General features: G+C 43.9%; 2 protein-coding genes across 3 annotated transcripts; one reads left to right on the top strand and one right to left on the bottom strand.

The window, feature by feature from the left end:
* Positions 1 to 7,565: 7,565 nt before the first annotated feature.
* Positions 7,566 to 9,342, bottom strand: LOC146688407 (uncharacterized). Its single transcript, XM_085438989.1, has 5 exons — positions 8,845 to 9,342; positions 8,636 to 8,747; positions 8,233 to 8,321; positions 7,947 to 8,119; positions 7,566 to 7,783 (listed from the first exon to the last, which is right to left on the bottom strand). Exons 2-5 carry the CDS (start codon positions 8,689 to 8,691, stop codon positions 7,754 to 7,756), a joined length of 348 nt encoding a protein of 115 aa, XP_085295115.1. The 5' UTR covers positions 8,692 to 8,747; positions 8,845 to 9,342; the 3' UTR covers positions 7,566 to 7,753.
* A 9,405-nt stretch (positions 9,343 to 18,747) lies between these two features.
* paxip1 (PAX interacting (with transcription-activation domain) protein 1) lies at positions 18,748 to 50,657 on the top strand. Of its 2 annotated transcripts, none has more exons than XM_085437922.1 (23): positions 18,748 to 19,071; positions 21,104 to 21,238; positions 21,462 to 21,505; positions 21,780 to 21,843; positions 21,955 to 22,065; positions 22,262 to 22,337; positions 22,661 to 23,182; positions 28,361 to 28,470; positions 32,557 to 33,193; positions 44,142 to 44,236; positions 44,341 to 44,436; positions 45,649 to 45,786; positions 45,937 to 46,058; positions 46,472 to 46,656; positions 46,910 to 46,953; positions 47,296 to 47,363; positions 47,479 to 47,581; positions 47,720 to 47,888; positions 48,029 to 48,129; positions 49,065 to 49,199; positions 49,423 to 49,498; positions 49,616 to 49,675; positions 50,207 to 50,657. In XM_085437922.1, the coding sequence occupies exons 1-23, from the start codon at positions 18,991 to 18,993 to the stop codon at positions 50,221 to 50,223; spliced, it is 3,189 nt and encodes a 1,062-aa protein (XP_085294048.1). In that variant the 5' UTR covers positions 18,748 to 18,990; the 3' UTR covers positions 50,224 to 50,657. The 2 variants fall into 2 exon arrangements, with proteins under 2 accessions (XP_085294048.1, XP_085294047.1); XM_085437921.1 differs by having other exon boundaries at positions 32,458 to 33,193; positions 50,207 to 50,656.
* The last annotated feature ends 21,432 nt before the right edge of the window (positions 50,658 to 72,089 follow it).

The following is a 72,089-nucleotide window of genomic DNA, read 5'->3' on the forward strand; positions in this document are numbered from 1 at the left end:
GAATAACACGTAGAAGATGTGCAACTCCTTTGATTTTCCAAGATGTGAAGTCTTATGTTTTATTAATGATTGTGAAGTCTGAGTCGTTCCAAATTTGGGAGTGAAGACAGGGAAGCTGTCGAGTTGGTAATCTGTCATGTTTTCCAACATGCTGACAAGAGCTGACGTTACGGATATGCTGTGAAAAGGGCAGTGTTTCTTAATCATCTGACTGATAAATGGGAGGTCTGAAAAAAGTATGTCTTGGCATAGTACTTATTCAGTTTGCAACCGGAATGAGTCAGACTGAGTGTTACTCAACCATTTAATAAGGCTGTTAAGTTAGTCAGATAGTTGATTAGCTAGATGATCTTTGGTGTTTCTAGACTTCCTTGAGATTTGGGTTTTTGGAAATTTGAAGTTTTATGAGGAGAATTTTATTTTTTCAATAAAATTTTCCAAATGGTAAATTAATGGTTTGAAACCAGGAAGTGCTAGGAAATACTGAGAAAGGATACAAGATAATTGCCTGGCCTTCTACAGAGTGATATGGAGAGTTTGACCCAAAGGTTTTAATAATTTTCAGTTGGTTTAAGCAGCAGAGCTTTCCTTTTGAAAATGCACATGCTGAGCTAGGTGAATATTGGGGAATCTTAAATATTTCAGGTTTCCTGTGTGGAGGTGGTAGGTTGTTGAAATGGCTGCCACACCCCCCTCATTCATACAAACTGGTAAACTGGTCAATTTTGACCAGTTTATTGAATAGGTGAAGACTTCTGAAAACAAATCTATAACCTTCAATGTTAGGGTCAGGAAAGAAAGCACAGGAAAACAGTGCTTTTATTTTTTTAATTTTTTTTTTTTTAATTATTTCATTTTATTTTCACCTGCTAAATACGGGACGGATTTGACTGGGGAAAAGAAGGGGAGAAAGAAAGAGGGAAAGAAAAACAGTGGGGAAGAGGGACGGGGATAAAGGTCAAAAACAAAAAACCAACTAAATAAGCAGACAAAAAATCCATCTATCAATCACCTGGATCACCTGTTGAGAAAGAAAAAAGAAAACAAGCAGAAGAGAACAAGAGTAATAGAATAAACAACATCACAATGATATATGGGAATATGACAGTAAATACTAAATGTTAAACATTATTGTGCAGCACATAAGATCAACAGAACACAGTGTGCTTTGAGGTAGGAGCCAAAAAGGGTGTAGTTTGTGGGTGTGATCACCCGTGTGTACACCTGTGAGCATGGACGCGCTTGTTTTTAAAAGGTTCCTTCATGTAATGATCTGCTAAAGGGTGTGGGGGGGGCCACAGCCCCGTCCTCCAGGGCATGAAGCAGGTATGGAGGAGATCAAAACTCCAGACATCCAGAGGCCCCCAGAACACAAGAGACCAAGGAAGACCAACAGAGGGGCAGCCGCGCCACTGTCCCAGAAAGAGCTGAGGAGAGTCCCAGATGAGGGCTCACTCAGCAGCCGCGGAGCAGAAGCCAGGGGGAGTTGCAGTGACGCGCCCGTGAGCTCAGCCAGCTGTGCCTGAGTGACCGAGCCCCAGGCCGAGAGGCCGGGGGCACCCCACCTCCGAAGTGGCCCGAGCGAGCCCCAGGCTCCAGGCCCCGATAAGCAACCACCAAGGAGTGAGCCGGTGTGTACCTGGACACCCATCCCCGGACACAAAGAACCACCAACGCACCGATGTCTGAGGGGGTCCGCCACTGGCAGGGGAGTGGTGGGGGGAGATAGGCCAATTTATTTAACCATGATATTTGACGTAAAATTACACGGTTATTTGACGTTTGATTAAGAGTGCAAAATAGTTGTTCTAGAAAGATTGGTTTATCTAACATCCTAGCTTGTGTTATTGTAGGAAGAAATGTAGTACTGATCAATATCTTTGAATACCTCTTATCTTTTAAGAGGTGTTTAAGTTCATATAAAACTACATATCACTTCTACATATACAAAATACAATACTATATATATGTATATACATGTAGAATTAGGCCAAGGCTTCCCTGCTGAGTCCTTGATTATTGGGATGTAGTTTTTTCTTCGTTTTGCATGTTTGCCAGATATTTACAAGATGTACTATTGTATTCACATTTGTCATGTCTCAGGTGCTGTAGAAGAAATTGTGCCATTAGCTCATTTTCCTAAATCACTTAGAATAAGTTCAGGTTGCATAGATTATTTCTAGTGATTTTATTTTCTCTTGCAAAATATTTTTAAATTCTGTGTCTTTCTTCTTTGGTAGGATGAGCATAAAATGATCCTGCCCATTAAAACAGCTTTCCCAGAATAAGATTGGGGAGGCATTTGGAAAACAGCTTATATCTATGTCTACTCCCTCTTGAAAATGATTGAAGTCCTTTCGCAGAGATGTGTTAAAACGCCATCTGGTGGATTATTTTTGTTTAAGTTTGTCATTAAGCGTAAAAGAGACAGGAGCGTGGTCATTAACCGCTCTTGAGTGGATTTGTGTTTCTGATTTATTCTAGATGAAGACAGTTGTTGGTTAGGAAAAGAAATTCTCAGTGAGGAATGATGGAGTTGAGAGAAGTGTTCTTGATCATCTGATGCAACCTCCAGCCATCACAATGGCCATACTCTTCTATGTATTGTTTTAAAATGACAGTGAATTGCGCTGTACTATTCATGAATTCAATGGGGAGACAGTACAACTGGACCAGCAGCAGTGTGACATGAGAGCACTGAGAAGATTTAGTCCAAAGCCTTGCTGCAACATCCTGAAGAACCTGAATATGTTCCAGAGAACTTTTGCATTTCTATCGATTACTGAGAATATGAATAATTTTGGACATGACACTTTTTGCTCAAATGTAAATAAAAGCTAAAAGAAATTCACACAATGTTGCTTCTTGTCTTATTATCTTTTGGAAGATGCCTGTGTCATTTCCTGTATAAAAAAACAAACAAAACTTGCTGGTTGAATAAAAGTAACTTCAAGATAAAATTTGCCAGAGTAACTCTGAGCTTGACTGTATATGATCATCAGGTGATAAGCAATAACGCAGCTGTCAAATGGCTCATCCGGTCACTGTTCCTGCTGCTGTGTTTCAATTTGATCAGAACTGAAGGTGACATGTGGGAGTAAAACCTGAAACCAGCATCGTGTAATGACAGGCGGTGTGTCTGAAGTAATGTCTACATTTTGTAGCAGCAAGGTCAAAAGGCAACATTCTACATCATTAATGTAGCTGCCTCTAATTATTGCCCTGAATTGGTTGCCACTCAGTTTGTCAAGGTCTCTTAGCACTGATGCATCCATGATCCACCATGCAGCATGTGTGTCTGCAAACCAATTGAACTACTTGAGCGTTTGTACTTGACAGCTGCTCAGGCACCTACTAATGAATGAAGTAACTGATCACCAGAGGAGCAAACTGAAGACGGAATGACATCGTGGAAAATCAGAATTACACATCCTTCAGTAGGAAAGCACAAGGTTTCGAATGGTGGTTGTGACAGAGTACAGGCCCACTTCTCACCATGTCAGCTGCTGACTGACATGGTCCTCTGTGTACCCACTTTTAAATCATATGATCACCAGAATGGCATACAACAAAACATGCATACGTTGTTACGAATGCTTGAGTGAGAACATTTGCAAAGAGGAATGAAACATATATATCTCATATTCAGTTTTAGGTCATTAACTTCACAGCAATCGTTATGGCTTTTTATTATGATAAAGAGCCTGAAATATTGTCCTCATGATGAAGGACTTACAAATCACACTTCTTTCTAAGATTTGGCCAAGAATTTGTGATTTTATTATTAAAATTAGAAAATAAATAAATCTGGCGCTTAGGTTCCCATATCGTCATCAACAACCTCTACACTCTTTAAATAATTTTACACCTAGATTTAAACTGGGAACATATCAGATTAAATTCGATACTACAGAATTAGATGCTACAAAACCTTCTCTGCCTAAACTGCACTCTTAGACACAAATGACACAAACTTCTGGGTTTAAAGCACATTTAGGAAAACAGCCAGGGTCTGGTTAAAATCTAGCCAGAGCTGCAGCTGTTGGACTAAAGGTATTACAGTATGATGATCATTTATTTGCCCCCTCGCTGATTTCTTTTTTAAATTTTTCTTTCATATTATATTACACAAAAGCAAATAAGCTAGCTGGCCCTATTTGAAAAAGTAATTGTTCTCAAGCATGACTGCCTGTTAAAGGTTATGCAAGAGCATGTCAGTCTTTGACTAGGCCATTTCAGAACCTTCATTTTGGATTTTGGAGTCATTCAGAGGTGGACTTGCTGGTGTGTTTCGGAACATTGTCCTAGCTGGATGTTTCTTCCTGTTAAAATAGAGTTTTTCCATCCCACTGTCACTAAAACACTTGTTTATAGGAGGTCATGTCATGGCTGGATCTTCTTTGTATTATTTTATAGTCTTTACCTTGGAATGTAAAGCGCCTTGAGGCAACTGTTGTTGGGATTTGGCACTATGTTAGAATTGAACTGAATTGAGTTAAACCTTCCAAAAAGTTAAACTTTTATCCACAGTTCACAAGTCCACAGAATATTTTCCTAAAAGTCTCAGGAATCATCACAGATGCGAGACGAGCCTTGTTTTTTTTTTTTTTTTTTGACAGCAGTGGTTTTCATGTTTTCGCTGGAGGAAAACGTGTAATTGACTCCAAATTGTCCATGTAAATGAGTCCTATACACACACTAAGGTTAATTATGGAGTTCCACAGAATTCCACGTAAGGACCAATTCTGTTTACATTATACACTCTTCCTGTAGTCCAGTGGTTCCCAAACGTTTTTTGCTAGGGCCCCCTTTGTTTGACGAAAACAACACATCCTCCAACCGCACACGCCCATATTTTGCTCCACTGCGGTTTATTTCACACCTCAAACATTTAGTAAACAATTAAGCAAATACAAGTAAACAGCAATAAATTACAGGTAGTAAGAAAATAAACTACTAACTCTTTTACACTGCGTTAACACCCACACAGGTTTTTTTAAAAACGCAGCTGTTTCTGTGTGTTTGGACCTTTCGTCCACGTAAACGTGTTTCAAATCACAGAAAACTGAGATTTTTTAAAACTTATTTTTTGCCTTTACGTGTGGAGTTTGTAACACAACATCAAAGGTATGCGCCTTTTATCACGTCACGCTGTGGCCACATTATTGTTTACATGAGATGAATTGCAGAATGGCAGATAGAGACAAAATACTGTTAATCTGACTGTCTGCAGGTTTTACACGCAGTTACTGTCCCTCCATTTACAAAGGCAGAGACGTCACGGTGGGATTATTTTACTGTAGTTGTTTTTTCCTGTGTAATAATATTCAACATTGCTGTCAATACATTTTTCACTCCCTCTGCAAAATAGGTTCAAAAACATAAACAGCTGTGGGATACTGTTTGTCTGGGATTTGAACCGAGGGAACAAATCATGGCAGGATCAGCCTGATGTTATTTGTATCCCGCTGTAACTTTACTGTATAAAGAGCAAACATCTCCAAAATGTCAGGAGTAGTTAGTCATTACAACAAGTGTTTGTGAAATAAAAATCACGAATGTGGGATACTGTTTGTCCGTGATTTGAACAGCCCAGCGCTGCTCCCGACGAAGGGAAAACCAACCCTGCAGGGAGACCTACCTCGGCACCTGTGCAGGTGAAGCCAAAGGGAAGATTTGCTTCATTATATTTTCTAGTCTTTGGCTTAGAATGAAGTTGGTTTGGAAACATATTCAGCGACGCTTCATCTCCTGCTTTGCGTTTGTGTGGGCGACCCAAAAACCTGTCCGTTATGCTAGCAGTGTCCAAGCATTCTTTTTGTCTTTTCTTTTCATACCGCGCCCCCCCTGCAATGGCTCTGCGCCCCCCTAGGTGGCGGGCCCCACACTTTGGGAACTTCTGCTCTAGTCAGTATCATTTGAAAGCATAGCATATATTTTCACTGCTATGCAGATGATCCCTGGCTTTTTCTATCCATGAACCCAGATAATACACACCAAGTTGTTAAATCGGAAGAATGTCTTAAAGACCTAGATATGACCTCTACTTTCCTGCTTCTCAATTCAGATAAAACAGGTTATTTGTACTTAGCCTGGATGGCATTACCTTACACACTAGTGTCAGAGGTGGGTCGAGTATCCAAAAATTGTACTCAAGTAAGAGTAGCATTACTTTAAAATATTATTACTCAAGTAAAAGTGAAAAGTAGTCGTCAACAAAGTTACTCAAGTAAGAGTAAAAAAGTACTTGGTGAAAAGACTACTCAAGTAGCGAGTAACTGTTTGAAATGTCCGATTTATTTTTTCAATAAATGTTACCAGACAAACAAAAATAAATAAATATACAAATTTTACTATTTTCAACAGGAATATATGTAAAAACATCAACAAAATAAGGCACAACAATTCTAATTTCCAGATTTCAGTTTTTCACAACATAAAGCTTTTTTCACCAATACCTGCAGTAAATAATATAAATATATAAACAGTGCAAACAATTTCCAGTGACAAGATATGCTGCAAACTTTATATTCATCTTTGCTCCAAATGGCACAGCAGCCTCAGAGAAAACAGAACGAGGCATCTTCATCATATGTACATACAAGGCAGCTCAGTTTACCATAAATTGTATAAGTGTGCATCTATTTCTGCATATTTAGCAAAAATGTGCCCTTTCTTCACTCAGTGAGGTGATGGTTAAGCTTCAGCAGCAGTGAACAGGAGTCCAGCATGACTGAGAAGTCCTTCACAAGCTCCAGATGCATGAAGAGCTGTATTGACTTTGATCAACAGCTTCTTGATGTGAGGAACGCCATGCAATAGATCCACACCTCCAGTGAATGGACATGAAAGGTACCTCTCCAGCTCCCCTGCTTCTGGCTTTCCTGACACCATGGATCCATCATCTTCGTCGGTTAGGCCGCTGTCTGTGCTGGCCTCATCCAGCTCTGAGTCTAGGTGATGTCTGATGAAGTGGAGACCTGTGGAAAGATGTAAGGTTTTCAAAAGATTTAGGTCTGGTCAATACCCAGATAGCAAGGAAACATTGAAACAATGTTGAGTCAATATCAGGCTGTGTCATTGAATCAACGTTGAAGTGTGACGTTGACCTAACGTCACTCTTGCACCCTTTTTTAACGTTGAAACAACGTCAGGTTTTGATGTGGAATCAATGTTGAAACCTGACGTTGATTCAACGTTATATTTTCTAATACTGCTGACATTGAAACAATGTCAGATTCTGATATTGAAACACTGTTGAGCTATGGTGTTGATTTTCCACCTCTTTCGCACAGTTGCTTTTTATTAAAACAACAGTTAAATCATGACTGGAAATCTACCTTTCTTTATAGGTATTTTAACCAATACTAAACTACTGCATGTTTCCATCAATACTTAAACCACCTAAACACATAATTGTACTTATTCCTTAAATTGGACACCCTTTATAAAAAAAAACCAAATGTCTCACAATGTATCATGTCAATATTATTATCCTAAAATAAGAAAGCATTGCATGTGATGTAACAGAGAAAAAACATAAACAAAAAAAGGTCAATAGGCATGTTTCGTTTGCTAAATACTTTATTAAAAGACAGTTTCCTATTTACGTTTATATGATTCACAGAAGTTTGTAATTTTTTGCATGATGTGCGTCCTGCACCACCCAAACGATCTGGGGCGTATCGGAGCCATTTCTGCACTGCTTGTGCAAAGACAAACTCGGACATAGAGTTTGCCCCTAACTGCTGCGTCAGGCTCCAATCAAGGCAAAGCGTCTCACCTATAGACACATTTTAAGAGATGGAATTAGCGTGTCTCATGTCTTAAATGTGTATGCAAGTGCTTGTGTGTTTAATCAACAGGCCGTTGTTATGTATTTAAATCACATCTGACAGCTATTACACTTTATAGTTACAAAGTGTACATAACCTTTATATACTTACCATTGCCTTATTTGCCTCTTGTGATTGAAGAGCTGGCTCTGCATTGTTTAGCTCCTCAATGTTGTGCAAGGGCAAATCCAGAGGCAGTACCCCAGCATCTACCGATTCATTGCAGCCGGTATTGCGGATGGCTCTGACCTCCTCACGGAGTTCGTTAACAGCTCTCGTCAGGTCTGACAGAAAAAGATAAATTTTTTTTAAGTATTTAAGAATACAGACAACTTGTCAAACGTTTCCTTGTGTCACACACAGATATGTACAAAGACACTAGACAGTATTTTATTACCTGGTATTTTCACTCGAGGGGCCTGGGGAAACCATTTTTTTGTGGGCTGCTCATCCTCTGAGTCACTATATGTGTACAGGGGATTTGGTCTAAAGAAAAAAAGTTGAAAACGGTCATAAGTAATTACAAATGTGCTTTTGGAATATTTTTTCCTAAAGTTACAGTTTGATTTATAACAACACACACAGGAAACAGATGTGCAAGAAGGTACAGTATACACGGAATTTTTTGAAGTGCACAAGTGTACACGGCTTTGCATTTATAAAAAGTTTACAAGCTTCCACTTTTTGGACTATATTATGTGGTGATATTGCAGTATGCAAGCACCACAGATATGTATAAAAGACAAGATCATAAATTCTTAGCAATCAAAGATGTGTTTGTGAAATAAAAACAGTTTTACTTGTGCTTTCTCTTATGACTGGTCTGAGTTTCAGCTTCGGACTGAAGGTCAGACATATCACAGTGTTCACTTAGATATTTCTGAAGACTGCGTTCTGCTTCGTGAAATGTGTCTGGAAGTACAAACACAATGTATGGCCAGACATAAATTAGGACACGAAAAACTTGTTATTGTTACATTTATACAACACCAATCCAGATGATACCCACCATGGCTTATTAGAAGTCGGACTGGTGCATAGGTGAGCCATGTTGCACCAGGATGAACTCTCCTCTTTACTGCGTCGTGGATCCTGAATGTGTCTCACGGAGGATATGGAGGCCATGACAATTTCTCCCCATTTATCCATGATCTAGGGACTATTTCTGTACCACCAGTGCTAAACTGCACAATGCACCAGTCTTTCATTTTTATCTTTTTTTTAATTTGGAGTCCTTTTTTGCCCTGTCTAGGATAAACAGGAAACAGATAATTACAATATATTTCATAGTCACTACAAAACTTGATCTATTGATTGAACTAGTGCTGTATACACTACTAAGCTGCAGATGTTTGTTTGGAGCTAGCCTCCAAAAACTGGCCATACACTGTGTGATTTTTGGCCCATTTTGAGACGATTTTTCAGTCGCGCAACCGTTTTGGGGATCGGCCCGAGCTTTGCCTTAATCGTGTGTGCATCATGTAGTATACATGGGGTAACGAAAAGCAGTTACCACCTCACGACCAGCTCCCAATCATCAATCGTATGGTCACATGATAATCAAACCTGTTTGAAATCCTGTCGCCCCTCAACGCAGCCTCTCACACTGCACACGCACAAACACAGAACGTGAAAAGTGTTCGTGCAATATACCTTTCACGTTTGAAAAATATAATATCACGTTTGTACAATATAATATTAATATTGTAAGAACGTGATAATTATGTATTTTGTACTAACATGAAAAGTATATTGTTAGAACGAATAGTTATGTCTATAACTTCTGTTCCCTGAAGGAGAGGAACGAGGTGCATACATAAGTACGGGATATCACGCCCTCGCGTGTCCTGGCTGAAGAAACTGTTAAGATTCAAAATTGAGGAGGGAGAGTACAAACCACTCTTGGTCCAGTAGGTCTTTGGTCAAACAATGATTTTAATGACTACACACGTGTGGGAAGACAACTCTGTACGCAGACAGGAAGTAGTCTTCAACTTAATCAGAGCATGAACAGATATTTTATAGCATCAGGGTTTGTTTACTGACGCCCCTTCATGCGTCACCGGTACATTTTATACATAGATCAGATCAACACCAGAATGACTTTTCACCTAGAAAATCATCTTCTATTTTCATGGCTTGGTACTTTCCGTTCTCTCCTCTAAATCAATCTAACTAATGTGTGTGTATGTGTTGACCTCACATGCTCTTTGTGTCACCTCTTCACCTACTGTCTGTGTCTCGTCCTCAAATGCTCCTCAAAATAACCTACACTTAGACTCTGCTTTCGGTTTCAGTTCTGCAAAAGGCACACTCTGCAAACCTGCAACTTCCTGTCAGCCTGCAACTTAGTCTTTCTGAAAGACACACACTGTTTCAACATCTGAATGCAATATAAACTCCAGATTATATTATTAATGCAATGGTAATAATGACAATTATTTAACAATAGCAGTAAAATAATTTCCCTGCTCCACAAAACCTTTATTCACGCCTTTAAGGCAGATGACGTGTGATGACACGCGCACGGCCCCGCCTGCACATATAGCCGCTGTCATCACAGTCATCAGTTCGATAGCTGCTCTTCACCGAGCCAAACTGCTCAGTGGGCCCACCTTGTGTTGTACCTCGTTCCTCTCCTTCGGGGAACAGAAGTTATAGACATAACTATTCGTTCCCTTTCAGTCGATTCACTCGGTACAACACATAGGTATGGGACATATATACACGCCCCGCAGAGCAGCCACCGAACCGGAATCGGACCACCACATCCTTAGTGAGTGGTAGACCCAGCAGAAAGGACAGCATGAGCCACCGAAGGGACTGTAACGTCCAACCGATAAAACCGCACAAAAGTGTGCGATGATGCCCAACTAGCTGCCGCACAAATATCAGCCACAGGCACCCCTTTAAAAAGAGCCCATGAGGTTGCCATCCCCCTGGTGGAATGAGCTCTCACCATCATTCTCTCCATTATTTTGCAGACGTTGGATGTTAAAGCTGCTGGTCTGTAGTTTCCAGGCTTTGTCCTTCCCTGGTTTACGTATCGATATTATCACTGCCTCCTTCCAGCTTTGTGGCAACTTCCCTCCCTCCCAAACTCTATTAAACACTTCTTTTTATTTTATTTTATTTTATTTATTTATTTATTTATTTTAGAAAAAACACCTGTTGAGAAAGAAAAAAGAGAAAACAAGCAGAAGGAAACAAAGAGCAACAAAATAAACAACATCACGATGATCTATGCCAGGGGCGTCAAACTCAAGGCACACTTTAGGTCGGGGGCCAAACAAGATAAACATTTATTGAACACACTAAAACTGTTTTTTTTTTAACATAAATATGAATAAAAACAGACAGGAATATAATTCCAGATTAAATAAACTTAAAAAAAACAACTTTAAATATCCTGTCAAAATTATGCAAGTTAGAAATATGAACATGCTGCCAAAAACCCCAGAAAAAGTAAATGAAAGCAAACACAAGGTTGGAGCCGCATGTAGACGAGCTGGGCGTTGCTGCAGGAGTGGAGCTAATAAACTGTGCGGTCATTCAGTGTCGTACTTTCCCTGAGTGCATCATTACACTGCAGCTGCATCTGAATCTGCACAGGTGCAGCTCAGCAAAGTGCGCTGACTTGGTTCAACATTACTTGGCAACAGGGGAAGTGAGGCAGGCTGCACTGGTGCATTAGTGACAGCTTGAAACGCCTTCACCGTATCATACATGTCCATGAACTGACAGGTTTCCTTGCTGAGCTCAAAAACTCTATTGAGAACTTTTATCCCGACTCAGCCAGCGGAGCTCTGCATGAAGGAATGTGGGCAAACTCTGAATCTATTTCCCACATAAAAGACTGAAACTGACGGTGACTTAAACTTTTAGCTCAGATAAAATGTACGGTCTGCGTCACGGTGATCATTACATGCTCCATTTTTAGGACCACACAGCCTTTCCTGGTGTGTGATGCGGTGATATGCTGATAACTCACCGGTACATTTCTCCTGCATCTTTACTCGCATCCTGCTGACTACTTTTTTCACCGCACAGCACCGGCGCTCCATCTGTTGTAAGTCCAACAAGTTTGTCCCAGGACAGTTTCACGTCGTTACACTTTGACATACGTTTTAAAAAATGTCTTTTCCTGTCGTTGTCCCGTGCATCGATTTAATGTTCAATATTTCCTCTCCACGGATGAAGATGGCCAGCTGTGCAGTGTCCATCATGTCTACTTTCATCCACAGCAAGAGAGTATGGAGTGAAGTTTTTGCTTCTTTCACACAACTGTGTTCTTAAATCAGTGACCGTCTCACAAACCCGATCAGCAATCGTATTTCTGCTCAGGCTCACATTTGCCTAAATCTGCGTTTTGTCTGGACGGAAGACGTCACACAGCTTCATCCTGCAGCTCTTCAGAGTGGTACCGGGCTCATTTGGCTCCTCTGCTACAATAAAACTTGCTTTCACAACAGCTTCACTTTGTGGTTTTGCTCTGATGACAAACGTCTGCTGAAATGTTAGATTCTACTTCCTGTAGTTTCTGCGTTTAGGTTTTTCAGCTTATCCTGACGTTTTGTCTCGTAGTGCCGTCTTAAACTAAATTCCTTACAGCCACATTAGCTCCACTAATAAGACGCACGGTTTACCAGCATGTCTGTAAACATATATTCAGCCTCCCACTGGTGCTGAAAGGCTCTGCTTTCAGAATCAACTTTTCTCTCCACCATTGTGAGCGGCGAGCTTCGCAATAACAGATGTTTGACTTGATTACACGGGAATGTTCTCCGTTAGCCTAGGTTCAGCAAGGAGGCTGCAGCGCTGCATTATGGGATCTGTAGTTTGTATATTATTAGCGCCTCATATCGCCGGGCCATGCATAACAATAATAGTACATCTGTATAAAATGATCTCGCGGGCCGGATATAAATGTACGCCGGGCCGGATGTGGCCCGCGGGCCTTGACTTTGACACGTGCTCTAGAACAATTTTCTCAGGTAGGGAAATGAAGCAGCATCCGCAGACAGTCAGCAAGGCAGCTGCAGCAGAGACTAGTGGAATTTGCCAAAGTGAGGACGCAATCCCAAACATCATCTGACATAGAGAGATCCAACTCTTTTCTCCATGTGGATTTGAGGCCCTCGGAGAGAGCTGAAGTTGCACTGCATATTTTATTGTAAATGCAGAAGATACCTTTGCCTGATAGTTGCAAACAGTAAATTAGCATCTGGAGCTCTGGAAAGCTGGAGAGGTGGGATTGCAAGAAATGTCTGAGTTGCAAGTATCTAAAAATGTTAGTTTTGGGAAGAGCGTATTCTGCAGACATCAGCTCAAATGTTGCTTGTTTGTTGTGTATAATGAGATCTTTAAAGTAGATAATACCTGCTCTAAACCAATATATATAAACTTAGAAAGAATGTTCATTTTAATGGAATTAATTCGACTGACCAGAGTTGTGTTCAAGATTGACCACTGTAGTAAGCTGTTGGGAAGACCCTTTCCAGCCTATAGGCCGGCATGTTAGCTAAAATTTTGAAGTCAGCGATCAGGAGTAATTTGGCCTGTATGACGCACACTCTCCTGGATCCTTCCCCTTTTTAGAAATTCAAGTTATAGATGCATGGTACCAGGAAGTTGGCAAAGTGCCCTGTATGAACGACTCTGATAAATCTGAATGGAGTAAAGGTACGAGTAGGAGGTTCAGAGGTATAAATCTTCAGATAGTATTCCCTGAACATGTCATTAATTTTTTTTATGGTCAGTAACAAGCCCATCATCCGAGTTAATAGCAGTTATACATTGGCACGGCTTTAGATGCCTTATTTGGTTAGCTAAAAGTTTGCTGGATTTTTCCCCATGTACAAAAAATGTGCTCCTACTTTTTAAAAGTTGCCTCTCAGCGATATGAGTTGAAAGAAGTTCAAATTTAGTTTCAAGTTCAGTACATTTCCTGTAAACCTCAAGATCCTTAATGTGTGCATACTGATGATCCAAATCTTTTATTTTATCAGCCAAAATTTCTTTTAACTTTTCCCTCTTCATGTTAGCTGTATATGAAATGATCTGTCCTCAGAGGTAGGCTTTCATAAAGTCCCAAACTAAAGAGCTGTAAACATTTGGGTAGATGTTTGTTTCTAAAAAAAAAAAAAAAAAAAAGAACAAGTTAATTGGTTGTTCATAAATTCCAGAAAGGTATCATCTGACAGCAATGTTGAATTAAGGGGGCGTGATCTGATATTACTATGGCAAAGTATTCGCAGGCACTCATAAAACTAGTTAAATAATTATCCAAGAAAAAATATCATCCTAAAATTAGAAAAGGTGTGATGCACATTAGAGAACAAGGAATACTCACTATCAGTCCATCAGTCACATCAAGATTTTGCCATATATCTTTAACAACGTATGTAGAGAAGAAATAGTGAATGTGCAAGACTGATTTACTCAGACAGGTCAGTTTTAACGAGGCTCAGTCCAAAACAGGGTCTAACCAGCAACTGAGGTCCCTGAGTATCAAAGAGGTGTTCGAAAAACTTGTGATCATCAATGTTAGGAGCGTATACATTAACTAAAACTATCTGTATGTTATATAATCTCACTGAAACAATAACAAAACAACCTACCGATCTGAAACCTTGTTGCTGATGAGAATGGATACTCTTCTAGCCTTGGCCTCAAAACATGAATGGAACTACCAAGCTGTAAATTACCTGAACCTCTGACATGAGTTTCATGTTAAAAGGCAACAGAAGCATCGTCTTGCTTTATTTGTGCAAAATAATGATTGATTTGAATGATTTAATCCCTTAACATTCTGGGCAAATCTAAGGCACTGATCATACACGATGGTAATCTTGTATAAAGATTAAAATAAAGAAGGAATGCAAAAACAGAGTTTGTCATACAAGTGAAAAGAGGAATGAAAGAAGCCCAGTACAGAACATAGGATAACACCCTATGTGGATATGAGTTCTGTGGTGGAAAAAAGGCTTTCCAACAACACAAACCCCCTGATCCCTCCTGCTTCACCCCAATCACTGGACACCTACTGAAGAACGCAGCAGCAGCTCACCCATACAACATTTGTTCCTCCAAGAAAAAAACAACTTCCAGGTCAAAACTACTAACTCGGCTCTCACCCCGATCTGAAGTATGCACTGAAGCATTACTCAAAGATGTGGAGAAACCTTGCAAAGAAAAGTGACCAACAGCGCACTCTATTGGCATAAGCAGCTCAGTAAAGAAGAATGCATGAAAAATAAATAAATTAATGAATTAATTAATTTATTAATTACAAAAAAGACTAAAAACAAATAAAATAACATAAGAAATAGTAATAAAAATTAATAAATGAATAAATTAACTAAGTAGAAATGATCTACATGCCGGCAGTTGAGAACTCCCCTTCAGCACGCCTCCCTGATGATGAGCTCTTTCGTCTGAAACCTGTGAAGGCAGAGAATCACTGGTCATGGTCGGTCCGCCGCTTTTGGAAGAAGCTACAAAACTTTAAGGCTGACACTAGATTCTAGATCGCTGGATACTAGCTTCAAAGATTGGACAAATAAAGGATTACTTTATGTATGGTAATGGAGGAAGGTAGATTACTTAGTTTTGAAAAGATTAAAGAAAAATATTCATTAGGAACAGGATTTTCATAGATACCTACAGATGAGGCATTTTGTCAGCAAAAGGATAAAATCTAAGGCTGAATTAAGCAAACAGCTGTTGGACTTATTTGAAAGGATCTCTATCTTTATTTGTATAATGGGTTATAAAACATGAAATCACACTTGACCCTATGTATCAAAACAAAATGGGAAATGGAGGGAGGAATAGATATAATGGAGGAAGAGTGGACAACAATATGCACATATCAATGGAAATGTAGCCGCTCACAGAGCTGGAGGGAATTTGGTTGGAAAAGCCTGATAAAATATTTTATTACACCTCACCAAAAATCTCACTATGAAGGTAACCCTCCCGTTTGCTGGAGAAAATGTGGAAACACAAATGCAAATCATTATCATATTTCTGGGACTGTCATGTTATTAAAACGTATTGGAAGGGAATACATGCAACAAGAGATATTTGGACGTTATTTACATTTAGAAAGTAAAACTTTATTTTTTGGACTCATGCCAGGAAGATGGACAAAGAACGATAAATATTTGTTTAATATTTTATTGGTGGCAGGCAAAAAAGCCCTCACAAAAACTGGCGTTCATGTGAGAGCCCAACTATGAACATGTGGATGGATGTCACACTGGACAGGATGGAGAAAATGACAGCGGATGTGAACTACGAGACGGACCTGTGTGTATCACACTGGAAGAAATAGATGGAATAACACGGAGGCCAGATTCTGACTTTGTTAACATTAGATAATATATTATTTATATTACTGGTAATTAAATCTCACTCCCTAAGTGTTTATGTTTTTTTCTTATTATTTTCTTCTTTTTTTCTGCTTTTGTGTGGATGTTTTTGTTGTTGAAAAAAAACCACATGTAGATGGATATCTAATTATTGAAGCTGATGCACATGATACTGTACAGTGATTCCTAAATGTCAATAACAATTATATTTTTTAAAAAGAAAAAAGCCTGACACTTCTACATCAAAACAGGGCCATACATTCTGGTGTTAGGAAATGGATGCACTCTTCATTCTGCAGTTTAGCAGCAGAAATCAGTCAAGCAGTCATTAACTCCAGCGGTCATCACATCCCTTGGTCCCTTAATGAATCAAACTCTTGTAGTGTTACCTTAGAGAACCACTGCTAGCTGGCTTTGTTGTTCCCAATTATTACAAGAAAGATTCAAGATTCAAGAGCTTTATTGTCAATACAGCAGTATACACAGTATAGAGTGTACTGAAATGCTGTTTCACCCCAAACCCCCCCACGGTGCATTTATAAGTATATAAAAGATATACTAGGAATTACAAATAAATAACATGCTAAATTTCAGTAAAATTAAGGGATAAAAAGGTACTAATTACTAACTATACAATACTATAATGATAACTATACAATGCTAACAGTACGATAAACAAAGACAGGACAGAGACAATACAAAGTGGATGTGTTAACCCAACTGTTGTAACATCAGCCATAGTCATCGTCCATTAGCCATATTCCAAAATCAGTACGCGAAACAATGTAAACAGTCAAAACTACATACAAAGAACAGCGCGTGCAAACAGGAAGTGATGGTTTTGTGTTATGCTTCGTTGTTCTTTTATATCGTGTACCCGCGACCGATTTTGAAGAGTAATGGGCAAACTTAATGTCTGATCCATTAATGCTCATCAGTACTATTGCTGACCATATACCCATAGCTGTGCCTGACTAACCATTCATTACTCCGCTTTTTTAATGGGGACATGGATCAACTGGGTAATGAGATATTGTAATATATAATATTAACACACCGGTTTAGCTCAGTGGGATGAGCAGGTGACCATATGCCGTATGACTGAGAGCAGCCGGCCACGGCCCTTTGCCGCATGTCTTCCTCTCCTCCACTTTCCTGTCAAGTCTTCGCTGTACTTATCTAATAAAAACTGAAAAAAGGCAAGAAAATTAAAATATAAATATAAAAGGACGCAAATACATGCCATGGTGTACAAAAGTGACAGAGTACAGTGAGGTGTGGGAGTGAAGGTGGATTGTACGTGGATAAATGAAAGAGTCTGCAGCAGGAAGAAACGACCTTCTGTAACATTCCCTCTGACAGCAAGGTTCAAGGATTCCAGTTGTCCAGTGTGTTACGGAGGGGTGGGAGTCAGCCTTGATTGCTAGTAGTCTTACCAGCATTCTGTCACCGACCACCTCCTCCAAGGTGGCGAGCTTTGTGCCAGCAATTGACTCAGCCTTTCTGGCATGAAGCTCAAACATATGGACTGTTTGTCAAGACAGACCATTTAATACTTGGACTGTGGATGCTCTAAACTGTGTCACCACTCGGAAAAAAACGCTGTCAGCACTGCAATACCAACAAGGAGCCAAAACACTCGACAAACCAACATAAAGATTTTTTTTGTCAAAGTTTCCTGCAGAACATGTCATCTTTTCCAAACACAGCATCTCTGCAATGGTATATCATTATATGTGCGTGTAGACTGATTCCGCACACATGCCCATACCACCAGTCTAGCTGAACTACAATTCAAAAGACACAAAGAGCAAGACTTGGGGTGTGTGGAGGTGGGTATACTGGACTACAACATCTTACAGTGCCTAACACCATAACAGATAGGATCATGGATATGTTTGATACAGTCTGCAAAAAACAAAAACATAAATAAATAAATATCCAATACAAAAATTAAACTTTTATGTGGCTGCCATATATTTAAGGAGCTGTCACATATTCTGATTTTACTAATGTTGCTTACTGAAACAGGACGTCTGCATTGAAGCTTGCAGAATTTTCTGTTTTTAGGTTGAGTTGTTCTTTCCTAAAAGATTTCTCGGATTTGACAGTGCCATCGCCCAACTGGTTCTTGGTCTTCCATGTGCTAATCCCCCCAGATTCCACTAACAGTGTTTAATTTAATAATATTTGTATCAATATTTTTGATATGACAGATTATTCTGTTGGCAGTGTTAAATATAGGATGAAATGAATGCTTTTATTTGGTTCTCTTAGATGAATACACCACCGCTGGTTTCCACGGTCAGGCTTTTTTTGTGTGTGTGTTTGTCGTTTTTCGAAGCATTCTATCGCATTTGTCCTAAAGTCAAATGAACCCAGCTCAGTCTGTTTGAGATAATCTGGTTACACGTTTAGATCAAAACAATAACCTTTACGTCACAGGGGGTTATGTGTCTATTTGAAAACATATTTGTAAATTCCCGTCGCCGTTATTCTGTTATATGGGTTCTTTTACCCCAGTAATATTTACGATAAACTACATTTAGTGATGCAATGTTTAGAGAGTTATGAAAAACAAAGCGACTGAATACATTAGTGTTGATTTGCGACAGACCCCCCTCAGCAAGCACATAATGCTGCAGTCCAAGGCGCGCTAAGCGATTTGGCGCTAGTGTGTGTCCGGTGTTCTGTAATCAGCTGCTGCAGCGCAGACACTTTCCACTTTGAGCTTCTGGCTGTTTTTGAATCATACAGTGCCGTGACCTTCATGGCCAGTCATGTCTGAAGAAGAGATCAAGGTTTCCGATGAGCTTTTCAAAGATGTCAAATTCTACGTGGTTGGGGATATTGACCAAAAGGTGAGATTCTGGACGTTAGCAGCTTTAGCCAAGTTGGTAGCCTGTGCTAACTAGCTAAAGTCATTGACTCTAAAGCAGGTGATGCAAGAGAAGCTAAGTAGTAGCTAAGTATTCGAGCTGTCTTTAGCTAACCTCTGTCAGGCCACGTAACGGTGCTTGAGACTTTCAAGTGACGCTCGCTCACTGAATAATTTGTGCAGAAGCTCCTTCAAACTGCACTTTCACGCAGCCCTTTAGCACTAGCTGCGAGTTTTGCATGTTAGCTGCTAGCTCCTAGCTTGCGGTTTGTGAGGCTAAGGCTTGCTGCTGCCGCTTGTTAGCATTATTTTCTAAACGATTAGCCTCAGTAATATTGCTTGGAACTTCTGATAAGCAGTGAAACGCTGCACTGCCGGTGTATTGTGTTACTTTTCATCAACCTATGACTGTCAGCATCTTGCTCAGTTATTCGCCCATTACTGCGCATGTGTCCACAATTCCACTCGTTGGTACTGAACACCTGTGGTAAAGAGCTGTCCTTCTTGTCAAATGGCATTATCCAGACGCTTTGAGTCTGCACCGAGAACAAACAATACAATTATCATTTACAGTCTTCTCGTGGATTGATGTCTTATTGGGATTGCTCCAAGCTAAACCTCACATTCTAAAAGCTGGTGGGTCGTGTTGAAGTCTGGCTGCGGTTAAAGGCTGAGTTACACTTATTCGGAGCAGAGAGGTGTGGTGGACAGTGCCGTGTCTTCCTTTAGAATGCAGTCGTGCACGGTGGGAGAGATGAAAAAAAAAAAAAAAAAAAAGTATTTCAGTTTTTGTTATATCAGTCACTGAAAAAATGACAGTAACCAGCTCCGTCTTTGTCTGTTAAGGCACACAGGTAATAATTGTAATATTATTATCAAACATGCTGTTATTAACACTAGATTTGGGTGGAGCACAGGGCTTCTTCATCTCTTAAATGATCAGTTGTTAGTGCTTCATGCAGTCCAGGTTAAGGGATGTGACAGGCCAATTTTCAGCCAGTGAGAAGGGGCTTTAACGGCGGTTTAGTCTTGAACATTGCATTGAACGATTATATTTTTGTACACATTTACAGTCACGATAATATGCTGACATTTACACCATAAACCAGCAAGGTTTTTGGTCTGCCAGCAACAGATCTGACACTGCTGTCTCTTAAGGGATCATGTCCTGATCAGAATGTGTGGAAATGGTTCCAGTGATAAAAATAGGCATCAAGATATAAATGAAATGTCTCAAATCTTTGATGCAAAGTTTAATTGAAGCATTACAGCCTTTGAAATCCACTAGTCATAATTTTGTTTGTCAGGGATGGGCCTTCTCAGATAAGTGCTCACGCTGCCAGATAGTTGCCACAAGCGTCAGCTTAAACAATGCTCCTTTGCCAATAAGACTTCCTCATTAAAATGTTGGAGGTTGCCCTGAATCGGTGCCTGGGTGAAGGTAGTTTGAAGTTGTCTCTCAGACTCTGTGCTCCTCCTCCAAAGAATGATGACTATTAGTCTTCAGTTTTCATAACGTGGACATTGTCCAAAGCTGGTGTGGATAGACTTTAAAAGGTCTTGGACTTAGCTGGCAGTACTTGTTCTGCTAAGCAACAAAGGTGAGCTACAATAAAACCAAGTGTCCACTTAGTCTCTTTGCAGTCAGAGATGTAGGAGTTTCCACCTGTCTGACTGAGAGTGAGCTGAGACTGCTGACTGACACTGAGGAAGCCAACAACAGCAGCCTGCCTTCAGAGAAACACTAGATCAAAGCTCTCTGGTTAGCAGCAACTGAGCTTTCATAATCACTGATACTCTCACATGGATGATAAAGAAATCACAAGATATACTTGCACAAGACTTTAGTTGGAAACACTGTGCTCAGAGCATCTACAGTTTATTAAGAATGTCAGTATTTGTATTTATCCTTCTGACCTATTTAGTTCAAAATAACTTTGTGAACTTGTGGCTCCCACAGCGTCTGTGTTAGTTAGTTAAATTGATGTAACTGGAATTCTGTGCTCGTACTCCAGGTGGTGCAGCTGCTAAAAGCAGGAAAAGCAAAGGAGGTGTCCTACAATGCTCTGGCCACTCACATCATTGCAGAGGATGGGGACAACCCTGAGGTGGGCGAGTCAAGAGAGGTTTTTGACCTTCCTGTTGTCAAGGTAAGGGTTGTGTTACAACATACTCACTACTCCAAGTTTTTCTGTTTCTCACTTGATTCTGTAACAGCATAACTTTTGAGACAGCTCTAGCTCCTCTGCCATAAAGTTGTCATACAGCAGTATTTTTTCTGCCTGATCATTTATGCATTCTGGTTGAATCTGTACCAGCAGCTTACAGACACGCTGTCAGCCTTTGACTTACAGTTCTGCTCATGTTTTTCAGCCATCCTGGGTCATTCTGTCGGTCCGATGTGGAGACCTGTTACCGTATCCTTCCACTGTCCAGACCAGCGCAGCTCAGACTGCTGTTTGCCAATACATAAATCTATATTAATTCATTGATTGGTACTGAAGGGTAATAACTAGACCTATGAAAAACAAAAACAGTTCACATCAATGTGAGCATCAGCTAATGGTCAAATCCTTTTTTTAAACCTCAGTCTGTTCCTACAGACTGATGTAACCACGTTGGTAATAACAAATTGTCAAATAACAGTGGCTTCTCCCTTTCTTACTTTTTCCATAACCAAGAACGCCACAGAGTTACTGGCTTCTCGCCAGAATCGGGGCAGATATTCTTTGGTGTCACAGCTTGTCTTCCCAGAGTAAGTGTGTGTGTGTGTGTGTGTGTGAGAGGGGGCTTACTATCAGGTGTGTGTGTTTGGTGTTATTGCACTCTGAAAAATGTGAAGCTTGTTTGTTGTGTTTGTACGCAGCTTCCTGATGATCTCAATGCTCTGTGGGCTTACATAACCTTTTATGGAGGAGAATGCCAGCTTAACCTAAACAAGAAGGTCACTCATTTAGTATTGAAGGAACCTAAAGGGGTGAGTGTGCGCTCCATGGAGCTGAGTCTAAACTAGCTTTTTGCCACAGTTCATTCTTTGCCATCGGTGCTGATACGGTGTTAGCGGCTACTTTCTTCTTGGCACAAAGTCATATCTGACTTTTTCATAGGTTCACTTATTTGTTTTCACTACAGATGGTGTTTGATTGCATATACATATATATATTTGTCTCCAGGCTAAATTTGAGTGTGCCCTGAAGCACTCCGGCATCAAGATTGTCACCCCTGACTGGATCACAGATTCTGTTAAAGGTAACATCAGTGCAGGCAGTCTAATGATGCGTTTTATCAAGTTGTTGTTCTCTTAAAGGCAAGTTGTTAATTATCAGTTCTTCAAACTGTATTTTTCTGTTTAACATTGTATGTTCAACTGAATATCTTTGGTTTTGGACTAAATTACTGAGAAACGGGCATTTTCACTATTTTTGTTGCAAAAAGAAAGTGTATGCCTGTATCAGTTCATTTTCCTTATTCAACTTTAATAATGTATAAATTCTGACCAATAATGGAGCTGCTAGTAATCATTGTCAGACAGAAGATCTGTAATAACCTGTCCCTCTCTTCACCATTTAAAGATAAAGCCAGGAAGGAGGAGGCACTCTATCACCCCAGACTCACATATGTGGAGCCAGAGGAAGAGGAGGAGAGTGAAGCAGAGTCATACAACCGTCATTCTGATGGAAGCTACAGCCCCCAGCGATCCCGGCTGTCCAGTGGTGGCTCATCAGATGAGGAGTCCAGCCCCCGCAGACGACCGGGACCCAAAAGACTGAATTCTGTCTCCCCGACCTCTCCACGCAAACCCGAGCGCCGCAGCGAACGGATGTTTGATGATTCTGACGACGACTCTTCCACAGAGAAGGAGGGCACCAACCTCAACTGGACGCCGGCTGAGGTGGTCACCCCAGCTCCCCCTATTACAACCGGTACAGCCAGGCGTCGGAGTGGGCCACCCGGCATCAAAGACCCAGTGTCGTCCACAGGCAGTGGGCTGATCAACCTATGTGCGAATGTGCCTCCTGTGCCCGGTAGTGGCGGTGCCGTGCCTGCAGAGGCTCGCTCCGCTGCTGCCGCCATCGCTCACTCCGCACAGCAAGGTAGGTTTTTAAAAGCTTCGTTTGCTGCTCAGGCCTGCATTAGATTCTCTTGCACACTGTGTGTTGAGAAATGTCAGATAGTATGGGAAGTATTTGTGGAAACAAAAATGAATGCAACACTGTTAAGCCACTATAATGCATCATGTGCGCAACAGAGAGAGCATTGGATTTGTGCCAACATAAACAGCTGTAAAGTGAGAGACCTCTGGCTCATATAAATCAGGTTAATTCAGTTTCACTTGTAACACCAAATCACAACAACAGTCTCCTCAAGGCAGCAATTAATGATTTGGGCCTAAAGATTTGCTTTGTGGCGACCTGGTAACCACCAGTCACAGGGAAAACCAGTCCTCCCTGACAAGTCAGTTAGTGGTGGTTAGAAGCTGGTGGCAGCCGCTATGGAATTGATTCCTAAAACTCCATTCGTGCTGGACCCGTCAGGGATTCCTGGCAACCACACGTTGATGGGGAAAAGTGCGTATTCTGTGAATGGGTGTTGCCAATCATTAGCAGGAAATTGTTTGCAGAGAGGTGTATACGGTGCTGCCCAAAGCACTGCATATTCAGTTGTTTCACTGAGAATAGGTCCTATAAATGAGTGCAGTTTAAAGTATAAGAATTTCTTTTATTATGAAAATAATGTTTTGCATTGAAGAAAAGTTGCGTTTTTTGTTTGTTTGTAAATGGACTGGTTCTTATGTATCACTTTTCTACTTTACTTGAACACTCAAAATACTCACGCACTTGCCTCATTCACCCATTCACACAAGAACCTTTTCTATGATTTTACCATCTCAGCGCTTTCTATCATCTATCTTACCTCCTGAGCTACAAAAAGCCCAAGCTTACTGCACCTGGTATTCCCAGGCAGTCTCCCATCCAAGTACCGTATTTTCACGACCATAAGGCGCACTTAAAAGTCTTAGATTTTCTTCAAAAAGTACGGCGCGCCCTATAGCGCAGTGCGCCCTGTGTGTTGTAAGGAGGACGTAGTAGAGAACACCATGAGAACGCTAAAGGGTGAAGTGTGGGCGCAACCCTGAAAATGGCAAAGAGACACGCTTATGAAGCACAGTTTAAACTGAAGGCCATCAGCTACGCGGAGGAACATGGAAATCGAGCAGCGGCGAGAGAATTTAAGATTAACGAATCGATGGTTCGCAAATGGAGGAAGCTAGAAAACGAGCTCCGGCAGGTCAAAACGCAGCTGAGTTTCCGCGGACATAAGGCGAGGTGGCCCGAGTTGGAGGAAAGACTCAAGCGGTGGATCATCGAGCAAAGAACGAGCGGGAGAAGCGTTTCGATGGTCACCATTCGGCTAAAAGCAGTTTCACTTTCACTTTTTATGAAACGGTGCCATTTCTCCATCCGGACCAGGACTACGGTAGCGCAGCAACTTCCAGCGGATTATAAGGAAAAGCTGGCCATCTTCCGCTCCTACTGCAGCAAACACATCGGCGACAAAAACATCCAGCCCAGCCACATCACAAACATGGACGAGGTGCCGCTCACTTTTGACATCCCGGTGAGTCACACTGTGGAGAAGCAGGGGACCAGCACGGTAGCGATACGCACAACGGGGTATGAAAAGTCTTCTGTCACTGTTGTGCTTGGCTGCCATGCTAATGGACAGAAACTGCCGCCTATGGTGATTTTTAAGCGAAAGACTTTGCCTAAAGAGAAGTTTCCAGCAGAAATCATCATTAAGGCAAATGAAAAGGGCTGGATGGATGAGGAAATGATGAAAGAGTGGCTGAGGGAGGTGTATGTAAGGAGACCAGGTGGTTTTTTCCACGCATCACCATCGCTGTTGATCTGTGACTCTATGCGTGCCCATCTCACAGCCGATGTGAAAAAAACTAGTGAAACAAATGAACTGTGAGCTTGCTGTCATTCCGGGAGGGAGGCCTGACAAAGGAACTCCAACCGCCGGGCATCGGTGTGAACCGGCCGTTCAAAGTAAGGCTCCGAGCGGCCTGGGAGCGATGGATGACCGATGGAGACCAGTTTCACCAAGAGTGGAAGGCAGCGCCGGGCGAGTTACGCCACAATTTGCGAATGGATTGTAGATGCTTGGGCTAACATGTCTGCTGGCACTGTTGTTCGAGCTTTCGCAAAAGCCGGCATCAGTTCCGAGGAGCCGCACGGCACGGAAAGTGACTCTGACAGTGAAGACAGTGAACCTGGCATGTTTGATGGAGATTTAGCGCAGCTGTTCAATTCAGACACAGAGGATGAGGACTTCGATGGGTTTGATTGATGATAAAAATGTGAGTACCAAACTTCGTTTTGCTCCTGCTTTATTTTTAAATACGCACACTTGTATGCTTGTGTGTTGTTGATGATGACGATTACTGGTAATAAAAATGTGAGTAAGGTACCGAACTCAGGTTTGCTCCCGCTTTATTTTTAAATACGCATACGGTACTTGTATGCGCCCTATGATCCAGTGCGCCTTATGTGTGTGTTAAATACAGTAATGGCACACATAACTGAGACTGCGCCTTTTAGTACAGTGCGCCTTATGGTCGTGAAAATACGGTACTAGGAGATTCAGCAGGTCACCCTTGGAAAGAAATTGCAAGTCGGAATTAGCCAAGAAAACTGCAGTCGGTCACTGAGCATTTCTCTAAATAAAACTTAGACATATATGTCTGAAAACATAGAAAATTCGCTGATGCTGAGGTGAGTACAGTGAGCTCACAGGACTTAGTGCGCTGGGAGAGCAGCCAGCAGAGCCAAACTCAGTGTTGTTTAGATTTTGTTTACATGTACGTTCTCTCTCACACACACACAAACACACACTCTCTCTCTCTTTCCAGTCTACTCAAATTCAAATTTTATTTGTCACGTACACAGTCATACACAGTACGATATGTAGTGAAATGCTTGGACAACTGCTCGTGACCTAAAGAAAACAAAAAAGGAAAAGGCTATGAATAAGATAGGAAATAAATATGAAAAATTAAAAAGGGTAAATTTAACTAGGAAGGAATAAAATATAAATTAAGGTTAAAAATGAAATAACTGTACAACACAAATTAGAATGAAGGGTAAATTTAACTGGGAAGAATAAGATAAAATATATAAATTAAAGTTGAAAATAAAATAACTGTACAACAAAATACACAATATAGAACTATATAAGAATGTATGAAGAAATATAAATAAATATATACACAATAACAGCAGCATATACACAATAACAGCAGCGTGATTTAAGTAATGAAGTGAAACAAATGTCCAGAATGTCCAGTGTGTGTGTAAGAACCATATGTGTGGGTCAGTACTGTGTGGTGGTGTGATTGAGAGACCGTATCGCCTGCGGGAAGAAGCTCCTCCTCAGTCTCTCTGTGTTGGTCTTCAGGGAGCGGAATCGCTTTCCTGACCTCAACAGAGAGAACAGTCTGTTGTTGGGATGGCTGAGGTCCTTCACGATCTTCCTGGCCTTGGTCCAGCACCGCCTGCTGTAGATTGAGTGCAGGTCAGGGAGCTCGGAGCGGATGGTGCGCTCAGCTGACCGCACAACCCTCTGTAGAGCTCGTCTGTCCTGCATGGTGCTGTTCCCGAACCAGGTTAAGATGTTTCCCGTCAGGATGCTCTCTATGGTGCAGGAGTAAAAGTTCCTGAGCACCTTGGAGGGCAGTTGGAAGTCTCTCAAGCGTCTGAGGTGGTAGAGACGCTGTCGGGCCTTTTTCACCACGGTGTTGATGTGACAGGACCATGACAGGTCCTGCGTGATGTGAACTCCGAGGTATTTGAAGCTGTCCACTCTCTCCACTGGGCACTCGTTGATGACAGGGGTCTGGTAGTTCCTCTCCTGCTTAGTGCTGAAGTCCACTATCAGCTCCTTTGTCTTACTGACGTTTAGAAGGTGGTTGTTCCTCTGGCACCAGTTCTCCAGATTCCTAATCTCCTTCAGGTAGGCCGTCTCGTTGTTATCAGAGATCAGGCCCACCACGACGGTGTCGTCAGCAAACTTGATGATGGTGGTGGAGCTGGTAGTGGCCACACAGTCATATGTGTACAAAGAGTACAGCAGGGGGCTCAGAACACACCCCTGGGGGGCTCCAGTGCTGAGAGTGGTGGAGGCTGAGACATGTCCGCCCATCCTTACTGCCTGTGGTCTGCCAGTTAGGAAGTTGGAGATCCACAGACACATAGATGAGCTGAGTCCCAGATGCTCCAGCTTGGTGGTGAGTGTGGAGGGAATTATGGTGTTAAATGCAGAGCTGTAGTCTATGAAGAGCATTTTAACATAATTCCCCCTTCTAGTGTCCAAGTGAGTGAGTGATGTGTGGAGGAGATGAGAGATGGCATCGTCTGTGGAACGATTTGGACGGTAAGCGAACTGTAGTGGGTCCAGTGTGTCTGGTAGTGAAGAAATGATGAAGTCTCTGACCAGGCGTTCAAAGCACTTCATCACTACTGAGGTGAGGGCTACAGGGCGATAGTCATTGAGAGAAGCAGGGTGGGGTTTCTTCGGGACAGGAACAATGATGGACTCTTTGAAGCATGTGGGAATCACCGACTGAGATAAAGAGATGTTGAATATCTCAGTGAACACAGGAGCTAGCTGGTATGCGCAGTCTCTTAGGATACGACCTGGGATGCCGTCTGGTCCTGCTGCTTTCCTGGTGTTCACTCTCTTGAAGGCTCTCCTTACTTCATGCTCGGAGATGACGAGCACGTTTCCGGTGCTGGCAGTATCTTCCTGTCTGCAGCCGTTAGCGCCGCTAACACTAGCATTGTTGGAGTCCTTAGCTGCAGCCTCGAAGCGAGCATAGAAAGTGTTCAGCTCGTCTGCCAGAGTCACGGCCGCGTTCGTCATACCGGTTGTTGGTGCTTTATAGTCCGTTATTGTCCTTAGTCCCCGCCACAGGCTCCTAGAGTCACTCTGTTGGAGTTGTGACTCTAGTTTCCTCCCGTAGCGCTGCTTCGCCTCTTTCACCGCCCTCCGCACGTTATATGACGCGGCTTTGTACGGGTCCATGTCCCCCGTCATGAGTCCCTCTTCAGTTCTGCACTCTTCAGTTCTGCACTGTCCAATAAAAGTGAAAAATGCCCAGGACATTCTAATGATCTTTTTCTTTGAGCACAATGTATTAAATTGTATGATTTCTGTTTTGTTACTCCTGATGCAATATGATGAAGATGCTACTTCTCTCGCCTCTTCAGGTGTATCTGTTCCAGAGAGCATGTCAGGGTGGAGCCCGGCTGTTAGAACGCTCCGCAACATCACCAACAACTCCGACATGCAGCCTGCCAATCGAGCAGCCAGCGTTCATGTAAGAAACACAGCCTGCTTCCACTGAGCACCAGCACTTCTCACATTGGCTAGAAAGGAAACGATGCTAAAGGAGTGTGCTTTGAGTGGTTATTTGTTTTCTGTGTTTATTGGTTCTGTTTCACATTTTCAATCATTACTTTTGCACTGCGACAGTGACACACATGCTGTTGAAGAAAGTAAGAGCGCGGGCAGTAGCTATTACAGACAGGGCCGTGAACCTTAAGAGTTGTACAGTTGTTAGAACAGCATAGATGGAATATTTGGATATTCCATCTATGCTTGGATCTATATTTGGATCAGCAGCTCCTTAAGGTACCGAAAACTAAGTATAAATTTAAAGGTGATCGTGCTTTTGCTGTAGCTGCTCCAAAGTTGTGGAATGATCTGCCCTTGCATGTTAGGCAGGCCTCTTCTCTCTCTGAATTTAAAAGTCTTCTTAAAACATATTTATTCGCTGAAGCCTTTGGCATTGATTAGAGGGGTTGACTCAATTTGTTTTAACATGTTTCAATTTTTTGTATCTATTTATTTTATCGTATCTCATTTTAATTTTCTTTACGTATGCTATTAACATGTACAGCACTTTGTGAAACTCTGGTTTTATGTTAAAGTGCTTTAGAAATAAAGTTGGTATGGTATGGTACTGCAAAGTGGGAGCACAGGGTGCGTAGAAGATTTCATTGAGATATTCACTGTGTCTTGGGTGGTGAGTTATGCTGAGTCGATGGATGCTCCATGAGACTGCACACGTCAACTCACATTTGAATCTCAATCGTGATGTGACTTCCCACGGTTAATCTGATCAACCGATACAAAAAAATGAATGTTCTATCAAATAGAATGAGAAGCAAATCTAGCACTCCCTAAATCCCAACAACACAGCTGCATATAGCATATCCAGTCACAGCTGTTCCTGCCCGCGTAGCTCGAAGTTTGCTGGATGTAGTCCGAATGAGTAGCACTACATTAAAATACAGACGGAAACAAAAATCAGAAGAAGAGCCTGTGTGTCTTCTAATCTACATGCACATTAGGTTAACGGGGGTTCTAAGCTGGCTGTAGGCATTTTTACTAGTGGCCAATACGGGTAACACACTTCTGACCAAATTCTGTATGTATAAGTTGAACTTGGCTTCCAAATCTAATTGTTCTCAACTTGTCTGGCTTCAGGACGCACCACCATCACCTCTTAACGATAAGCCGTGACCCAGATTTTCAGATTCTGAAATTTGGTGAATGAAAATATTGTGCGGTTTGAATCTGAGATGGTAGATCATAATATCACAGTATGACAATACAAAAAAAACACACTTTTGGGTTGCAACCCACCCGTTGAGAATCACTGGTGTAGAAATCAGTGGAAAGGCAGCTTCTTCTATGTGCCCCGCAATCACCTTATGATCCAATAAAGACTTCAGGTCTTGAATGGGCAGAACAGTTAGGAGCATGCAGTGTTAAAAAACATTAAAAAAAATCAAGCATGAAGCGCACATTCAGTTTCACTTCTACTCTTTGGATTTTCACTGTTCTTTGTGGCTGGCTGACAGACTAACTACAGCGCAAGCAAGAGTTGTCCACAGACTGGAATGCATGTATTGTACACTGCCTCCAACGACAGCAGAGCTCTCTGCAGACAGATGGTCTGACTGCAGCAGAGCAGACTATAAACTCAACCTCTGCTGGATTATAAATCCCGCTTTATTAGTTTTTCATTCAGATCTTCAGCTGCACTTGTAATATTTGGTTTGAAATATGTTACGGTGACATAAGGCTTACATACCATTGGGGGATGGTGACCAAGTCTTTTTATGTAGAGGCTGTAATCATGTCATGTACATGTATAAATAGTTATGTTCAGTGATGGGAATAACCCCATTACTTTTTTCAGTAACAAGTAATCTAACTAATTACTATTTCTATCGTTACAACGCCGTTACCGTTACTAACAAGAAAATGCGGTCGCGTTACTGTTTTTCAACGGACAGTTGAAGCTGTGTTCAGCTTACCGCACCTTATATCAGTTGCACGGAAGTAGCTGTAAGTAATCTGGGCGCTACAGCTTTAAAGCAGCTGCGCGCTCCCGCGGGAAACAATAACTTTTTGGCACAACACCTGGAGCTCAGGGGGCAAAACAATGGCAGGAGTGCTGCTGTTTGACTGAGGAAGAATAAAGTAGTCGTGGTAAGCCAATCACATGACCACTTCAAGATCACAAAGCAACAAGGTGATATGTACCAGTTTTTAAATTGTGTTGATAGGCCACGTAAAACCAGGGTCATAATAAACAATCCGGTCTTTAAATCTGACGTCATTAGCCGTGCCTGGGCCCAAACTCTGCTGCAGGTCCGTAAGTTCAACGATCACTGCGGCATCACTGACAGTTAAAAACTGTCTAAATCCTTTCATCTGTAATAAAATGATCAGCGTTCTGCTCTACCAGGTGTAACAATTAGGTTTAGCATCCATGAAAACGGAATTTATGAAATTTAACGGAGTTAGAAGTTAGCAGGAAGTTGGCTCGCTAGTTTGCATCTAAATATAATATACCATGTTCTGACTGAGGGATTTATGAAACAAGTTAAGACGTACAGCTCTGCTATCATTTCCGACATAAGTGAAGACAGGAAAGTAAACAGCAGGGACATTTGTAGGGTTACTGAAGTTTGGCTAGCTGGTATATAATGATGTGCTACGTGGTCGCTAGTGACACAGCTATGTTAGCTGGAGGATAAATACTAACTTTTATAGTTTTGTGTTGTGTGTCAGAACAATGAGGTGACTGCTGTCTCCAGGTAAAAACAGGAGGAGTGACACACCTGCTGCTGTCAGACCTGCAGCTAGAGCAGGGCGATATGACCAAAAATATTTATCACTCTATATACATTTGAAAATTTGCGATAACGATATAACTGACGATATAATTGACACTAGACAAAATACTTTACAACTCCACAACTTTATTAGTGCAAAAAACCATCAATGTATTTTCTCTTAAACAAGCAGCTGTTTTTTATTTTATGTGCATTAAAGTTATATAAAAACGTAACAGTGCAAATTCCTCGCTGACAGTTTACCCAAAAGGCATTTCCAGTGGAAACTGGCCGACATATCCTCAGCATAACCATGTAGAATATCCACAAAACCTAAAAAGAGCTTATACACACACAGTACGGTAATATTATGTTGAAGCAGAGTACGTATCACTTCGCGAGGCTCCGCCTACGATAGCCGTAAAGCTCCAACAATCCATCAAGCGGTGCGGCTTCGTAGCTCAGCAAAGTCGTACTGAAACATCTGACAGATTTTCGAGCGCCGTGCACATAAAATCGTTTCGAGGTCAGTAAACACAACCAGAGTTCATACATAAGGCACACGGGATTAGTTACTAACTTAGTTACTTTTTTGAAGAAGTAACTAGTAACTATAAATAATTTTTCAAAGTAACTTGCCCAACACTGGTTATGTTATCATCAAGACAAAGTAAAAAGAAGAGACTTAATCTCATACAACTGTCTTTAAATCGGAGAATAAAAATAAACAAGATTTTTGGAAATAAGTTTTGGGACTAAACAAACTATAAAGACACAGGAACAATAGGAGCTCTGAGCTGTCTCAGATAAGCAGCAAGCAGGTCAGCCAAGATGAAGGTACTTCACCTCATTTTTCTGGAGGTGACTGCTGTTGTGATTTGGCGTTGTTTAAATAAAATTGAAATAAATGTTTTGATCTGCGTCAGACAAACACAGTCGCCAGTTTGTCCAAGAGACTGTCAGTGAATGACAGGCTTCTGGAGAACACAAAGTTGTGTGGAAAGTCTGACTCTAGACAACCTGACACTAGGGGCTCATGCTCCTTGGGTTGTTTCTTACAGCGGGCATGTTTCCAGATGTGCTCCTCATGCCTTTTCCTTTTGAAAACATCCTCAATTTGCTGTTCCCCCAGCAAATTCTCATTTTCTCATTTCATTTGATCATCTCTTTTGTAGATTATCCAGCCTGCTAATCAAACAAAGCCACTGGAGCAGCAGACGAATCAGAGTCATGCTCAGACCCTGAACAGCACCAATGTTCTTCTCTTCAATCAGGCCAAACTGACCAGTCAGCCCCTGACAGCCGAGCAGCAGCAATTACTACAACAGCAGCAGTCAAACCAGGCCGCTCAGCAACATCAGCAGTTATCACAGCAACCACAGCACCCCATGATGCACCTTCAGCAACAACAACAGATGATGCAGCTACAACACCACCCACAACAACAGCCACAGGCTGCTCAACAACAAGGGTTCCCACAGTTGCCTCTACAGCAGCAGCAGTTCCTACAACAGCAGCAGCAGCAACAAATGCACCAACAGCAGATGTTTTCCCAGCAACAGCAGCAGCATGTGTTCTCCCAGCAGCAGCTGCGACCTCAGCAGCCCTTACGGCCTGGACTACAGCAGTTGCAGCAGCAACAGCTGCTGCAACAACAGCTGCAGCAGTTGCAGCAGCAGCAAAGAATGCAGATGTTACAGCAGAATCAACAGCAGATGCACCAACAGCATCTACAACAGCAGCAGCAGCACTTCATGCAACAGCACCATCAGATGCAACAAAAGCAGCATTTGCAGAACCAGCATCAGAACCAGCAGGCCGTGCAGCAGCAGCAGACAGCTATGCTGCAGCCACCGCTCCAGCAGCCTCCTCACGTCTCCCAGCTGTTTGGACACGAGCCGGGCCAAGAAAGTGAGTGAAGTCTTGATTACTGTGGGCTAGGGTCACATTTATACTGCTAGAACTAAAGAAGGCCAGAGTGAAGCTTCCCTCATTGTATTTAAATCATCACATTAAAAAAAAAATCATTTTCAACCCAACCATCCACGTTCAGACCTTTTTTCCACACATGGAAAAGTGTGAAAATTAAATGACTGAGAAATTACAACAGAGAAAAAATAATTTTGTTTAGACCTACTGCCCTGTAGGAGTGTGTCTGAATCTGAAGTTACAGTTTAAAAGATCAAAACATTTAAAGGTACGGGAATAATTTATTGTCGTAAAAAGAAATGTCAAACAATTAAGAGCAATGAAAAAGGGATTAGTAGTAATAGTGCAAGAATTTGAATAATTTATGAATATGCTAGATTGTTACGTTTTTAATATCAGTACAGTTGTAAGACTGCTGCAGGGCAATGTGCACGTCCAAAACGTGGGCCTTGAATATGAAAAGTATACACATGTTTTCCAAGTTATAAGAGTTAAAATAGCATTTTGTTCATTTTTGTGACTTAGAAAACTTTGATGTGAAATTCTAAGTGTCTATTGTTGCATCATTGTGTAACACAACTGGGGTGGCTGTAGCTCGGGAGGTAGAGCAGGTCATCTACTGATCGGAAGGTTAGTGGTTTGATCCCTGGCTCCCCAGGGTTTGAACAATGTTGTTTGAATTTTAGTTAGTAAACAATTAAAAGCATAGAAGGGAATGCTTGTGTGACTGTGGCATGTAGTATAAAGCGCTCCGGGAGAATAGAAAATCACTATATAAGAATCCGTCCATTTACCACAACTATATACCATTCAGATATTCACTAATTGTTTTTTGGACTTTTAATCATATTAAGTTTGTACAGGACAGTTTGGTTTTAGTTTTGTTTGGTTTTTTTTTTTAAATAATTTTTACTCAGACTTTTGATTTTTGATGCATCTTTCACAAATTATAGATCCTGATTCATTTCTATGGTAAGAGAAAATTTCAGGTTCTTAAGAGGGGTGAATGGGCTATTTTATTAAATTTATCTTTTTTCAGTTTAATTCAATTCAGTGGAATTTAATTTATATTGTGCAGTTGCGTCAAGGCACTTTATATTGTAAAGACCCCACAATAATACAGAGAAAAGACCCAACAGTTAAAGAACACCTTTTAAGCAAGCACTTGGCAACAGTGGGAAGGAAGAACACCGTTTGAACAGGAAGAAATTCTGGCAGAACTAGGCTCAGGGAGGTATCTGCCACAGCTGGGGGTGAGGGGAGAAACCGAAAACAAAAGAGAGCCAGAGTTTACTAAAAATGAATACAAATTCCAGAAAAGTTGGGACTTTCTTTTAATTTGAAACACTTTGAAATCACATGAGCCATTTTTTTTTTTTATTCACAACAAAACAAATAACATGACAAATGTTTAAACTGAGAAATTGTACACCTTCATCCAATAAATGATGATTTTGGGTCCTTCGCTCTAGTTAGCGGTGAGCACAGTGCATGTGAAGGGCCTTAAGGTGCACATCTCAGGACTGTGGGAGGAGCTGGAGTACCTGGAAAGAACCCACACAGATTCAGTGGTGGATTCAAACTCGGAACCTTCTTGCTGTGAGGGAACAACTGCTTTGGTACAATCATTGTCTATACCCAAACTTTGGCCCATAAAGTTTTTATTTCGATGTGATGGCTTGAAATGAGCCAAATATAATTTTATTAGGCCCTCAATAAAGTAGCTGCATGCTCTACCAGAAGCTGCTGCAGTCTTCAGGAAATTTAGTACAATGATTTTCCATACTTGCTCTGCTCTCTGCTATAACAACATCTAAATTGCTTAGACTCAGCTAGAGATGCTTCAGGTTCTTTGTGGTGGGCTTGTTTAAGGGCCTGACAGAATGAGTGTCACGTATAATAATGATAATAATTAATAATAGTAATAATTTATATAGCATTCTTCACAGGATAAGAACCACAAAATGCTTCACAATAATATAAAACAGATGTGCAAAAACAACCCAATCGATCATTTAGCACAAATCTAATTAAAGCCAGTCTAAATAAATGAGTCTTTAGCTTTTGTTTAACTCATTCACTGCCATTGACGTCTATAGCCGTCAATGGCAGTGAATGAGTCAATGGGTTTAACTCATTCACTGCCAATGGCTGGCAGTGAATGAGTTAAAAGAATGAATATAATCAAGGCGATGTAAAGATGGAGGCAAAGCATTCCATGTCTTCGGGGCCGCCGCTCTAAAAGACTGATTTTGATTAGCCTTTGAGATGATGATGTCAGAGATGTAGGCAGGAGCGTCACGACTCAGAGCTTTGAAAGTCAGTACTAAGATTTTTTTTTTTTAACGAATTCTAAAACGTACTGGAAACCAGTGTAATGAGAATAAAACCAGCTCTCTTTTTCGTGTCTTTGTTAAGAGCTTTGCAGCAGCATTCTCAAACAAAGAAAAAGGCTGTTGCAATAAGCGAGATGAAATAAAAGCATGATTAACTATTTCCAATTCAGATTTAGACAACAGGGTTCATAAATATATTTTTTTTTTTTAGCTGAAAGAGGCAGTTCCTAATTATCTGTCGAGAGTGTTGCTCTAGGGATATGGTAGACTCAAAAAATAACACTGAGGTACCTGAGGCTCGGCTGAACAGAGGAGCCAAGAGAACCAAGATGCTGTTTGATTACAGATATTTCGCTGTCGGGAGCAATAATTACTGTTTCGGACTTCTCTGAGTTCACCTGCAAGTAAGACTGCCACGATTAGTCGGCTAGTCACGATTACGAATCGGCGACGACTAATTTAATAGTCGACGTGTCGTTTGAAGCTTTGTAAGATCCCAAAAGGTGCAGGAATAAGTAGCAGGATTTAAGAGTGTAATAGCGGACTAAAACAGAAGATGGCAGCACTGCATGTCCAGAGATGCAAGCTGGACCCCGAACCCTGAAGAAGAAGCTGTGTGCGGTAGAGCAGGGCGATATGACCAAAAATATTTATCACGATATACATTTGAAAATTTACGATAACGATATAACTGACGATATAATTGACACGAGACAAAATACTTTACAACTCCACAACTTTATTAGTGCAAAAAAAACCATCAATGTATTTTCTCTTAAACAAGCAGCTGCTTTTTATTTACAGTGGGGCAAAAAAGTATTTAGTCAGCCACCGATTGTGCAAGTTCCCCCACCTAAAATGATGACAGAGGTCAGTAATTTGCACCAGAGGTACACTTCAACTGTGAGAGACAGAATGTGAAAAAAAAAATTCCATGAATCCACATGGTAGGATTTGTAAAGAATTTATTCGTAAATCAGGGTGGAAAATAAGTATTTGGTCAATAACAAAAATACAACTCAATACTTTGTAACATAACCTTTGTTGGCAATAACAGAGGTCAAACGTTTACTATAGGTCTTTACCAGGTTTGCACACACAGTAGCTGGTATTTTGGCCCATTCCTCCATGCAGATCTTCTCGAGAGCAGTGATGTTTTGGGGCTGTCGCCGAGCAACACGGACTTTCAACTCCCGCCACAGATTTTCTATGGGGTTGAGGTCTGGAGACTGGCTAGGCCACTCCAGGACTTTCAAATGCTTCTTACGGAGCCACTCCTTTGTTGCCCGGGCGGTGTGTTTTGGATCATTGTCATGTTGGAAGACCCAGCCTCGTTTCATCTTCAAAGTTCTCACTGATGGAAGGAGGTTTTGGCTCAAAATCTCACCATACATGGCCCCATTCATTCTGTCCTTAACACGGATCAGTCGTCCTGTCCCCTTGGCAGAAAAACAGCCCCATAGCATGATGTTTCCACCCCCATGCTTCACAGTAGGTATGGTGTTCTTGGGATGCAACTCAGTATTCTTCTTCCTCCAAACACGACGAGTTGAGTTTATACCAAAAAGTTCTACTTTGGTTTCATCTGACCACATGACATTCTCCCAATCCTCTGCTGTATCATCCATGTGCTCTCTGGCAAACTTCAGACGGGCCTGGACATGCACTGGCTTCAGCAGCGGAACACGTCTGGCACTGCGGGATTTGATTCCCTGCCGTTGTAGTGTGTTACTGATGGTGACCTTTGTTACTTTGGTCCCAGCTCTCTGCAGGTCATTCACCAGGCCCCCCCGTGTGGTTCTGGGATCTTTGCTCACCGTTCTCATGATCATTTTGACCCCACGGGATGAGATCTTGCGTGGAGCCCCAGATCGAGGGAGATTATCAGTGGTCTTGTATGTCTTCCATTTTCTGATGATTGCTCCCACAGTTGATTTTTTTCACACCAAGCTGCTTGCCTATTGTAGATTCACTCTTCCCAGTCTGGTGCAGGTCTACAATACTTTTCCTGGTGTCCTTCGAAAGCTCTTTGGTCTTGGCCATGGCGGAGTTTGGAGTCTGACTGTTTGAGGCTGTGGACAGGTGTCTTTTATACAGATGATGAGTTCAAACAGGTGCCATTCATACAGGTAACGAGTGGGGGACAGAAAAGCTTCTTACAGAAGACGTTACAGGTCTGTGAGAGCCAGAGATTTTCCTTGTTTGAGGTGACCAAATACTTATTTTCCACCCTAATTTACGAATAAATTCTTTACAAATCCTACCATGTGGATTCATGGATTTTTTTTTTTCCACATTCTGTCTCTCACAGTTGAAGTGTGCCTCTGGTGCAAATTACTGACCTCTGTCATCATTTTAAGTGGGGGAACTTGCACAATCGGTGGCTGACTAAATACTTTTTTGCCCCACTGTATGCATTAAAGTTATATAAACTTTAACAGTGCAAATTCCTTGCTGACAGTTTAACCAAAAGGCATTTCCAGTGGAAACTGGCCGACGTATCCTCAGCATAACCATGTATAATATCCACAAAACTTAAAGAGGTTATACACACACAGTACGGTAATATTATGTTGAAGCACAGTACGTATCACTCCGCGAGGCTCCGCCTACGATAGCCGTAATGCTCCGACAATCCATCAAGCGGTGCGGCTTCGTAGCTTAGAAAAAGTCGTACTGAAACATTTGACAGATTTTTGAGCGCCGTGTACATAAAATCGTTTTGAGGTCAGTAAACACAACCAGAGTTCATACATAAGGCACACAGGGTTATAAGGGGCTCTGTCGACTTTCAGAAAAATCAAAGGATTGATTTTAAGTGCGCCGTATTTTCCAAACAACACGGTAATAACGACGGCCCGCTAGCATGCTCTACCAAAAATAGTGTTCGGTTGTATCTGACGGACGAAAGCTAAACCAATTCCACACCACTGAAGCTGCAGCATTTTTACAAACCAGTTCTGGTTCATCTGTTTCATTCAACGATCCGCTTTCGCTCTTCTCATTCTGTGTCACCGCCATGCTTTTTTCACCATGTGCGTATGAAAACAAAGGCACTGTGCATGCACGTTTTACCCATATTCTATCGCAATATTTCATTTTCTTATCGTTGCCCAACATTATACTATTACCGTGAACGGTATGAAGTGGCCCAGCGCTAGTGTCCGCTTTCATAGCTGTGTCCAAATTTAGTGGCTGCATCCTTCGGAGGCTGCATTTGTAGGCCGATTACGTTACAGCGACGCGGCAAAGCCTGTCCAAATTCGAAGACTCCCCTAAATGCGGCGGAATAATGCGTCCTTCATTTCCCCAGGTTTGAAGAATGGGTCGGGCGTATCCTTCGTGGCCCAACCTATCCCAGAATTCATAGCGCGGTCCAGCCAATTCCAGTTTCCAACAATGGCGGCGGCTACTTAGTTTGAATATTACTCTTATGACTGTTTCTGGGTCACAAAATAAACTTTTGACATATTTTCAGGTGAGAATGTAGCTGTGTAAACTTCAAATATCTGCTCGGTTTATCAAGACACCACATATTTGCAAAAAGTGCTCCGATGTTTTTGGAGACGTCTGTTACAGTACTTCTGGCGCCGCTCCGAGCTGGCAGCCAGTATCAGCAGCTCCGAGCTGACAGTCCTTTTTTCTCTTTAATATATGTTTCTCTGTTGTTTTGTGTTTGTTTTTGTTTCCCCCCACAATGGAGCTCAGAATTCTATCGTGTTCTTTATTACATTTTTTACGGCGTCTTTGTCCGGAGAGCGCTCGGAGGTCCGACCTCCCATTGTTTACAGCAGGGATCAGCTGTTAGCCCTTGGAGCCTCCGTTGCCCTGCCTACCGCCGAGCAAGCTAACATCCCCCGCGAGGTGAGGAGGAAGAGACGTAGTTCTTGGGCCGGGACCGGGCGTCGCAGTAAAGTTAGCAGGTACCGGCCAGCGATTCCATCTATTATTATGAGGAATGTGAGATCTCTCCCCAATAAAGTAGACGAACTGGCAGCCCTTACCCGACATCAGAGGAGCTACAGGGAGTGCAGCCTGATGTGCTTCACAGAGTTTATCTATCAAAGAGACGCTATGCTGTAAGGACATTGAGCTGCTAGCAGTTAGCATGAGACCGTACTATCTACCGCGAGAGTTTACACACGTGATTATGATAGCTGTGTATGTCCCGCCCTCTGCTAGCGCTGCAGCAGCCTGTGAGGTCCTGCACACTGTAACCAGCAGACTCCAAACACAGCACCCTCAGGCCCTTTTCCTGATCTCTGGGGACTTTAATCACATCTCCCTGTCCTCCACTTTCCCCACCTTCACCCAGTATGTCACCTGCTACACCAGAGACAATAAAACATTGGACTTATTGTATGCCAACACCAAGGAGGCATACAGCTCATCACCTCTTCCTCCCCTGGGGGGCTCAGATCACAACCTGGTTCATGTCCATCCTGTGTATAAACCTCTGGTACACAGAGAACCAGTAGTGAAACGCACAGTAAGGAAATGGTCGGCAGAGACTGAAGAGGCCCTGAGGGACTGTTTCCGTTCTACTGTGTGGGACAACCTCTGCAGCCCCCTGTAGGATGACCTCAACAGCATCACAGACTGCATTACGGATTACATGAACTTCTGTGTGGACAACACCGTACCCATCAAAAAGGTACGTTGTTTTTCTAACAACAAGCCATGGATAAATCCTGAAATTAAGGCTCTCCTCAAGGAGAAGAAGAGTCTTTAGATCTGCAGACAAACAGGAGCTGAGAGTTGTTCAGAAGAAGCTGAAATGGAAGATAAGGCAAGGGAAGGAAAACTACAGCAGGAAGATGGAAGAGCAGCTGCAACAGGACAACAGAGGGGTTTGGAACAGCCTGAAGACAATCTCAGGACAAAAACCAACCCCCCAGGCTGCAGGAGACTTGGGGTGGGTGAATGACCTAAATAAATATTTTAATAGGTTTGATCAAACACCCACCCCTCCCACAGCATCGTCCCCCCTGCTGCAATCTCCTTCATCTTCAGGGCCTGCCTGTCCTTCATCTCAGGACTTCACACCTCCCAGCTCCCAGTCATTACACCCACCCCCAGCTTCTGTGGACTCCAACATACACACCCCTCCCCCAAAATCCTCTCTTTCTATCTCAGCACTTCAAGTGAGGAATGAGCTTCGCAAGATCAAGGTGCGGAAGGCTGCAGGTCCAGATGGCGTCAGCTCCAGGCTCCTGAGATGCTGCGCAGATGAACTGTGTGGCATCCTAGGATATCTGTTCAACCTGAGCCTGTCACTGGGGAAAGTATCACAGCTGTGGAAGACCTCCTGTGTGGTACCGGTACCAAAGACCTCCCATCCCAAGGACCCCAGCAGCTACAGGCCGGTAGCCCTGACATCGCATCTGATGAAGACCCTCGAGAGGTTGGTTCTAAACCATCTGCGCCCCCTGGTGAGGTCTTCATTGGATCTGCTACAGTTTGCTTACCAGCCTGGCATTGGGGTGGAGGACGCCATCATCTTCCTCCTGCACCGAGCTCTGACTCACCTGGAGAAGCCTGGAAGCACTGTGAGGATCATGTTCTTTGATTTCTCCAGTGCTTTCAACACAATCCAGTCACGACTTCTGAGGGACAAGCTGGAGCTATCAGGAGTGGACGACCACATGTCCCAGTGGATACTGGACTACCTCACAGGACGCCCACAGTATGTGAGGACACAGGGCTGTGTCTCTGACACGCTGGTCTGCAGTACGGGGGCCCCACAGGGAACTGTGCTGGCACCGTTCCTCTTCACCCTCTACACTGCAGACTTCTCCATCAACTCCCCACGCTGCCACCTACAGAAGTTCTCTGACGACTCTGCCATAGTCGCCTCATCACAGGTGAGGACGACTCAGAGTACAGACAGTGGACTCTGGACTTTGTGGACTGGTGTCAGCAGAACCACCTGCTGATCAACGCCGGGAAAACCAAGGAGTTGGTGGTGGACTTCCAGAGACGCAGACCCACCACACTGACAGCGGTGAACATCCAGGGAGTGGACATTGAGATAGTGGACTCTTATAGGTACCTGGGTGTTCACCTGAATAATAAACTGGACTGCAGCCACAACACTGATGCTCTTTACAGGAAGGGTCAGAGCAGACTCTACCTGCTGAGGTGGCTGAGGTCATTTGGAGTCCAGGGAGCGCTTTTAAAGACCTTCTATGACTCTGTGGTGGCATCTGTCATTTTTTACAGTGTTGTATGTTGGAGCAGCAGTTTATCAGCAGCTGAGAGGAAGAGGCTGGATAACCACATCAGGAAGGCCAGCTCTGTTCTGGGATGCACCTGGACCCAGTGCAGGTGGTGGGAGACAGAAGGACTTTGGCCAAAATAACATCTCTGATGGACAGTCTCCCAGCCCATGCATGTAAATGTTGCTGAACTGCAGAGCTGCTTCAGTGTCAGACTGATGCATCCTCGATGCATGAAGGAGCGTTTCTGCAGGTCCTTCCTCCCTGCAGCTGTCAGACTGTACAATCAGACCTGCTCCCAACAAACATAGATGTTCACATCAGCGCTGTAACTGCAAAAAGTTAACCGATTCGCACTACAACCTGGTTTGCCTCTTATCTGTAGTTATTTTTATTTAATTTAATAACTGTACAGTACTCTGTATATAGTAACCATTGTCCTCAATGTAAATATGTAAGAAAAATTGTGTATGTTTCTGCTCTGTGTCCTGCGTACTGTTTGTTTGTATATGTGTCTTTTTGGCTGCTGTTACAACCAAATTTCCCCTTGTGGGACAATTAAAGGATTATTCTATTCTATTCTTACCCACCAGTTCGATAGCTAGCTGGGGTTCGAGGCTCACTAGAGCCGGCGAGAACACCGGACTCCCGGCACATCGTTTTCAAACCCCCCGCGGTCTTTCGCTACTCAGGTTAAACATGATATATAAGTCACTCAGATAATTTAAAAATGTTATTGTTTGGCTTTTTTCAGTGTTTTATTTGTTCCTCAGTAAATTGGTTTGACTGAGATTAAAGTTATAGTTTTCACACAGCTGAATAAACGTCAAAGAGAGAACTGATAAAACAGAAGTGTGAGATGGTCGAGAGTTTACTCCAGTGTGCTGTTATATTTTAAAATGTTTTTTAAAAATGTTTTTAAATATTTTTAAACCTGAGACAATCTGCAAATTTCATTAAAATTTAATAAACTATCATCTTGTCTTTATTTTTAGTTAGCACAGACCTTAAACACTTCAAGCTGTAAGCTAATGATAGTTAAATAAGAGCAGATGCTGCTGGTGCAATAAGCTGTACATTTTACATCCAGTGGATGATGATCTGATTAGTCGACTAAAAATAATTGGTGACTAGTGACTATCAAAATAATAGTTTGTGGCGGCCCTACCTGCAAGCCACTGTTCAGTGGAAGCTAAACAAAGCATTTAAAAAGAACAACTTTTGAAGCTGAATATTATCAGCATAGAAGTGATAAACAAATCAGGGAACTGACTAATTATAAGTCCTAGAGGTGTACAGGAGAAAAAGAATAGGTCCAAGAACTGAACCCTTTGGTACCCCACTAGTCAGGTTCTTACAGTGTGACATAAACTGATTTGCAAAAATGCTACAAGATCTGTTGGAAAGTTATGACTGAAACCACTGCAAAGCCAGACCGGACACATCGACTACATCCCGGAGCCTGTTCATCAGGCTGGTAGGGTCGACGGTTTCAAAGTCCAGCAAAACCATAACTGTGACTATGTCGCTTTAAGTAATGTGGTTTCCTTTGAGTGGCATCCAGACTGAAATTTGTCATACATCTCATGTTTTTCTAAAAAAGCCCCAAGTTCATGTGAAACTCCTTTTTTCAGAATTGTAGACAATAACGGGAGCTTGGAGATGGACCTATAATTCTTAAACTCTGTTGGGTCCAAACTGCTCTTTTTTAATATCGGGAAAAACAACAGCATGCTTAAAGGGCCGAGGGACCACACCTGTTAAAACAGAGGCATATCTCTACAGTGAGGAGCCAATAGCAGAGAGAGCTTTTTTTAAACAGCCCAGCAGGTAGTATGTCATTTGGACAAGTCGTGATTTTCATTTTATCCAACAGAGGTGAAAGGTCATGTATAGTCATTGGGTTAAACACTAATAGGTGGTGTAATGGCCACACAGAAACTGATGTGCTGCTGTGCTCACAGTCAGCAGCAGCACAGGTCGAAGACGGGAGAAAGAGTCAGCTCTGATGGCTGAGAGGACAGCAGCTGTTTTCACCACCTATCTTTCCAACATAGGAGACTCCAAGTAATACAGGGTGACTGATTATCTGTTGCTGGCTTGATATTGTTTTGTGTTATTGCGTGACTTGTGCTTTAATGGGTGAGTTTAGATCACAGAATGCACTGAAACACAGTCACACAAAGTCTGTGTGACCACAAACTGAACCTGTCCAAGTCTTTTAAGTCTAATTAAGAAAATAAGCACACCTGCTGATTGAGATGATGAATTTCTATAGAAGGCTGGGTCTCTGGTAACTGCAGGATTGAAACTGCTGTCAGTCCTGCACTCTCTTCAGTCTGTGATTCAGTGACAGTAATTTCTTTCTTTCCGCAGTCCCACAGGATGGCTTCCTCCTGGGCTGTGTGTTTGGTATTGCCGACTATCCAGAACAGATGGCTGACAAACAGCTCCTTGCTACATGGAAGAGGGTAAGTCACTGAGAGAGAGTATGAGTACCCAAGTAGGGTGAAAGACAGGAAACAATGCTGAGCATCAGACAGATCAGTGTTTGTTTACCGATCTCCTTCGTCAGGTCATTCAGGCGTGTGGAGGCTCAGTTGATCCAACCCTAACCAGCCGCTGCACACATCTGCTGTGTGAAAGTCAGGTCAGCAGCATGTACGTACAGGTAAGGATGTCTCCCATGAGAACAGACACAGTTTATGGAGTGTGGAATCCCAGTATGACTATCATAAATGTTTTCGTACTCATTCATTATTAGGGATGGGTATCGTTTAGGTTTTATCCGATACCAGTACCAAACTGGTACTTTTGAAATGGTGCCGGTGCTTAAAGAATGGAGAACACAAACTTTGTCCAAAAACCTCTCATGTTCAGCTGTTTTTTTGTGAAAAGATAACAATGTTAGCCTTTTCTGCAGCTATGGGGCATATATGGTATCACTCTTGGCTGGAAGCAGTGCTTAAACAATGGAAAAAACACAAACTTTGTCCAAAAACCTCTCATGTTTAACTGTTTTCCACTTTTCTTTGGTCATTTTAGCCTTTTTGGCCAGGGTGAAGGGAGCATCTGCCATCAAACAAGAAGATAGCTGCATGTAGCTATGATGGTGTTTGCTAGTTCACCTTACATGCATTCATGTAATAGCGTGGTTAGCCTACTCAGCATAAATTACACACGAACAACATTAAGCTACTCACGCAGAGAAGAACGGCTGCTGCTGCATCATCATCCTCATCATTTCTGCTACACTGGCAGGGCTACGGCTACACCCGCAGTAGATGTGCTCGGTGTGAGGTCTCGCAGCAAGCTATCAAATAGGGTGGATTTCTCGGCTTTTAAAAAAAAACGCTATGCGTCGCCAGGTGTTTCATCACATTCGAGGTGTTACCTCCTTTGCACAGTATCAGCTTAAAGCACTTGTTGCTGCTGAGTTTGCATCTTTTGCTGTGAAGTACAGCCAGACTTTGACCGCTTCGCCTTGGGCATTTTTAATCTGTAGCTCTGCTCTAAAAGAACGTACGTACCTGGGCCCGCCTACTACGCTTACAAAGGTAAAATGATTGGCTAGAATCCAAAGTGTATCACGTCTCAGGGGGAAAAAAAGCACCAAAATAAAGCACTGAAATGTGCGCTGCTTTTCGGTCTGGTTACTACCGTTTATGTCAGAACCGGTGCGATACCGGTACCCATCCCTAATCATTATTGGCCTTTAACTGGAGTGCAACATTTAGTATCACCTAATTGATACTTTATTGCGATGGAATGAGACAAACCCTTGAATGGGACCGATATTACCCGCTGTCTCCTCAGAGTATAGAGGATAAATACTGAACTTCTGCTGGTTGAAATTGAACCAAAAGCACGTTTCCTCTTCCAGGCACTCAGAGAGGGGAAACGCTGTGTAACCGCCCACTGGCTCAACACTGTGCTGAAGAAGAAGAGGATGGTTCCTCCTCACCGGACGTTACATGTGCCATTTGCCTTCCCTCCTGGAGCCAAACCCTGTTCTCAGCATGTACGTCTGCCGTTTCTTTTAACAGTAGTTTTTCTACAGTCTTTGTACTTGGTGAACTTAATGAACTTCAAAATACTGCACTCCAATTGGCAGGAAGCATTTCTGCTTGTCAGATCTTTACTCCAGCTCTCTGTTGCCGTCTTTCCTCAGATCATATCAGTGACGGGTTTTATGGATGCTGACAGAGATGATCTAAAACTGATGGCCTACCTGGCTGGTGCCAGATACACCGGATATCTTTGTCGCAGTAACACTGTCCTCATTTGCAAAGAGTAAGAGTTGGGGTCGGGTAGATGAGTTCCTCTTTGGGTATTCTTTTGTACTGCACGCAGTATATCCATAGAACTCAAACTATACAAGAACTATCTTACTTTTGGTTTTATGTCGTTCTTGGAGTGTACTCCTCCTCATTTGTATGTGTGAAGGACTCAGCCTATCTTCAAGCTTCTCTTTATCCTAAGTGTTAACCTTTTTTAGTCAGATCAGATGCTTTGTTTTGTTAATCCAGCATTTTCACTCTTTTATTTCCCAACTTTGTTGCAACTTGTTTGAAATGTCTCATTTTCTTTTAAACATTTTTCAGTTGAACCTTCTTGTGTGAAGGTTGAACGTTCAGTTTGCTTGAGAACCTTCACTTCTCAAGCACACTGTCAGTTTTATGGTTGTCTTGCTAATATCACTTTAGACCCAGTGGGCTTAAATATGAGAAGGCCAAGGAGTGGAAGATCCCTTGTGTGAATGCCCAGTGGCTGTGTGATATACTGCTGGGCAACTTTGAAGCACTGAGACAAATCCAGCACAGCCGATACTCCATCTACACACATCCTGAACCACTGGTGCCTAACCCACAGCTGGTCCAGAACCTGCTTGGTATGTACGCCGTCACTGGAGTTGTTACGTAGTGAGCAATTACATGAAGATATTACCCAATATCTCTTACTTGCCACACACTCTCTCCTGTGGGGTATGCTTAGTTAGTCTAACCTGACTGGAGCCACACAGCTCTGGTTTTGTGTGGCTTGATTTTGGTTCGTCAGGAGAGTGAAGAGCTTTTGATGTTTTATCACTTGGAATGGCCACACTTTAAGATACTGTCCTGATTACCTTGTGCATTTCTCTGTAGCCGCTTGGAGAACACCAATCAAAGTCTCTTCTGAAGCTTTGGCGGTGAGTTTTTGTGTCACAGTGTTCTTCACATTCTTTTGTTTGGAATGTCGAGAAGCTCCGTAACCCCTCTCTCAGCCTGCTCTGAATCCTCTGCTCCAGACAGTTTTCTGACTCTTGGATTGACATAACGTCACACATTTCTAGCTTTAACCACAACACCTCACACACCTCTTCAGTTGTTGGGGGCAGTTATTCACAGGAAAATATCTGTGTGAGAGTGATTTGTTTTTTAGTGCGTTTGTCCTTAAAAAGTTGAATCAGTCATAGAAGAGAGAGAAGCAACAGAGGAACAGTGTACCGGCTCGTCTGATTGTGCTTTTGTGGCGTCTGTTTGGTGTTTAGAGCCTCCAGCTGCTGCAGAAGCAGAAGATCAGCGACTCAGCAAACCCACCTGCAAACAAGAAGGCCAGGTCGGTATAGCAGGTTAGGGACTAGCCTGTCACTCCTCTGCACGAGAACAGAGTTGGACCACACACCCTCCAGACTGCCATGTTCTAATGATACTTTGCATTTCTGTCTCTGAAGACTGGAAGAGATCCAGTCCCCGAGTAAGAAGCTTCCTCCAGAGTCCACTCCTCGGGTCATGTTCACAGGCTTTGAGCCTATGCAAGTACAGCAGTACACCAAGGTGAAAGCAGCCTTCCCACGCTCAAACATTTAGTGTGTTGTTAGACTGAAGCTCAGATTAGTGAGAACGCTGAAGTTACTCTCAAAGCACATCTGCAGCCTCAGCTCCTATTTGAATGTGTCCCCTTTCCTCCTGCAGAGGTTACATGCTTTAGGTGGTGAGCTTGCAGACAGCAGTCAGAAAGTCACTCACCTTGTGGCCAGTAAGGTGACTCGCACCGTCAAGTTCCTCACTGCCATGTCGGTGGTCAAACACATAGTCACCCCAGAGTGGCTGGAGGAAAGCTGGAGGAGTCAGAAGTTTGTGGGTATGTTTGCGTCCCACCCCTCCTTTTTCTTATCTAACTGTGTTTTGTAGAGATCAAAGTGGAACTGAAATTGGTCTTGTGCTGCGGTTTTACCTGTATATGTTTCGTTAACGGGAGCAAACCTGTTGTGTGTGTTACAGACGAGCAGAGTTGCACTCTGAGGGACGCAGAAGCGGAGGTGTTGTTTGGCTTCAGCCTGGAGGAGTCGCTAAAGAGAGCCCAAAGTGCACCTCTCTTTAAGGTCCTCTGACAACATAACTGCTGTGTTCAACCAAAAACCGTCTTTTTCTTGATGCCAGTTAAAGAATTCAGAAGTAGGGCTGTGCCATGTGACCAAAATCATATCCTGATAACAATATATGTTCTGGGAACCCGACTTGTGTGAAGTGTTTTCAGCTGGGCGTCCTGTACCTGGAGTCAAGTGTTTTGACCGATGCATGAAACTATATTTTTAGATATAAGTTGTAACGGCCGCTGTTTTCTTTGTATTTCTTACATGCGGCGCTGCGGGGAAAAGCGTTTGAGTCTAAGGTTTATTTTGAGCACCTGACGGCTCTTTTTTTATTGCTTCTCAGCTCTCTCCATCCTCTTTCACGTGATTCTTGCATTAGAAGAGGTTTGTTGTGTTTGAGTCTGAGGTGGACCGGTTTGCAGCATAATTTGCATAGTACAGTTTTCTGGTCCGTGTCAGAGTTTGTATAACCAAACCATGTCCATGCTACAGCCCCTCGTTTAGGAATAAGGTCCTTGATTTGTTTTGACTGGTCTGTTTGGAGCCAGTTGTTCCTGCCTCCTCTTCACTGGCCATGCTGGGATTCTCTGTGCCCCGATGAACAAATATTGCTGTAAACAGTGTGCTTTGCAACACCATGAAACAAACGATAGCGTATAATTTGAAACGACAGATGTTTTCATATCTGATGTATTTCGTCATATTGCACAGCCCTATTCAGAAGTGCTAAACTCATTTTACCTTTTTGTTCAACTATTAAAAAGTCACTCGTGCTGATGATCACACAACAACATTTAAATATATTAGGCCTTTATATATAGTGGGTCAGTTGACTGAACTAGTATATTTAAACTGAGCTGGACTAACTGGAAACCAGTGTACTAATTGTTCTGATGATTAACGGTTGAGTCTCTTTTTGCGTTTCCTGTGACACGGTGATGCAGGGGAAGTACTTCTACCTCACACCAGGGATCTGTCCAAGCCTCAGCACAATGAAGTCCATTCTGGAGAGCGCCGGAGGAAAGCTGCTGACCAAGCAGCCCTCATACAGAAAGATCATGGAGCACAATCAGAATAAGGTGCTGAAAGTTGCTGCAACTCTTTCATGTCTCTAGGCACTCGTAAATGTCCACAGAGGTGGTGGGTTCTTGTGACAATATGGCAGAAACCTGGGAGGAGTGTAGCTTTTATTTCATGTATTTTCATTTCAGCACAAAATAAAACAGACATGTGTTTGACAGAAGTCTTTTATTACAGTTTTTCTCTATAAATCAGTAACCACATGTTGGCATTTGGTTGCAGAACCTTCCGGAGATCATATTAATTTCCTGCGACAATGACCTTCACCTCTGTAGGGAATACTTCTTGAAAAACATTGGTAAGATGCTCTCCCAGGGCCCACTTGTATTTATCCTCATTTTATGTTTTTTTACAGAGTGTCTTCATAAAGTTGACATTGTGTTTCATTTGCACTCTTGTGGTCTCTGTTTTCCAGATGTCCACAATGCTGAGTTCATTCTGACTGGAGTTCTCACCCAGAAACTTGACTATGAATCATATCCTTTACAGTCTCACAGCAACTAGTTTAGTTTGCTGACATGTTGTATGGCTGAATGATACTTTCAGTCTTTAAACCCAAAATGATCCCAAATTAAAGCTGTAGAGTTGTTCTTCCAGGCAGGGATCATGCAGTCAGTGGGAAACAAACGCATTAGTCACATGTCCTCTTCACTGCAGTGTGGACTAAACACACTATTGGGAGATTTGTGGATTCATCACTCATGATGAATCCACAGTGATGAATCTAATAAGTCTGCCTGAGATTGCACAGGTCTTCACTTACTGTCATGTTATCTATGAACTAATGCACACATGCCAATCGTTTGGCATCAACAAAAGTACGCAATAGGGGTATTTTCCAAAGCGGCCTGGAGCCCCTCCCCTGTAATACTAATGTGGATGTTATTACCAGATAGAGGCCAGAACTGCAGCTGCGTTTGAGCCCATGGAGAAATGTTTTGCTGTGTGATGTAGAGTGACCGGATGGTGGTGTTACTGTGTTCAGTCAGTTTCCTTGACAGTCACACATATAAGTTCACTTGATGACGCAGCAGTGAAGCATAAAGAAGAGGACGCGGGACAGAATGAGGACGACCGTGTGTACAGTCCAGCCACACTGACTTTTCTATGTTTTTATTTCTGTGCAGATGTCTCCAGTCTTTTTGTAGCCTTTTGTTACCTGTTTGAGACGAATTAAATGGATGTTATTTTTGTGAAATAATTGTTTAAATTATGGAGGATGAAACTTTGTTTTCTGTTGTTGAGAATAGGATGTGTAAAGCTTCAGCTCACAAATGCTGCTTTTTGGAATAAAAACTACACTTTGATTGTGAAAAATGCTTTCAGCTTCATACCTGATCAAGAAAACTGTTAATAACTAAAGTAAAACATTAGCTTTTTAGATAAAGTTAATGTCTGTGCATGTGCAATAAAGCCTCATAGCAGAGTATGCTAAATTCACAATTCAAGCAGTCACGCAGTAAAAGATGGACATGTTGAGAACAAAAGGTCTGTTGACTTCTCATGTTTTTGAGGGTTTCAACGCTTTCTCGATGTTATTCCTCCCAGGTTTAAACGGATAATTCCTGATAGAATTAATTTAATTAACTGCTAATGAGGGTCTGGGGTAGTTACTGGTGAAGTTCTAATTGCTGGCTGTCAGACAGACAGCCTGAGATCATGTGGGTGGAAGTGAGACGTGCGGCGTCGCCTGCGGTGCTGTCCTCAAAAACGACAGACTGAATTAGACACAGCCTGAGCCAAGGTCATGTACTACATATTCCACGTGCGGGTGCCAGTAGCACTGCTCGATGTGTATTTACATGAACGTGAGATTTGATGTTTCATGGCTGACCGTGCAGAATCATGGCTGAACTGCACAGAGATTCATGTTGCTGTATTGAAAAAGAGCCATCATACACACTTGGCGTGTCACTGAATACACCAATAAGCCTGACTAAAGCTGTGGGTGCAGGCATTCCTGAGACTGAGCGCAGACACAGCAGCAGATACATTAGGTACTGGAAGTGTTTGAGATGAATTCAGATTTAACCACAGCAATGGTGCTTTGTATTGTAAAGATCCCACAGTATTGGAGAGAAAACAAGCAATCAGAGCAAATACTGTTAAAAGTTCTGCCAGAGGTTTCTCACTCAGCACTTTTAACTAAAACACAGCGTAACCACCTCTTCATGGTTCAATTGTGATGCTTGCGTTCAATGTAGGATCTTTTGGCGTTGGCACTTTGTCCATTCTGAAGCTACGCAGCCAGCTTTTGCTCTCGATGCCAATTATTGAGCCTTATGTGCCCATGATTCTTTCACAGGTTCAGTGGTTGTTCTTCCCTTAACTTAATGTTGTCTTCTAAGAAGGCTCTAAAAAATGAAAGCATCGACCTGTAATATTTACTGTTGAAACGTTAGGGTCAGAAAGCCCTGTACAGCTGCAGCGGGAGATGACATCGGGCTGATGGAAAGCATGAAGATGATGAAGCAACCAAAGACTGCTAATTGGACAAAATGAGGTGTGAAAAAAGAGAAACCATACGCCAAGAATGTGATTGAAAGCTGATCTACGGGACACAGAGTATAGTGATATCTGTTAAACTGCAGTACATTACAGTGGGCATCGGCAGTTTTGGACACAACAATGTGTCCGCCTTAAAAACAGCCGACTCCCTCTGATATGTTGGTTCAATCCTGCTGCCTGTGTGTTGTTGAGAATGACATCATCAGATAAATGAAGAAATCCAAAAGAAGTAAGAACATCTCAGAGTACAGCGAATACACACAGACACACACACACAGTATTTGGGCAATCCTAATTAATTCCAATTAAAGATGCAAAAAAAAAAAGAGCCACATCTTTGATTAAGCAGCAGTTGGGCTCCTTGTTGGTTTGCGATGTCCTCCTCTGACACAGCCCAGTTATGGGGAGAAGGAAGGACACAGAAACTGTTGTAATTAATACAGAAATGCTTCATGTGAGATATTTCTAATTAGTCCCCAGTTCCTCCCTCTGTTGGCTCAGACACACTTTGGTTTGCCTGTTCCACAGGATGCAAAGGAATTACAGACTAATTACACAGAGACGGGCGTTGGGATTCATCGGGCCCTGCAAATTAACATATGAGCTAATTAGCATACGATGGAACTAATGACTAATAATGTAACCAATTACATGGGCTGGGCCATCTCATTCTACTTTTGGAGAAAATTATGCTTGGAGGGGAATGCATTGTTTTACTCACAGACGAAGACGAGAACAGGAAAAGGTTGGTTTTACAGTCAGGTTTCCATGTTCACTGTGCAGCAGCCTCAGTGCCCTGCTCAGGGGCTGCTAGATATAATTGGAGGTGGTGATGAATGCTAGTATTTTAAGCAACAGCTTTGCAGGCTCAAATAGTACTGAGAAACTAGCACATTTGATCAAATGTAGGTTTTTCAGCAATAGGGCAGAAAAATAAAATTACATGACCAAAAAAACAAAGCCATATAAGAAGAAAACAGACAAACGAATACAATGTAAATGATATGTTTAGTGGATCTCAGAGTAGTGAATGTTTTTAACTGCTTGTGTCCACAAGTGGTGACAGGATTGTTTCATCTATTGAATTACAGGCTCTCTGGTACCCAATCCAGGTGGTTCTTAGGTTGGTCTGCCTGGTCTTAGAGTCCTGTATCCTGCTCTATGTCATGGTTGGCTCTGGGTTTTTTGTCCCAGCATTTTGAGTTTGGTGAGCATCAGTGTTGTGGCTGCAGTCCAGTTTATTATTCAGGTGAACACCCAGGTACCTATGAGAGTCCACTATCTCAATGTCCACTCCCTGGATGTTCACCGCTGTCAGTGTGGTGGGTCTGCGTCTCTGGAAGTCCACCACCAACTCCTTGGTTTTCCCGGCGTTGATCAGCAGGTGGTTCTGCTGACACCAGTCCACAAAGTCCAGAGTCCACTGTCTGTACTCTGAGTCGTCCTCACCTGTGATGAGGCGACTATGGCAGAGTCGTCAGAGAACTTCTGTAGGTGGCAGCGTGGGGAGTTGATGGAGAAGTCTGCAGTGTAGAGGGTGAAGAGGAACGGTGCCAGCACAGTTCCCTGTGGGGCCCCCGTACTGCAGACCAGCGTGTCAGAGACACAGCCCTGTGTCCTCACATACTGTGGGCGTCCTGTGAGGTAGTCCAGTATCCACTGGGACATGTGGTCGTCCACTCCTGATAGCTCCAGCTTGTCCCTCAGAAGTCGTGGTTAGGGGTGGGTTTTGATTATCGATTTATCGATTCTAGCTTGGATAACGTGATATCGATTCATTAAAATCCTGAATCGATTTTTAAATATAAATTTATTTTGTCCTTAGGTTAAACCTCACAAAATTTCAACAACCACCAAACAGCTAAAACAGTAAATGAGAGCAGGAGCACGGATTCTGCACTAAGACGTGAACAAAAAAAGCGTGGACCCGCCGACGGATCAGAATCAGTGAGCTGAGCTTTCTCACCCGACGGCACGGACACGGCCGGGGCTGAAAGCCGACAGCTCGCTGATTCTGATCCGTCGGCGGGTCCACGCTTTGTGTTTACGTCCTCTTTGCGCTGATTCTGAAGCTGCAGGTTTTATCTCTCTCCAATATTGACTGAACCAGCAGCAAAAGAAGATCCAAACTACGCTTCACATTTCGCTTCACGCAAACATGAATTCCCTCTGACTTTTCCTGTTTTGCTTCCACCAGGATAAAATCACACTTCATGCACAGCTCTCTCTCTCTCTCTCTCTGTACTTCAAGAACAGTTTCCCGTCTAAAAATCTGTTTTCTTCATTATTCGCTTGCTTATTACGCACAAGTTTACCGTTGTTTACAGCCTGTGGGCCGCTGTGTTTTCCTTTTACTTACTTCCAACAAGAAAGCCTCATTTCTGCCGTTCAACAGGCTACTGAACAAATTTTAAAAAACTTTTTAAAATTTGCAAAACGCTTGACTGTGTCTGTTACGACCCCCTCTGCTGGGCGACAGGAGGGGAGTAACATACACAAGCCCCCACATGAAAACTGAGTAAAATAAAAGGGTTTATTGCAAACTTTAAACAGAAAACCAACAGGACTGTTCAACAGACCACTGGGCAAACAATTGCCTTTTATACCCACAGGTGCACACAATCAGCCAGTCATTTCCTTTTGGAGTGTCATGGGATCTCCAGGCAGCCAATCGTCCGCGTGGTCTGGCACACTGCAATCTGCATAGAAGAGGGCTGGCACGGGTCTCCCAGCAACCAATCATCCGCGAGTCATAGCACACTTGGATTTGCATGAACAAAAAAAAGGCAGTCTCAGTCCCTCCAAGGCCCAGGGCCGTAACAGTGTCTCTAATAAAACCTCTGTAACTTTGCTCTGCTTCACTTCAGCAACATCAGGTAATGTTCATGTTGTATGTTCACCAGTATGATAATGATCAAGCAGTAGATTCAGCTGACGTGGTTTTATTAACCGGCAGAGCAGCAGCGCTCGGATTCAATAGCCGAATGCCGCATACACCACTCAAACATATACAGACCTACACGGAGGTACGGCAAGCGGATTAGGACAAAATACGAAACTGACAGGAGGTTATCTACACCCCCCTTCTTTAGTACATCCCTAACCAGATATAAAGTTTAATGCATGCTAAATAATAATAATCACAGCATTAAAGGTCACATATGCTGGTCCTTAGGAACATTTAAATTTGCAAACCAAATGATTGCCCCCACAGTTAGTACAGTTAGTGATATGCTGTGTTTCAGACCTGTCTCCTTGCATTTTTATTTTATCTCCTCTGTGCTTTCTTGTAAATTTGGGCTGGAGCACATCAACATTTGTCGCAGATTGTTGAGGAAAAGCAAGTGTTTTCTTGTGCTCTTCAGTCATTTCATGAATCTGGCAGACAGATATGGCTTTCGCTAATGTTAAATCACTGCAGTAGCACTTTCCTTAAATTGTCATTGTTGATGTCTGTCTCTTATTAGTGCATCACTCAGATCACCAAATCTGCAGCTTTTTGCTTTAATCCGTAAACCACTTACATAGGATTCAACAGTCTCGTCCTCTGATTCCGCATGTTGAACTTGTGTCTTTCCATCGTGACGTTGGTTTGTGGGCTGCACATTTCTCTGAACTTCCTTTTGAGGCACTCAGGATCCTCCTTCGATTCTGCAGGAATAAGGACTCGTCCTCCATCGCCGGGCTCTCTCACTTCTGGCGCGTAAACAAAAGGCCGCTCTCGTTCTATAGCTTTGGGGCTAAGTTGAGCAATATGTAGGCTTGTGTGCACGCTGGCTTGTCAGAGTGTGTCGCCGCTATAAAGATGTCATATTCTTGCTCAAAAATGCGCCAATTTTCAGCAACATTACCATTGAAAACAAGCGGGTCGGGCCTCCTGAATCCTTCCGCCATGTCGGCTACAGTCCAGAGACAAAAAAAAAAATGCACCCACAAAATAGACTTTTTGTGGGTGCATAAACGAAAAAAAAATACCGTTAACTACGGAGTACGTGTTCCGTCGCTTCTGACACCATGTTGTATGTTCACCAGTATGATAATGATGAAGCAGTAGTTTCAACTGACGTGGTTTTATTAACCAGCAGAGCAGCAGCGGACTTACAGTTCATATGCTGATTCATGGTTTTCTTTCGTTTTTGATCTACTGCAGAATATTTTTAAGGTTATCTGCTATAAAGTCCCAGGCCAGGAAAATCTCCTTCATGTTTTTCTGTGTTTTATCCTCAGTTACTTTGACACAAAGGCCTCTGCTGTGATGCTTACTGTCCTGAGCAGTTATGGACTTATCTTTCATTATATGTATTTTTGGTAGTGCTTTCCCTCTTCTTCCTGTTTGCAGATGTGTGTGTGTGTGTGTGTGGATGCAGGTGTTTCTGCGAACACCTGTTTACAGGCGCCTTCAGGCCTGGTGGGTATGGCCCTGCTAGGGGACTGGCCACACCTGAAGCCCCTGCCACACGCCTGCTGCTGATCAGGGCTCGTCAGGGGAGCTATTTAGGAGAGTGTTGGAGCTCCCACCGGCGCAGGATCATTGAGTTAGACTCCAAGTCTGTCTGTGTGTGTGTGTGTGTGTGTGTGTGTGTGTGTGTGTGTGTGTGTGTGTGTGTGTGTGTGTGTGTGTGTGTGTGTGTCCCCGCGGGGGTCAGTGTTTAACGGCTGCTTCTATTGTTTTCCTGCAGGAAGGACAGCAAACACAACAGCGGGGAGCACGAACACGGACGTCTGAGTGGGAAACACACACGGGAGTCTTGGGGAGCAACGGGGATAAACTGTGCATCTATTGTTAACCACACTGTAAATAAATGCAGTTTGCATGGCAGAGTCCTGCATCTTGGGTCCTCCTTCCCCACGGTTTGCCATTGCAAACCGTGACACTTACACCTTGGTTTAAGTCTTGCAAGTTTCAGCTTTCTTTTTATAGACAAAGAAATATGGAAATGTACTGATGCGTGATCGGAATTATAATATTTCTGAGGCAAAATTTTCCCGATTCAAATCGATTCGGGACCTTGTGAATTGGAATCTAATCAATTCTAGAAATCAGTGACGATACCCAGCCCTAGTTTTTAACCTCTTCCCTGTGGAGCCAGCTCCATGCACATTCCATGTGACAAACCTTAGCGTCCCACAGTTGTGTGTGTGCAGCTAACGTTGCAGCTCAAATGAGTGAGGAACAAGGAAATACATCAATCGAGTGTAAGAAAGAAACAGAGAAAAACATGTGTGGCGAGAGGCTCCATAAGTCTTATTATGTGCGTGCATATTCATATATATGACACATGTGTGTCCTCTATGTCTGTGTATGCTGTGAGGCTGTGGTGATGTGGTGATGTGAATGTGCGTGATCATGCTGTGCAGTTGTGTAAAAATAGCAGGTGACGTTTGTGACTGCGTAGAAAAACAGGTGATCGGTGCATGAAAGAAATTAGGAGGAGGAAAACCATGGAAAAGGGCAAGCGGGAGGGATGAAAGAGAAAACCTAAACGAAGTTTTCTTCGTTCAAGTTTTCTCAAGAACGTTGAAGAACGTTGAAGAACACTGTAACTAATGCATTAGCGCTATGGAGACTGATGGGTTTTCTCTATTATGACGTCACATTGTATTAAAAAGTTGATAAGTTAGATTTATGTTAATGCAAGAGGAGGAGAGAAAAACGTCGCGGATTCTTATCTGGAATGGCGTTAGTACAAACTAACAGGGTAGAGCCGGACCTGCATGGCGATGCACGGGAGCCAATCTGTATTAAGGTGCGTCAGACGGGGAACAGGACCTTGCGTCGTTCCAGGATCTCTTTTGGGAACTGATCGTTTACACTGAAGTTCGTTCCTTTCATGTCCGTGTTGTGACTCTTCACCTGCTCCTTCTGTTTGAAATGGCCGCAATTCTTCCGAATGTTGGAAAACTGTAATGGACTGGCTCTTATCTTATCTCGAGCAGTCCATGAGAGAAAAAAAAGAAAAAGAATCTATGATCAGATAACATTTAAAAACCAATTTATTCAATAACCTGTAACAGTCTTTAGCATTATGCTGATAGGTTGTTTGTGCATGTGTTGAATGTACAAGGTGCTGAATTTATATATAGCTGTAGCACACAATGCAGAAGTGCATAATTCATGACGAAAGAATATTTATTTATATAAAGTAAAAGCACAAAATTTAGGTACCAGTACTAACACTAGTGGTTCCTACGAAATGAATCCATTCTTGATTTTATTTTTAGCAGATAAATGTTTTCATTGTAAATATTCAGCGTCATTTCATTCAAACTATATTCATATATGATCGGAGGATCAGATGAAATCCATTAGGTCATTGTGTGTGTCTACTGCCCTCTAGTGGTACAAAACATCATTGTATTGTGAAATCAAAGGAGAGCCGCAACACCGTGGAAGCCCTTTATTACTTTTCCAACCTCCAGGAAGCTAAGAGAGCCAACAGCTTATAAAATCAGAGAACAAGACATTTACAGGACATATAATCTCCATACATTTTAAAACTGACAGTTTAAGCCATGCACAGGCTCCCATCTTGGCAAGACAAACAACCAGAAATTTATTTGCATAAATGTAAAAGCTAATATGAAACTATGCATTTAGGCTTTAAAGTTTTTTTTGTTTCTTTTTAATTTCTATAGACAGAACGCAGTAAGAGGTCCACACAGTGTGTTAAATCATACAGCTCACATGGCTGCTTTATAGGGAAGAGAACAGTACATTTGCATACAGTTATCTCAGTTTTTAAACTTTGTGTTTATTTACATGTAATACTCCAAGTGAGTAAAACAGTCCGTGTAGTGAGCAGGTGGTGAAGAATTTGATGGGTGAAACATAGGATTAATGTCCCACATGAAATATTAAATGTCAGTGTGTCTGATTAATTTGACTTTGATTTTGAGATTTATTTATTTATTTATTTTTAGCTTAAATTAACTTTCAGGACAAAATGTTCCAAAGACCACCTTTTATCAGAATCCAAGCAACTGTTATGTATTCAAAATTGAATAATTGTCCCTGGTACATATGTTGTACATTTGTTTGTTGTATGTGTTTATTGTTCAATTGTGTAATAATTGTGTAATTGTGTAATTACGTGTTACGCACTGGCAATAAAGTGAGTAAAGAGTTGGCCTTATCGCACACAGTTGTCCCGCGTACTTATTCCGATTCAGAGAAAGAATCACACATGGTGTCAGAAGTGCTGTGTGACTAAGACATACATCTGCCAAGTGTGAGGAGAAATGGAAGGTAAAAAGGAAATGCCAAATGATGATGCAGACGATCGTCCGAGGGCAGGAGTTAGCATTGCGGCTAGCACTCCCAGCACTATGTTTAGCATCCAACCACTGGTGTTCTGACGAACCATCCTACTTTGGCAAACCATCCTACTTTGGCAAAACGTCCTACCGTAAGTAGTTTATGCACATTTCTGCTGTCACAGAATAATTCCAGCACAAATTTAACTAGGTATGATGGTTTGCAACTTAACGTTGCCCATCAGAGTATGCTTATAGCTCATATTCTTAAAGACAGGATGGTTTGCCACTTCATTTTACCCGTTAAAATATGCTTATAGGTAACATTCACAATGGTAGGATGATTTGCCACTTAATTTTAGCCATCACAATATTTTTCTAGCTAATATTCACAAAGGTAGGATGGTTCGCCACTTAATTTTGTGTTGTGCACATGCGCAGAAACAACGGGTAGGATGGTTTGCCAGAACACCGGAGCCCTTTGATTTTTCCAAACCACATGAATGGACAAGATGGGTCCGTCACTTCGAGAGATTTCGTCATTCATGCATTCATGACTGCCTTTCATGCATTAGCAGAGCACTGTAACTACGGACCGCTCCACGATGAGCTGATAAAAGACAGAATAGTGGTGGGCTTGGTTGACACGAGGCTGTCTGAGCGCATGCAGATGGAAAAAGACTTGAACTTGGATAAAGCTATAAATATGGCCAGGCCGTCAGAAGACATCTAAAAGCAACAGTCAGCTTTGAAACAAACGCGATGCAAGTAAATGTGAATGCAATTGACAGAGTGATAAAAAAGCACGACAAAACAAAGTTCAACATGTTCAAAAATAAAACTGTCAAAACACAACAGCAATATAGCGAGAGACAAAGTAACAAATGCTACAAGTGCGGAGACTCTCCACATCTGAAACTTGAGTGCCCAGCAAATGATGTAAAATGTCGTTTATAAAAAAAGGTCACTACCAGCACGTCTGCAGACAAAGCAAGACAGTACAAAGTATTGAGGAGGAAGAGGAGCAAGGTTTCTTCCTAGGCTCAGTTTCCAGTGACAGCCAGGCGTGGACAGCCAACATACTGGAGCAGATGTGACTGTAATAGCTGACTCTGACTTTCTCTGTCAAAGATCTTTGCTAACGAACAAAGACCAGTTCTCCAGCAGCCAGAAAGACCTTTGTTAGGCCCTGGAAAAACACCACTGGACGTTGCAGGTTTTACAAAGCTACAGCTCAACTACGGAGCAAAACAAACAACAGAGAAGGTCTATGTTGTAAGAAACCTGAGCACTCCACTGCTAGGCCTGCCTGTGTTACAGCTCTTGGCCTGCTGGTGCGAGTTGATGTGGTATCAGTGGATACTCTGAAGACTACTTACCCTAAACTTTGCAATGGTCTAGGGAAAGTGCAGCGGGTCTGTCATATTAAACTCAAACCAAACGCTGTGCCGTACTCGCTCAAAACTCCGAGAAGGCTTCCTCTGCCTCTAATGTGAAGGGTAAAGGAGGAACTCCAACGAATGGAAGAACTTGGTGTCATTAACCGAGTTGAGGAACCAACGGATTGGTGTGCCAGCATGGTTGTTGTTCCAAAGAAAAACAGCCCTAGGCTGAGACTTTGTGTAGACTTTACTGGACTAAATGAGTATGTGTGCAGGGAGAAATATGTGCTGCCATCGGTTGAACAAATCTTGGAATGCTCGCAGGAGCCAAAGTGTTTAGCAAACTGGACGCTGACATGGGCTCCTGGCAGATTCCCCTGTCCGATGAGTCTGCCAAACTCACCACCTTCATCACACCCTTTGGGCGGTTCGATTTTACTCGCCTACCATTCGGGATCAACTCAGCGCCCGAACACTTTTGAGGGTCATTGAGGGTCTCAAAAGAGTGGTGTGTCACATTGATGATGTGTTGGTGTGGGGACGTTGCGCATTTTTCTGGGCATGGTGAATCAAGTGGGCAAGTTCTTCCCCCATTTAGCTGAAAAAGACAAAGCCCTGCAAGATATTCTTTCCAAATATGATCCATGGTACTGGGGAACGGACCAAGCGAGAGCTTTCAAAACATTAACAGATGCCCTGACCTCACCTCCAGTGCTTAGGGCTGGGTATCGTCACTAATCTCTAGAATCGATTTGATTCCGATTCACAAGGTCCCGAATCGAGTCGATCAACGATTTGATTTGATTCTATTCGATTCTATTCGATTCTATTCCGATTCGAATTGAATCGGGGAAATTTGAATCGGGGAAATTATAATTCTGATCACGCATCAGTACATTTCTATATTTTTTTGTCTATAAAAAGAAAGCTGACACCTGCGAGACTTTATCCAAGGTGTAAGCATCACAGCAGAGGCCTTTGTGTCAAAGTAACTGAAGATAAAACACAGAAAAACATGAAGGAGATTTTCCTGGCCTGGGATTTTATAGCAGATAACCTTAAAAATATTCTGCAGTAGATCAAAAATGAAGAATCACCATATGAACATTTCCTGATGCTGCTGAAGTGAAGCAGAGCAAAGTTACAGAGGTTTTATTAGAGACACAACCAAGCGTTTTGCAATTTTGCATAATTTTAAAAAGTTTAAATTTGTTCAGAAGCCTATTGAGCAGAAGAAATGAGGCTTTCTTGTTGGAAGTAAGTAAAAGGAAAACACAGCGGCCCACAGCGCTGTAAACAACGGTAGACTTGTGCGTAACAAGCAAGCGAATAATGCAGAAAACAGATTTTTAGACGGGAAACTGTTCTTGAAGTACAGAGAGAGAGAGAGAGAGAGAGAGAGAGAGAGAGCTCTGTATGAAGTGTGATTTTATCCTGGTGGAAGCAAAACAGGAAAAGTCAGAGCGAATTCATGACGATGTTTATCTGAAGCGAAATGTGAAGCGTAGTTTGGATCTTCTTTTGCTGCTGGTTCAGTCAATATTGGAGAGAGATAAAACCTGCAGTTTCAGAATCAGCGCAAAGAGGACGTAAACACAAAGCGCGGAGCCGCCGACGGATCAGAATCAGCGAGCTGTCCGTGCCGTCGGGTGAGAAAGCTCAGCTCACTGATTCTGATGCATCGGCGGGCCGTGTTTTCGTCTTAGTGCAGAATCCGTGTTCCTGCTCTCATTTACTGTTTTAGCTGTTTGGTGGTTGTTGAAATTTTGTGAGGTTTAACCTGAGGACAAAATAAATTTAAAATTTTTAAAATCGATTCAGGATTTTAATGAATCGATATCACGTTATCCAAGCTAGAATCGATTTTAATCGATAAATCGATAATCAAAACCCAGCCCTACTTGCAATGTATGACCCCAACGGAGACATTAAAGTATCAGCAGATGCTTCATCCTATGGTCTCGTTGGTGTTCTTTTGTAACTGTGAGAAGAAAGATGGCGACCCAAGGTCACTTTCTCCTACTGAACAACAAAAAGCACAAGTGGAAAAAGAGGCACTGGCGTCTACATGGGCATGTGAGCAATTTCGTGATTTTCTGATTGGAAAACATTTCTGTCTCAAAACTGACCACAAACCTCACGTTTCCTTACTGGGAGGACAAGCTCTGGATCTCTTGCCACCCAGGATCAAGCAATTCAGAATGAGACTCATGCTGTACGAGACACTGTACGAGACTCATGAGACTCGTACAGTGTGCCGTACGCCCCAGGAAAATCACTCTGGACAGCAGATACTTTGTCCCGCTCGCCTCTGAAAAAAACAATGAACATGTCAGATGGAAAGCACAGACATATGTAGACGGTATTGTAGTATTTTGACTACAGACCGGCCCACCAGGTATTAAAGCCATAAAAACTTTGAATGAAAACAAACGCTGTTGTGACAGTGATGTACAGTCTTGTTGGTATATGTATGATTTCTATACATTTTACGTCAGATAAAAACTTTGGTTGTAAGCGCTATGGTGATAGCGTCCTCGGTGGATCGATTTGTCCTGTAGGCAAATTGGTGGGGGTCCAGAGTGGGAGGCAGACCGGCCCTGATGTGCTGACAGACCAGTCTCTCAAAGCACTTCATCACCAAAAGCGTGGCGGCTGCCTCGGGGCTCTCCTCCTGCCTCCCCTTCCCTCATCCACCTGCTGGCCTCTGTGGAAGCCCCGCTATAGCCACCACCAAACAACTGAGTTATTTTTACACATCGACCTGCATCTGGCCAATCCACCACCTCTCATTGTTCATGCCATTACAAAAAATAAATAAAAAATAAGTCACCGGGCACATGCCCGGTATGCCCGATGGCCAGTCCAGCTATGTTAACCTGCAACCAAATCTGCAGCTCCATACAGCAATGTTACGACTTAGATTATATCTTATAACTCATAACTCTTATGTTAGCTCCCCTCAGTAGCCTACTGTCTGAAATATTCGACGGCTGCAATAATTCTTTAAGTGTTATTTTTTCTTGGTATTCTAATTTCACCGAAGTTTACTAAACTCAAACTTAATATTACTTACCGGGACATTTATTCTCTCCTCATTTTCTTTCACCGAAAAATTGTTTCCTGCGGTGCCGTCTTTCGTGCTTGGCTCTCCTACCTTTGCTAACGTGATGCACATAGTGCAGAAGCCGATGCTGCATTCACTTACACTCGGATATCTGAGCTTCACCGTGAAAACATAATCGTACATTTGATATTTGATTGAATTTTATTGTTTTGCCTTTGGGGTGGCACCTGGGGTGGCCAGTCTGGTTGGGGGGGTGGCCTGTGCCCCCCCAGGCCACCCCACTGGACACGCCACTGCGAACGGACCGGGCCGAACCTCCACAGAAGAAAATACAGTCAGATGATCCTGACTTCTCAGCAAAGGTTCGCATCATTCATAAACTCATTAAGACAGTGCACCATTTAAAAAATGTTTCGGGGGACGTTCCTCCTCCCTCTCTGAACAAGATAGCTCAAAATCTAATGACTGTGATTAAGCCAGCTATCCCCAATAGAGAAGTGCAGACTCTAATTGAGGGCAATGCTAAGAACTGGGCTCATACAACCATCATAATCCTTCGGGATCATTATAATGAATGCATGGAAGAGGCAGTTAAGACTCTTTTTGAGTTTCCTGAACAGGACTGGAGAGGCCCGTTTGAGATAGCGGCATCCTGGGCCAAAAGGAATCTGGGCCGCCGTCTTCAGCCTGAATCTTTGGAGCAAACTGAGGCTGTCATTGTGGCGAAGCTGGCAGACTTGCAGGCAACTATTGGATCGACGGAGTGGAGCAACACCATCAATGAACCAGATCATCAGCCACAAGTAAATGGAGAGGTGAGACATTTGGACATGATTGCACCCCTGATTGAAGCATCACAATCAGCTTCTCTGCACACACAACCCGCAGCACTGCAGGCCACTACTGGCCGGATCGTTTCTGTCACAGCACAAGTTCATGCTCCACCCACAGCTAACGCCGCACCCAAAACTACGACTGCTACGACGTCTGACCCGATTGGAGGTGAACTGTCACTCTCCAGTAAGACGGTGGAGGGAAGAGACGGCGATCTGAGACCTGCCACTCCTCCTGTGCATCTACAGGAACCAGGGCAGACTCTAATAGAGGGCAATACTAAGAACTGGGCTCATACAACCATCATAATCCTTCGGGATCATTATAATTATAACTATCCACTTTTCTTGTTTTTTACTTATTTTTTGCTCTGGTTTACATCCCAAAATCCTCTAGTCTTATAGTATACGACAGCGGATCACTTGTAAACATCGGTGCCAAGGTTGCAACATCTAATCTTGGACACTTTTAAACCTGACCCTTCCTGGCCGCCAGAGATTCTACGCGGCGCGGAGAACAACAAAGGATGGGCCGCTCATCCGAGGCGCAGAACAAAGAAGCGCCGGGGAAAACGCGCTGGTATTAGGAACAGACTGAGACAGCAGGCGCATCGCGCACCACTGCCCAGTATCCTACTGGCCAATGTACAATCCATGGAGAACAAGCTCGATGACCTAAGAGCAAGGGTCACCTTCCAACGTGACATGAGGGACTGCAACATTCTGTGCTTCACGGAGACATGGCTGACCCCCACCGTGCCGGACCAGGCCGTAACTCCGTCGGATTCATTCTTTGTGCTCCGCGCGGACAGAACGGCAGAGTCAAACAAAACCAAAGGTGGAGGAGTGTGTTTCATGGTAAACAGAAAGTGGTGTGATGCCAGGAGCATTTCTACTCTCTCCAGCGGCTGCTCGCCACATCTGGAGTTCCTGAGCATTAAGTGCCGCCCTTTCTATCTGCCCCGTGAGTTCACCTCAGTCATCGCCACGGCGGTCTACATCCCACCCCAAGCGGACACAGGTATGGCTTTGTCCGAATTACATGATGTGCTGAGCTCGCTTCAAAACAAGGACCCGGGCGCAGCCCTCATTGTAGCAGGAGACTTTAACAAAGCGAACCTCAGACAAGTCATGCCAAACTTTTACCAGCATGTCTCGTGTCCAACGAGAGGGGATCGGATTTTGGATCACTGCTACACGCCATACAAGCAGGGCTACAAAGCTGTCTCACACCCGGCTTTTGGGAAGTCTGACCACAACGCCATCTTCCTCATTCCCCAGTATAAACAAAGCATACGGAGGGAAGACGTGACCACGAGGGAAGTAAAACGGTGGACTGCCCAATCAGAAGCTACGCTACAGGACGCACTCAACGACGTAGACTGGGACATGTTCAGAGCATGCGCAGTCAACATCAACGAGTTTACGGAAGTAGCAGTATGCTTCGTCAATATGCTAGCGGAGGAGATTATCCCCACTGCGAGAGTCACCACATTCCCAAACCAGAAACCGTGGATGGACAGATCGATCCGCACTGCAGTAAACGCCAGGACCGCCTCCTACAACGCGGGTCTCGCCACTGGCGATATGAGCGCCTACAAAGCGGACTCATACGGCGTGCGGCATGCGGTGAGTCAGGCGGCTAATGCTATCTACCGCCTGACTACCGAGGACAGTGACGTCATCAGCGAAAGACCGGTGACCAGCATCGCGGAGCATGACGTCCGAGCGGCACTGAGGAGAGTGAACACAAGGAAAGCGGCGGGGCTGTCATGATATGTTGTGTGGCAGGCAGGAGAAGGACCCAATAGCAATATTCACAAACACGGGGATGAACTTAAGAAACACAGCTTTAATGCTGGCAGGATAGAATACAGGACATGCAAAACTAAACCGGAAAAACGTAAACTAGTACTCGAAGGTAGACACAGGGAGATCCACACAACATGAGGGAGAACGCGACGCCGAACAGAGGAAGACGCAGACAGAAATACACAGAGGGTTAACGAGGAAAGTGGGAACACACGGGGAACACAGCTGACACAGATAACCATAACGAGACAGGGCGGGGTGAACATAACACTGACGGGTACAGGCACAGAGGTTCAGACAGGAGGAGAGAGAGCACGGGGAAAACACAGACATAACGGGCTGGGGAAACATGAAACAACCACAAAGGGAGACGAGGGCTCATAAATACATAGAGGGCACACAGGGGGGAGAGAGAGCACGGGGAGAACTTAGACATAAAGGGCAGGGGAAACATGGAATAAAACATAAGGAGAGACGAGGGCTCACAGATACACAGAGGGGCACACAGGGGGTAAAAGCCATGAAGGGAAAACACTTAGGGAACAACACAACAGGGCAACTCAGAAAACATGGTCTAAATAAGGAACGAAATACAAAAATACAAGAAACTAAGAATACTGGGCCCACATGGCCCAGGACCATGACATCACCCCCCCCCTAAAGGGCTGGCTCCTGACAGCCCAAACCCGAGAAACAAAAACAAAAACAGAAAACAACCCACCCAGGGCGGGAGGCGGGGGACCAGGACGGCGGGACCAGAACGGGAAACAAAACAAACAACAGAAAACACGGGAGCACACGACCATAGTCAAAATAAAGTTCAGGGGGCCGACCCAGAGCCCACAGGAACAAGAGTTCACGGGTCACACGGTCGGGGGGCCGACCAGGCGGGTGGCACAGGTGGCAGAGCTGGTCCGGAGGCCGGCCGCGCGGAAGGCAGCGGCGGCGGCGAAGGAGACAACGGAGCAGTTCCGGAGGCCGGCCGCGCGGAAGGCAGCGGCGGCGGCGAGGGAGACGACGGAGCAGTTCCGGAGGCCGGCCGCGCGGAAGGCAGCGGCGGCGGCGAGGGAGACGACGGAGCAGTTCAGGAGGCCGGCCGCGCGGAAGGCAGCGGCGGCGGCGAGGGAGACGACGGAGCAGTTCAGGAGGCCGGCCGCGCGGAAGGCAGCGGCGGCTCTCCAGTGTCAGGCGTGCTGGCCATGGCCCGGTGGGCACAGGACCAGACGAAGCACAGGCTGAGGCTGGACCAGACGAAGCACAGGCTGAAGACGCTGAGGCTGGACCAGACGGAGCACAGGCTGAAGACGCTGAGGCTGGACCAGACGAGGACGAAGGCTCTGAGGCTGGGCCAGACGAGGACGAAGGCTCTGAGGCTGCAGCGGACGAAGGCTCTGAGGCTGCAGCGGACGGAGGCTCTGAGGCTGCAGCGGACGGAGGCTCTGAGGCTGCAGCTGACGAAGGCTCTGAGGCTGCAGCTGACGAAGGCTCTGAGGCTGCAGCTGACGAAGCACAGGCTGGACCAGGCGTAGCAGAAGGTGGCTGGATGGGCTCCTCGGGCCCTCCAGCTGATGTGGCATGGTGCTGGACGGGCTCCTCGGGCCCTCCAGCTGAGACAGGAGGCTGAACGGGCCCCTCGGACCCTCCAGCTGACGTGGCATGAGGCTGGTGCGGTTCTCCCGAACCCCCAGCTGACGAGGAAGGTTGCTGAACGGGCCCCTCGGACCCTCCAGCGGAGACAGGAGGCTGAACGGGCCCCTCGGACCCTCCAGCGGAGACAGGAGGCTGAACGGGCCCCTCGGACCCTCCAGCGGAGACAGGAGGCTGAACGGGCCCCTCGGACCCTCCAGCTGACGTGGCATGAGGCTGGTGCGGTTCTCCCGAACCCCCAGCTGACGAGGAAGGTTGCTGAACGGGCCCCTCGGACCCTCCAGCGGAGACAGGAGGCTGAACGGGCCCCTCGGACCCTCCAGCGGAGACAGGAGGCTGAACGGGCCCCTCGGACCCTCCAGCTGACGAGGTAGATGGCGGCGTGGGAGCCGCGGAGTCCCGGATGAGCTCATCCGAGCTCCCAGCAGGAGCTGATGCAGAGCCAGAGAGATTTGAGACCCCTGGCTGAATGTTAAGCTGACCAGCGGACCGTACTGCTATCGGGGACTGGGCTACAGGAGCTACTGGGGCCTGCGCTACAGGCGGCACTGGAGCTACTGGGGCCTGCGCTACAGGCGGCACTGGAGCTACTGGGGCCTGCGCTACAGGCGGCACTGGAGCTACTGGAGACTGAACTGAGGGTGGCTGCGAGGGAGCTAACTGAACTGAGGGTGGCTGCGAGGGAGCTAACTGAACTGAGGGTGGCTGCGAGGGAGCTAACTGAACTGAGGGTGGCTGCGAGGGAGCTAACTGAATGGAGGGTGGCTGCGAGGGAGCTAACTGAACTGAGGGTGGCTGCGAGGGAGCTAACTGAACTGAGGGTGGCTGCGAGGGAGCTAACTGAACTGAGGGTGGCTGCGAGGGAGCTAACTGAGCTGTGAAGGGCTGCGAGGGAGCTAACTGAGTTGTGAGAGGCTGCAGACCCTGGCGGCTCCGAGGGCCCCCGAGAGCCAGGCGTGTTCCCCGAAAGATGTGCTGACAATCGGGGGTAGGCCACGGCTTTCCCCGGAGCTCCTCCTCTACGTGGGTGCAAGCTGCTTGCTGCTGCTCACAGAGACCGGGCTCCATGATTTCCGGAGTTAATGCGGTGCCACGGCGGTGCCGGCGCCGCCCCCTTCTGGTAGCTGGCGCGATGGGCGCTGATGGCACCAATGCAGGGGGTGATGTAGCGACGATCTCCCGGTCGTCCGCCCACATCCTTGCCAGAAATGAGGCAGGCGAAGTAAGGTCTAAGTGGATTGGAGACGGCGAGCGGCTGGTAGGCTGTGCAGCAGGTGAGAGGTCCTGCTCCGAGATGAGCCAGGGCTTCCACCGGAGCTCGTCCTCCCGATAAGCCCGCAACACCTGCTGCCGCTCCTCCTCACCGAAGTCAACAGCCTCGGGCATCTCCGTGCAGGCAGGCGGTGGCGAAGATGCGGAAGCTGATGAAGTGTGAGCCAATGGTGTGTCCGTGGTGAGCCTCACCGTTCCGCCATGAGGCGGCGGGGCAACGGCGCGATGGCACGGCTCTGGTGAAGGTGCACGCCCACCAGGCCGCTGCTGCTGCGGACGGAGTCGGAGAGCGGAGACGAGAAGGTCGCTGACGAGGGGGTGCAGCGTCTCCCATAACCAGGGGAACACAGACACGCACACCCCTACCTGGCGGGCGAACTCCTCCCGTTCCTCCTCACTGGAACAGTGCAGCCACTTGTCGCATAGCGACTCCACTGTCCGGACAATCTCCAGTCTTTGTGTCGCTGGGTCCGGCATGGTCACGTCGTACTGTCGGTCCGCGGAGGGGTTGTGAACTGCTGGGTCCATGTTGTGGTCACGTTCTTCTGTCATGATACGTTGTGTGGCAGGCAGGAGAAGGACCCAATAGCAATATTCACAAACACGGGGATGAACTTAAGAAACACAGCTTTAATGCTGGCAGGATAGAATACAGGACATGCAAAACTAAACCGGAAAAACGTAAACTAGTACTCGAAGGTAGACACAGGGAGATCCACACAACATGAGGGAGAACGCGACGCCGAACAGAGGAAGACGCAGACAGAAATACACAGAGGGTTAACGAGGAAAGTGGGAACACACGGGGAACACAGCTGACACAGATAACCATAACGAGACAGGGCGGGGTGAACATAACACTGACGGGTACAGGCACAGAGGTTCAGACAGGAGGAGAGAGAGCACGGGGAAAACACAGACATAACGGGCTGGGGAAACATGAAACAACCACAAAGGGAGACGAGGGCTCATAAATACATAGAGGGCACACAGGGGGGAGAGAGAGCACGGGGAGAACTTAGACATAAAGGGCAGGGGAAACATGGAATAAAACATAAGGAGAGACGAGGGCTCACAGATACACAGAGGGGCACACAGGGGGTAAAAGCCATGAAGGGAAAACACTTAGGGAACAACACAACAGGGCAACTCAGAAAACATGGTCTAAATAAGGAACGAAATACAAAAATACAAGAAACTAAGAATACTGGGCCCACATGGCCCAGGACCATGACAGGGGCCAGACGGCATCACCGGCCGTCTGCTGCGCTGCTGTGCTGACCAGCTAGCAGGTATGTTCACTTACATCTTCAACGAGTCCCTGGCGAAGTCTGTGGTCCCCACATGCTTCAAAAGATCCACCATCATCCCTGTGCCCAAGAACAGCAAACCCTCATCCCTGAACGATTACCGGCCAGTTGCACTGACCTCGGTAGTAATGAAGGTGTTTGAGAGGCTGCTGAAGAACATCATCTCCTCCTCCATCCCAGACACCACAGATCCGCTGCAGTTCGCCTACAGATCCAACAGATCCACAGAGGATGCCATCGCCCACGTCCTACACACCACTCTCAGCCACGTGGACAAGAAACAGGGTAACTATGTGCGAATGCTGTTTGTTGATTACAGTTCAGCGTTTAATACAATAGTGCCCTGCAGACTGTTCACAAAGCTGAGGCATCTGGGACTTAACAGGCGTCTGTGTGCATGGGTGTTGGACTTCCTCACTGGCAGAACTCAGGTGGTGAGGGTGGGCAGGTGCTTCTCCAACAGCATCACCATCAACACAGGAGCACCTCAGGGATGTGTCCTCTCGCCACTGCTCTACTCCCTCTACACTTCAGACTGTGTGGCCACCCATGGCTCCAACACCATTGTGAAGTTTGCTGACGACACAGTGGTGTTGGGTGCCATCTCCAACAAAGATGAGGCGGCCTACATGGATGAAGTGAAGAATCTGGCATCGTGGTGCCAGGACAACCACCTCCAGCTGAACGTCAGCAAGACCAAGGAGCTGGTGGTGGACTTCAGAAGGGGTCAGCACAGAGACTACAAGCCCATTATCATCAATGGAGCTCCAGTGGAGAGGGTGCAGTCCTTCAAGTATCTTGGTGTCCACATCTCCTCAGACCTGACATGGGCTGCCCACATTCAGGTCCAGACCAAAAAGGCTAGGCAGCGCCTGTATCACCTACGACAACTGAGGAAGTTCAGGGTCTCTCCAAAGATCCTCAGGATTTTCTATACAGGCGCTGTGGAGAGCATCCTCACACAGAACATGACATCGTGGTTTGGGAACAGCTGTGTGAAGGACCAAAAAGCTCTCCAGAGAGTGATCCGTACAGCAGAACGCTGCTGCAGGATTGCTCTCCCCCCGCTTCAGGACACCTACACCAGGAGATGCCGGACTAGAGCAGCGCAGATACTGAAGGACCCGTCCCATCCTGGCAACAAACTGTTCCAACTTCTGCAATCTGGTAGAAGGTTCCGCATCTTCCGGGCCGACGGTACAGGTCACATAAAACCAGGACAAACAGATTCAGGGATAGCTTCTTTCCCAGAGCTACCACCGTAGTAAATAAGCACAAAAACAATTGAACCTATTCCATACCGTCACTGTCATTATATTATGCTGCTATTCATACTGTCATTATATTAATGCTGCTATCCTGTATATATTGTACATACTATTGTTTGAGTACTTACGATTGTTTTTTTTGTACTTTTTATATTTTACATTTATATTTATTATTGAAACTTGCACCAAGGGAGTGGCACTCCAATTTCGTTGTACTCTGTACAATGACAATAAAGGCTATTCTATTCTATTCTATTCTATTCTATGACTTCTGAACCTGAATGTTGTACTGATGCAAACAATAACTGTCTTGTTCTAGAGTTGTTTATCCCTGGTACAGCAAGCTTTGAGCAGACAATGTCTGAATCTGGTACTACGATCAACAGTCCCAATGTTGCCGTTGATGAAAATGTGTCTGTATCCGCCAACACTAACCTAGCACCCAGCTCTACAGGGGTTTTTAGCGCAGTACAGGACGGATTGTCTGTAACGTGCAACACTGTGATAACTAACCCACCATTATTTGCAGCCACCAA

Source organism: Copadichromis virginalis, linkage group LG18 (genome assembly GCF_057382275.1).
Source record: "Copadichromis virginalis isolate Kocher_CV1m ecotype Utaka linkage group LG18, C_Virginalis_male_GT1.1, whole genome shotgun sequence".
NCBI lineage: Eukaryota > Metazoa > Chordata > Actinopteri > Cichliformes > Cichlidae > Copadichromis > Copadichromis virginalis.

Coding starts and splice junctions, on each gene's coding strand:
- LOC146688407 (XM_085438989.1), bottom strand. CDS start 8,691: ATGTCTGACCTTCAGTCCGAAGCTGAAACTCAGACCAGTCATAAGAGA. Junction 8,322..8,635: donor AGTCATAAGAGAAAGCACAA/GTAAAACTGTTT, acceptor TTTTTTCTTTAG/ACCAAATCCCCTGTACACAT. Junction 7,784..7,946: donor AAGAGGCAAATAAGGCAATG/GTAAGTATATAA, acceptor ATGTGTCTATAG/GTGAGACGCTTTGCCTTGAT.
- paxip1 (XM_085437921.1), top strand. CDS start 18,991: ATGTCTGAAGAAGAGATCAAGGTTTCCGATGAGCTTTTCAAAGATGTC. Junction 22,066..22,261: donor TATTGAAGGAACCTAAAGGG/GTGAGTGTGCGC, acceptor ATTTGTCTCCAG/GCTAAATTTGAGTGTGCCCT. Junction 23,183..28,360: donor CGCTCACTCCGCACAGCAAG/GTAGGTTTTTAA, acceptor TCGCCTCTTCAG/GTGTATCTGTTCCAGAGAGC.